Source organism: Adelges cooleyi, unplaced genomic scaffold (genome assembly GCF_023614345.1).
Source record: "Adelges cooleyi isolate 19-005CV unplaced genomic scaffold, UGA_ACOO_1.1 ACOO_flye_CR_arks_rails_tigmint_CR_PRNA_248, whole genome shotgun sequence".
NCBI lineage: Eukaryota > Metazoa > Arthropoda > Insecta > Hemiptera > Adelgidae > Adelges > Adelges cooleyi.
Window position 1 is genome coordinate 1,170,993 of NW_026095913.1, and position 72,089 is coordinate 1,243,081.

General features: G+C 31.1%; 2 protein-coding genes across 6 annotated transcripts; both read left to right on the top strand.

Moving 5' to 3' along the window:
- Nucleotides 1-445: 445 nt before the first annotated feature.
- Nucleotides 446-10,860, top strand: LOC126837285 (nose resistant to fluoxetine protein 6-like). Of its 5 annotated transcripts, XM_050571131.1 has the most exons (15): nt 1,546-1,698; nt 3,519-3,657; nt 3,721-3,843; nt 4,812-5,014; nt 6,279-6,502; nt 6,602-6,708; nt 6,778-6,959; nt 7,381-7,538; nt 7,766-7,934; nt 8,111-8,304; nt 9,060-9,201; nt 9,287-9,476; nt 9,621-9,763; nt 10,211-10,325; nt 10,396-10,860. In XM_050571131.1, exons 2-15 carry the CDS (start codon nt 3,522-3,524, stop codon nt 10,455-10,457), a joined length of 2,148 nt encoding a protein of 715 aa, XP_050427088.1. In that variant the 5' UTR covers nt 1,546-1,698; nt 3,519-3,521; the 3' UTR covers nt 10,458-10,860. The 5 variants fall into 5 exon arrangements, with proteins under 5 accessions (XP_050427086.1, XP_050427087.1, XP_050427088.1 ...); XM_050571129.1 differs by lacking the exon at nt 1,546-1,698 and adding an exon at nt 446-569 and having other exon boundaries at nt 3,519-3,843; XM_050571130.1 differs by lacking the exon at nt 1,546-1,698 and adding an exon at nt 690-818 and having other exon boundaries at nt 3,519-3,843.
- Nucleotides 10,861-12,015: 1,155 nt separating this feature from the next.
- Nucleotides 12,016-24,057, top strand: LOC126837348 (peptidyl-alpha-hydroxyglycine alpha-amidating lyase 1-like). The gene is made up of 9 exons (XM_050571236.1): nt 12,016-12,332; nt 12,831-12,885; nt 13,266-13,515; nt 13,594-13,898; nt 15,009-15,206; nt 15,309-15,527; nt 15,603-15,695; nt 15,879-16,007; nt 23,387-24,057. The coding sequence occupies exons 1-9, from the start codon at nt 12,255-12,257 to the stop codon at nt 23,572-23,574; spliced, it is 1,515 nt and encodes a 504-aa protein (XP_050427193.1). The 5' UTR covers nt 12,016-12,254; the 3' UTR covers nt 23,575-24,057.
- Nucleotides 24,058-72,089: the final 48,032 nt, after the last annotated feature.

Below are 72,089 nucleotides of genomic sequence, written 5' to 3' on the forward strand. Positions count from 1 at the left end.
AATATAGTCTTGAAAACCTGGTTGAAGTGGAGAAAAAAATGTTTACACCTACAAGGTAGTTACATATCTTTTAAACTGTTTATTGAAATATTACCACAAGCAAACAATGATTTAAAAAAGGTTTTCTGAAAAATAATTTATTGATAATGGTTTTATACTACTGTACACGTTGTACAGTACTGCGGCTGTCATGTATAATCGTATTATCAAATAACGCGATTACAAAGAAAGTTACTATTAATTAATTTGATTTAAATTAAATATAAATTTTAATACTTAGAATTAAATTTTTAATCACCACTTTTTCTGTTCAAAAATTTCCTAAGTGTAGGCAAGACAGTAGGTAGGGATATCGGACGTACGCTTAAAAATAAAAATAAAAACGCTGGTACTAGCCAGTAGATATTTTACCACTTTTGAACTAAGACCTAATTAAGTTGAAATAAAGACAGTAACTTTTACTCGTTAGATTAACTCATTTTTTCAAGTTCGTGTGTGTATGCTCGTTCAACAGCTCAGCTTCCTTGCTGGTAACTTATGTCTAATTCTATACCGAATAAGGTAGAAGTGTAAGTTAACAATAGTTGACTCAATTTTTTTAAATAAATAATATGAAAGACGGTTTAGAATTGTTTAGTGCAAGAAATCCGGTCGGGTAATGTTAAATTAGGAAAAATGAAAATAGTTTTCTCCAATTACGAGGGAAAAAGTGTATCAAATTTCCTCAGTTTTTGACTATTTATTACAAAGCTATGAACAACAGAATACTTATTTGCAGGTCAATATAGTTGTTGGCGCAGATTTTCAAATATTTAAAGGTATGTTATAGTAACATGTTCGAGGTTAATTTATATCATCAAATTATGTGGTTTAACGTGAAATGTTGATAACTCTGTAAATTATGTTTTTGTCTATACAATACTTGTTACCGTTAAGTCCATGATCATCATGCTAAATCGGTCGTTGTCGCCCAATTCACGACAGGTTACATACAGGGTGATTCGTTAAGGTTAAAAACCAATTTTTTTTCTCGAAATAATTGCAATTTTGTAGTTATTCAATTTTTTTAAAAAAACATTTTTGTTTATATTTTTTTACAGTTTTATAAAGTTATTACCTTTATAGTATTTTCCAGGGCTCTATCACTTCCCGTCGTAAATATTTAAACTTAAGTAAATTTAAAAGTAACTACCTATGTAAATCAGTAAATCTGGTTGTCGACCAGTTTAAATGGTGATTAGAGCTCCGGAAAAAAAATTAAAAAGATACAAATTATTTGAATATTGCAATATAACATAAACTCTCTAAAGTTTCTATAAAAAGAAAGACTACAAAACTGAGATTATTTTAAGAGAGAACGAGTGAATGATCTTTAATGAATCGACCTGTATATTGTATTGTGTTAGCAAGCCAATCGATTATGTAGGGAAAAAAGGTCTTACCCAAAATAAAAATCTAAGATAACAACGTGGGAGACAGTAGGTAGGGATACCAGACGTACGTATAGTAATAAACCATACCAGATAAGCACTGGTGCATAGTCAGTAGATATATTACCATCTTTGTACTGAGACCTAATTAACTTGAATTAAAGTCTGTAAAAATTACTTGTTGATTAACGCATTTTTCAAGTTCTTTTGTGTATGCTTGTTCAACAGCTCCGTTTCCTTGCCGGTAACTAGTTCCATAGCGACAAAGGTAGAAATGTAAACATTATATCTTAACTTATTAGTTAATAGTTGACCAAATTTTTCGAATTAATAATACAATATATGGTTTTGAGGTGCTTAGTGTAATCAGTCCGGTTAGAATAGGTTAGGTTAGGGAAATGAAAACACTCTTCTGATGAAAAAAAACTAATGATATTTTGTATCTGTATGTGACAGTAGGTGAGTAGGGCTATTTATCTCTTTATATCTAGAAAGTATCTCATACCAAATATAAAATAAATGAAGTAATTTATTAACTGTAAAATATATATATATTTTTGTTTCATATTTTATTTGATCATCTTATTTCTTTTAATTTCTATTCAATAAAAAAGCGAAAACCGTGATATGTTAATTATAAATTACCTTAAAGTTTGAATCGTCTTGAGTAATTTTTGAATCCATACGGTGTAGAAATTATTATTATGTACTGAGTAATTGGTTCACTATGACCTAGTCAATATCTTAGAAAATATTAGGTATTATTCAATAATTTGTTTACACTTTTATTTATTTTAATACATTTTCCAAAAGTATAACCAATCAACCCTTATGTGTTTTAAACCTTATGAACTTAAGCTTTTCAAATGGTAATTTACATAATTGATTAACTTTGGATAACCAGTTTTAGATAATTACTCTTAAAGTTATTTAAGTTTAAAATTTAGTAAGGGAGGAAGGGGGGGTGCGGTAGTAACCGACTATTATAGTTAGTTAATTTTAATCTTTTTAGAAAATAATATATTCAAATTGGGTGAACTATTAACTATAAAAGTGTAAAAAAGAACAATTAAAAAGAATCTTTATATCTTCTGGGATATTGATTGGATCATAGTTAACTAATCACTCGGATATAGCATATTATACTGTTTAAATAATAATTTTAATAACATTATAATGTTTACAATATCATATTTTAAACTCTAAGCGTTTAGTGAACTCCAGGTTAAGTGCTTTCCGTGAAGTATAGTGTTAGTAGGTAATTACCATTCAATTTTTTTTTTTTTAACAATAAGCAGATGTTCTGTAATTTGTTAGTTAATATTTATAAAAATGAAACCTAGTTGAAATAGTTTTATGTAGCAGACATATTTGTGCAGTATACATATTCATCTGTGTTGAGACTTGTGCTTGGTTTCTCCATAATCTTCTCGTCATGTTTATTAGCGATAAACCCAACTATATTTGATCGGTTATGTTATTTTAGCTTCGATGCGAAACTGTACAGGTAAACAATAAAGGTTGATTTTTTTTTTAATTCAAAAGAATATCTATATTTTTATATATTATAATTATTATGACTTTTACAACGTGGCTTTACTCAGTTTCAATTAATTAACCATTAATTTATCTGAGTGGTATGGACATTGGAACTAAGTGCCCGGATGGATGCTATATTTATACACAGACTATTAAAAAGCAGTAAATGATAACATTAAACCTCATTTACTTTTCTATCGCAAATAATCATTTACTATAATGGCATATCGGAAAATTGTCTTATTGACCGATTAGATTAATCGGTTATTGTATAGAAACAATTGTATTCCAGTTGTCTCAATATAGGTCTGACTCTTAGTTTATGGAGTTAGGTATTATTTGGGTTCAAATGTAGCTTGAACATTTTGCACTCGGTTTCAAATTATACAAAATTGATGGTAAACAAAAATACATATTAAAAATTATAAATTAGTTTAAAACACAACACAAACTGAAACATGTCAGATGAGAACATGCGTAGTCGTAATTAGATAGTGTATTAATTATATATGTAAATCTAATCTAATGTTAATTTTTTTTTCATGGTAGAAAATGAAGGTCTATTTGATTTTTATATGTGCCGTGAGCTGCCAAAAAATACAATATAGCTTTCAATCGTCAATTTCAAATTCGGAAAGTTCAAAAACATACTTACCGCCGTCCAAACTAATTGATGGAAACCGACGATGTGAATTGGAACCAAAATATTGTAATATCAAAAACAATAATTATAACAATACACTGTGGATAGGTAATATGTTTGCTACGTTGATGGGCGAATTCACACCGTTTTCTAAGGAGAATCCAAATTGTACTGAAGATGGGAAGTTGTATAAGGAAAATTTAATCAAACAGGAATTGTGGGCAGTTCAAAGTGTGTAACAAGTGAAATATAATATTGCATCCATTAAAAAAAACTTTACTTATGCTTTATAATATAAAATTCTGTATTATTTATATGGGGCCTAACAATCTTTAAATTATTGTTTTATTTCTTTAAAATGTATAAAACAAACAATTTTATTTAACAATCACTATGCAATTATTTGAATTATTTTAATAATCCCCAACGTTTTGAAAGTATTTTACTTATACACATATAATTATTAAAATTGTTTAGGCTTGAGCATTTTTTTTAATACCTAATTATGCAAAACATGATTAAATTGGATGTTTCGTTGTTATAAAAAAAACTGCTAAAATGGAAATTGACAAAATTGTATAATACGATGTAGTTTTATCAAGAAATTGCCTTTATAGATCCTAGTTTAGAGGCACTTAACAATTAAGGACTTAGTAACAAGTTAAATTTTGTTCTCAGTTGACAAGAAAATTATTTACATTTTAACTAACCATCCCAACTTAGGTAAAAAAAAGTCAAAAATAAGCTTAATATTTTTAATTGATACAGATAAAACCAACGGAATTTTTAATATTTTAGAACTAATGTAAATAGTTATCCACAATATCAAATTATAATTAATTTAAATTAAAATATGATAAATACAAAATTTTTTCATTTTTTTATAATTAATGCATATAATGTCAAATTACAATTAATTTCTATTGTATTATACTTTAATAAACATATAATAATAAGGATTTTGAGAATTATTATTTTATTACCTAACTATATAGAAACATTTACCAAAATGGATGATTATTTTTTTTTAAATATGAGACGGCATGTAATTGTTAAATAAAAAAATACTTATGAATTGCTAATATTTGGCGATAAATGGACAATAATGAACAATATCACTATCACAATAATCATAACGTTGTGATTATACAAAACAAAGTATCATAATAATTATTTTTATTTTGAAATGTTGTTTTTAGTGTACGATTCTTCAGGAAAATATCCCGGTGGCCTTTTATCCGGTATTACATACGAAATGGGACATTTTGACCAGTGTCTGCGAGCACAATCAAAAAACTTGAATTTATACAGCGCCTATGTGTTGGCTAATATTCGGTTTAGACTTCCTGGAGATCCAGCCAAACCATTAAGTAACGAAGGATCTGCTTGGGAACAATTGAAAGTAATTCCTACTTCCTGCATTAATTATAAAATAGTAGAAATAAACAAATTCCATCTTAAATATTAATACAGTTTTAAAGTTCCATGTACCACCGACAAATCCAACTTGTATCAAACATGTAGTAATCATAACAATATGGTATTAGCCTTGTAATATGATTAATTGAAATAAATTGTGCCACTAAGAGTTCACTATTTTTTTTTATCAGATAGGCGTTGTATTATTATGTATAGCGTTGATACGGACAACATTAAAAAAACAATTTATAATTATTAAATAATAATAATAATCCCTTTAGTTTAATACGTACATGGATAATAGGTAGTTTTCTTACATAACAAAGTATCATTAATAATAAACGCTTCCCAAGTCGGGTTAGGCATGAAGACTTTCTTGGGTTTTTAATTTTTAATGAATTATTTAAAATATAAAAATAAACAATAAATTCTTAATTTTAAGCAAATAATTTAAAAAATATGACTATAGTGAGAAATAAATGTGTTTTTGTGATGTACAAATTTAATTATACCGCATGGGTATGAAATCTTATGTACTTATCTACAAGGTGTTTCGCAAAGATAGGACAAATAAAATAGGTAACTTTTTTTAGTGAATAGGTATTTTTAAGATTTTTTTTTAAAATTAATTTTACTCATTTGCGCTATAAACTCGCGGGTTTTATTGCTCTTAACTGTTTTACTTTTTTTAATTTTTTATTATTTTTGTTACATTTTTTTTTAATTTAAGATTTAAAGCCATTTTATTAAGAATAATTTGCTGAGAATTTTGACCGATTGACAGCCAATTTTGGATTTTTAAAGTTAATTAAGTTAATTAAGGACGGGAGGTGGATTGCGGTAGGGTAATGCGTGCACATAAAAATAACTCTACAGTCTACACTCCACCTTTCCTCCTGTTCTAAACTTTAATAAATTTAAAGTAATTATCCAAAAATGGTTTTCACCAGTCAAAAATGTTCAGCAAATTATTCTACAGTTAATTACATATATACGTTCCCATTTAAGTTTCAAAAGTTGACAGAGTTTTGGAAAATACTAAAACAGTAAATATTTAGTAATTTTATAATGTTGTAAAATAACAAAAACCATAAAATTTCAATTATTTTAGGAGAAAATGAGTGTATTATCCGTAATGCATCAGCCTGTATACTTAAAAATCGTTACTTTAAAAATGAATTCAGACTTCAATTCAGTTTTAATGTATATATATATATATATATTTATTTTTTATTTTTTATTTCCAGGTTCAAGACAATCCCATAATTCCTCAAATCAACAACATAAATTGGGCACTATGTATTCCAGACTCGTGTAATGCCCAAGACGTACAATCGTCAATTGAAGAACTATTGACACCCGCCTTCCAGAGTCACAACATATCCGTCAGTGTTTCTGTTAACTCTGCTTTGTACACATCCAAAAGAACATCACACGCTCGACGCACCGATGGATACCTCGTGACATTTTAGTAAATGGCGTTTAAAAATTTAATCCCAACTAACACACATCGGTACCTCACTGGCAGTTTTAATTTATTGTTAATAACAAAATGATTTGTTTTCCCCAGCACAATTGTAACGCTCGTTATTCTTGTAAATATTGTCGGGACTTTGTACGAAATGAACGTTATCCAAATTGATCGCTATGTCAACTCGAAAAACCACCCGGTCTTAAGTGAGTGATAATAATTATTAAGATTCGTTGTCTCGGTACATATTTATTATTCATTGTTGCTCGTTTCAGGAACAATATTGCACTCGTTTTCGATTAGGTCGAGCATGAAGAGTGTGTTTCAACAGCCCAAAGTCGAACACCTATCGGCAATTAATGCATTGAAAATCCTCAGTGCCACTTTCGTCATTTTCGCCCATAGGTTTTATTTAAATTTAGTGATTCCGACGGAAAATCCCGAGTTCATTAACAACGTACGTCTAATTATTTCATTCAGCCACACTGAACTCAATACACGGAACGCGTATTCAAATTGAAAAATGCCCCGACCCGAAAGGCAGCCATTTTGTGTACCAATTTCATGGAAAGTAAAAATGCTACGTTACTTTTCCACGATACACATTAAAAATAGCAGATTAATTGATGACAACACGGTCACATCACCGACTATTTTCGTATAGTCCGTGGTTATGTATTTGTTAAATCATAAAAAAAAAACAATAAATATCATGGATAAAACAATAACTGTTCACAAAATGGCAGCCTCCTACTGGTGGACATTTTCATAACTATATGCAATACGCGTTCAATGTATTGAGTTCAATGCGTTCAGCTCACAGTTAAGATTTTTATTGGTCTCGTCGACTCATTAATATCGTTGGTATTGTATTATAGGTCTTAACAAATTTTTGGGGAAATCTAATAAAGTCTCAAGTTTTTTTGGAAACGTTTTTCATTATTTCTGGGTTTTTTATGCATATTTCGGTAACCGAACGACTGAACAAAACCAAGCGATTGAATTTTTTCTTCATTCTACTTTACAGAATGTCGAGGTAAGTTGTTTATTTTGTTATATTTTTTTTTTCGGTGAGCCGCGATAATTATTGTTACTCTTTTTAAAACCGAGAAAATCACACTAAAAACGACATGCTTATTCTTAACGAAAAAAAGATCTAATTAGCAACAAAATTTGTCTTTAAGTAGAGTTCAGCCCATCTGCACAACAATACACCAACGAGTTAAATATTTTTCTTATTGAATTCTGAATTCTTTTTTTTAGAATTTGGCCAGTATATATAATGGCTTTATTATTGCATGTATCCATTTTCCCGTACTTGGGTAATGGTCCATTTTGGAATGCTATAATCCAGACGGAAGTAGAATATTGCCGAAGAAATTGGTGGACCAACATTTTGTTCATCAATAACTACGTCAACACTCAGGAGCTCGTAATTATTAAATTATTTTTTATTCATTACAATTAGATAGATAATAATGATATTAGTATGCCTTATATGTATATTTGTGTATTGTACATTACACAAATTAGTATGTCTTCCAATATAATGTTAAATTTTGGTGTGGACTATATATTTTCATTTCACAATGGACTTGGCTTTTTCAGTGTATGATTCCAACCTGGTCTTTAGCGTGCGATATGCATTTTTTCATAATTGGGTTATTTTTATCTTACGCTGTGTGGAAGTGCGAAAAAGTCGGCCTTTGGATTTTCGCCATTGTATTTTCAGCATCTATGTACATACCGGCAATGACGATCTACAACAAGAAGTTAAGGGGACTATCCACAATAAGTGCAAGGTAATAATAATTATATGTATGGCGTTGATTTATATTATGTAATAGGAGGGTGGTCATCCCCTGTGAAATCACCTAATGTGTGTGTGTGAATTAAGTTAAAAAATGTTTGAATATTTTATCATAGATTCTTTATAACATTCTTTCGCCATAGGTCCTTGATAACAAAAAATTTAAAAAACAATTTTCAAAAACAATTAATACATATATAAACTAAAATATATAAGGTCCACACAGGAATAATTTTTATAACTGAAACTAATAAAATCATTTTTAAATAAACGCTTTGATGCAAATCCATATCTTAATGCTTATGTTTATCTTCAGTTGAATTTTAAGATCTTAAGCTTAAAAACTTAAAATTAAGAAAAAGTTTCCAGTCCTCCTATATGGAAAAGGGGCTATGACATTTTTTTTATTAAGTTAGAAAATATTTACATTTTTTAAGTGTTTTTTTTTCAATTTTAAAGGGGAATGGGTAAGTTTATTTAATTGTTGGCCCAATAATGTACCTTTCAGGTGCGAATCCTTATCTATAGGTAAGATTGTTACATGAAGAAATTTATTCAATGGTTAAAAAGATGTCGCTCTGGCTCCGATACAAAAAAATAAAGTAAAACCATATAATTATTGTAAAAACAATACCTTCTCTGCTACGGATCAAAGCTAAAATGTAAAAAAAAATCTCTTAATAGTTAGCTATTTTCGAGACTATAAATGAAGAAAAAAAATTGTAAACATGTATAATATGTGTATAGTGTTGCGATGGATCTTCGAAATAATCCTTATTTCGTTAATATTTACACAAAGAGTCAGCAGAGAATTACAACTTATCTGATTGGGATAGCAGCGGCATACGTGTACACAAAACTTAAACACAGTAGAGTCAAATTGTCTGCTGTGAGTACAATACGATATATTTTGCATTGCACAGCGTCGTAAGTGTGTATTGAAATCGTCTTGCTTGATTGTTTTTATTTTATAGAAAAGCAGAACACTCGGTTTTGTCACTTGTGTTATACTGATAATCGTCTGTCACCTTTTGACCGGTTACTTTTATATACCGGGACTTGAATACAACCCAAGACATCACATACTGTTCTATACATTGCACAGGATTGTGTTTTCGCTGTGCATATCGTATTTAATCGTCGTCAACGCAATATCCGGTTTTGGTAAAAAATAAATGATAATAAAAAAATGTAATCCTTATTTTTTATCCGACTGACAAAATAATCTGAAAATGTTGTAATAATATACCTACATATTTGTGTTTACCTGTGTTTTAAAAATATTAGTTGTATATTATATTTCTTCAGGTTACATCACTAGATTATACGGAAGCCATTTTTATTCCGTAATTGCAAAATTCTCGTACAGTATATACTTGACCCACAACATGTTTCAAATGCTATCCCTGGGTTCTGTTAAATCACCGGTGGAGTTAAGCTGGTGGACTTGGGTATGGAACACAAATCATTTTCACTACACCCCACAGTGGTGACAGAAACCACATTAAAAGAGGCCAAATTTGTCTAAAAGTATTTTTTTGATCATGTGTTTTAGTTAAACATAAGTGTGAGCATTTATTTTCCAAAAAAAAAATTGGCCTATAGTTGTAGCTAGTCACATTTAATAATTAAATACATAAATTAAACCTAAATCGTATGGATTGATTAAACATACATTTTAAAATGTTTTTACTTCTTTCAACATTGTTCTTTAGATAAACAAGGCAATCTAAAATTCTAATTTTTTCAAAATAAATGTTCGCACTATAAGTGCCTAACAATATTTTTTTTTTTAGAAATTACACTTTTAGCCACTTAAAAGTTAAAATGTGGTTTCCGCCCCCTGTGTACCCGCCTAAACATTATCGATGTGAATTTAATTTATGAGTATATTTTAGTTCTGGTCTGTCCAAGGTGACTTCATGATATCCCTATGGGTCAGTATGCTAATAGTTATACTATTCGAAACACCGTGTCTAAGAATGTTCAATAAAATGTTTGCATTTTTAGAAGGTAAGGCTAATTATTTTAAGGATTAAATAATTTTCGTCAATTAAAAATTTACTAGTATGGACATTTTCAGCTGAATATCAAAAACCGGAGCTATCTAATACGGTTTCGAATGGAAAGCATAAAATTAATTAATCAAAAACCATTTATTGTACTGAGAAGATAGTAATGACGCCAAGATTTTTTCTTTTTTTTTTTACTGTAAATATCATATTAATACTTAAGGCGTATCATTTTATATAAATAATAAATACACTGTATGAATAAATGGTGTAAGTCAGTGTTAGACAACAACAAACAAATTCCACTGGCAATACAACAAGCTAACAAACATTTAATCAATAGTTTCAAATTAATAAACTTCGACTCACGCATAAGTTAACTCATTGCTTTTGATAATACCTAATCCTTAAGAGTGTATCATAAAATTAATGTTGAGCAAGGATTGAAATTTAACCATTAAAAATGATGTTGAAGTCAAATCAATTTTATTAGAACACTTTATTATTTACGGATTATACACATAAGTCACGCCTACGTCTTGTAAATTTTAAGTTATATTATAAATTATAATTATTGTAATCTCTCCTCGTTGGTTATTTGTGAATTCTGTTTTCCAACTGGTTCTAACTATATAAATGTGTTGAAAATTACAACCTGACTGCTTGGATGTGTAAGTAAATCAACAGTCTACAGGTACAGCTTGAGATTGCATTTTAATATGTTAGTACAATTTTAAGCACATTACTACCGTTGTGATATTTTTATTGATTTTTAATATTTCTACCATTTAGAGTTTTGCATCGAAGCGTTTATCTGTAAGTTATTTTACCTATCACTGATGATAAATACTAAAAAAACCTGCTACCTCTCCGCCAATGATTTTTCATTGAACTATTTCCAAAGATCAATTATACGAATATTAACTTTATTCCCATTGATTATAGCTTTGTTTACAATACAGTACTCACAAAGTTATATCAATTCATTATCAAGTGAACGGTACAAATCGTTTGTACACAAACACATGCAATTTTGAATACTTTGTTTGACATATCTTACATGATACATATTATCATTATTTGAATCATCACTTTTATCGTTACCATACCAGACAAACACAGGGTTTGAGATGAACATAAAATAGTCAGAAATAATTTGGTAAGCATTAATACGATTTTCTAGCTTCGAAAAAAGTTGATCTATGACAACATTACCATCTGTGTTTTTCCCCAATAGGACAATAATATGTTGGTCGAAAGGTACATAATATAATATACTTGATGTTGGCTCCCGTTTCGCTGATATATTTGCTTTTTATCATCGAATATTTGATGACGAAGGGGTATACCACCGTATACCTGATAAGTGCAAAAAAACTGCACACCTATTTCAATCATGGCCCATGGGTATAGGTACTACATATTTGTACACCTAATCAATTTTCAAAGGCGTTTCCAGTGGATTTACTGCGTTTCGTTTTAGGAGTAGAAAAACAAAAACGCGGTTCTCTTTCTATTGGACGGCCGCAGCATACAACTGCTTGCTGGGTAGGTATAATAATAATAATATAATAATCATAGCACGCCATCTGGATAAATATTTTACACATTTACCGCCGACCGCCAGCAGATGGCGTCGCCGACAACTGTTTATTGATCAAGCGAGATAAACCGCCGCCCACGCACTACCCTGTACAACGCCATAATCTCTGATAACAGCAGCCGAAGAGCACCGCGCAGACTTGTTGATCAGTTACAGTTTCCCATGGATCCCGCACGGTTAAAAATTTAACGTCACCGATCTATAGTAGTATTAATATTATTGTATGATCTATAGTGATTTTTTTTATTTTAATTTACCACTCCGATCCGGCGTCTGACGATCGTCCGAAAAATGTGCGAGCAAACACGCTGAACAAAATACAATATAATGTATAGAACCGTTTTGATATTTGTCTACTTTTTCAACAACTGTCAACCGGGCCTGTCGGATCCAATACTCGATCAAGTAATATTGTTATTATTCGTATACATTACTATTATTTTGTACTCACCCAACGTGTGCTCAAGTAGGTTTTTTTTATTTTAACCTAATCAACACCCGTTTGCCTCTTAACGTAGCAGCTGTTACGCAACACCAATATGTTTATTCACAATAATTATTAATAATGTTTATGTTTTCTATGACGTTTATTCGTTATTACTTATTGCCATATTTCATATTTTTTTTTTAAAAAACATTGATTGTGTTATTTAGTAATTTTTCAGTAACTTTGATCCCATTAAATTCCTATTGTATTGATATAGGTAGTTAGTATATTTTGATCATATTATGGTAAACTTTGTTACTAATGTCATTATTTTAATTTTTCTGTTATGTTTTTAAATTTATATGCATTTAATGTATAATAAAATACAGAGAATTAGGTGCAATATTTGTTAAATAGTTATTATCAAACAAGATTCTTTAATTGATATAATTTTAACAAAATAAATGGCTTTTCAGAACGATTCACTATACAGTACAAACAAACCCAACCACGATGTACCAAATGAATTTCGTAAGTATTATTTACAATTAAAATATATTGCCTAATTACCAATTTCTAGTTTATTTTTGAGTACTAAGATTTTTTTGAGGTTCTTAAATTTTTCAAGCATAATATTAAAAAAATTTTCTTTTTGCCGTTTTAAGTTCCTAGTTTGGCAATAATAGTATGATTTTTAGACAGAAGGAAAAGCAATGTCGGTACAAATATTGACGCAATACTATATCGCTTAGCTAAGTTTAATTTCAGAAAAATGTTTGCCATTGTTCTTTATATCTGTGGCTGTTATATTGTCAATGTACATCTCGAGTTGACAGCTTAGCTTAATTAACTTGTACTTAAATAGTTAATATTGAATTACAATACATTGTGTTAAATAATATGATTCACAGACTTACATGAAGCTCTGAGTTGGCCGTATCCACGTAAAATCGACGGCAGTATCGGACACATATCTGGCGTTTCTGTGAGCAAAGACGGACTGGTGCATATATTTCACCGAGCCAATCGTCAATGGGATCAAACCACATTCTTAGACAACAATGTGTATAGTGATAAAGGCCAAGGACCCATTTCCAGTCCGACGGTAGTAGTTCTAGATCCGAACAATGGTACGGTGATTAACCGATGGGGAGCAAACAGGTAACGGACTTATAGCCGCAGTAATATCTCTGTTGTACTAATATTTTTTTTTATAACAATTATTTAATTCTTTTATAGATTTTTCATGCCACACGGCATCACTGTCGACCATGAGGACAATGTGTGGCTCACCGACGTAGCTCTACATCAAGTATTCAAATTTGGGCCTATCACAAAAAATTGTTCGGAAAATTTATTAATGGTTTTGGGAGTACGCTTTGAACCTGGGAACGAGTTAAACAACTTCTGCAAGCCAACTTCCGTGGCTGTGACCACTAATGGCGAATTCTATGTAGCTGACGGCTATTGTAATTCGCGTATAATAAAATTTTCAGCCGACGGGAGAGTTCTGTTGGAATGGGGAAGATCTACCAAAGTCTCAGGTTGATAAATAACGGTAACTTAATTAGGATACAGATTTCGTGTTTAACATGTACGTCTCACTTAATAAATGTTTTTATAATTGCCTAAACTAAATAATATTGTTTACAACTGATGATAAAGAGGAGTTAAGCACGATAAATTAGCATTTTTCTCCACTATAATAGATAATGTACAACCAAAATTGAATTTAAAATTAAACAGTATTTAACGAGCAAACAAATAATAAATCAAATGTTTTAATCATTTAAATAAATATTCAGCCTCAAACTAGTTGCTTTAAATGGAGAAAAATAATTTTTAATACTCTTTATAATTGTAAATATTATGTTATTTTAATTATTGATTACATACTGTTAGTTTTACATGAATATTATAAGCATCTAACGGCACAGAATAAATTAAATCAGACTGGTAAAAGAAAATGAACAGCGAGTACTGGATGTCGGTAAAAAATACAGAATAAAATACGAGGTCAAAAAGATATATCACTAAAGAGATTTGTCACTGGTAACAAATTATGTTGGATTTGGTTTACATCTCAAAGTTTTAATTTTGTTAAGTCTGTGCTAATATAGTTAGATAATCTTTACAGCCTTTGCATTGTGTTTATTTAATATAAGTTGTAAAATTTGTATACGTTACTAAAATCAAGTTGATTTGTTTGTTTGATAATTTTTTACCAATGTACGTTGTTTGCTTTTGCCATATTTTATAAAGAACTTATTTAGTTGTTTTCTCTAAATAAAGCAATTTTCTAATTCTCTACTAGTATTTTTTAAGGTGCATGGTAAAGGCAATTTTTCAGTAAAACTTAGTATTAAGCTAAAATGTGTAAACATATATGTGTATTAGAAAGAGGTATTTGTTTTTTCATAATTTATATTTGAGTTTGTATAATGCATACCTACAACATATTTTTGTACAAAAACATATTTCTACTTACATTTCTAAAAACACTCCATGTTTTGAAAACTGTTGTCATATTATGCATTTTAGAAGTCACTTAAAATAAGAATTAGTTGTTTTAGACCTAAGTAATTATTAACTATTTTATAGTAGTCCACAATTTTTGGAACATTGTTGTAATACATTTTGCTGTATCGTTTCAGGTGAACTCATTGTACCGCCGTACCAACTGTGGATACCACATGCTCTTACGTTGGCCGAGGACAAAGGTTTGATCTGCGTAGCCGATCGCGAAAACAGCAGAGTTTTGTGTTTCAGCATAGACAATGGGACTTTCCAGTTTGAAATAGTATCGACCATGTTTCAACGTGTGTTTAGTGTCGCTTACTCGCCGATAGCAGGTTAGGTTCGATTTAGAATTGAAATCTAGTCTCACGATATGAACAAAATTTATCTTATTATTAACTTATTAACCTTAATAATTTGCTAACTTTTCCTTACAGGTGGACTGTTTTATATAATCAATGATCGCAATTCCGATGTCATATCCGAATCCTTAGTCGAAGGGTTTGTTGTAAATGCAACATCATTGAATTTAATTGGCAGATTTCATCCTGCCGATAATCAATTTTCACGACCGCACGATATGGCTGCTTCTCCGGACGGAAAATCTGTGTATGTTGTTGAACTGGTACCGTCTCATGTCTGGAAATTCGATTTGGGTATATTTCGACATTCAATTTGTTAAAAAAAAAATAATAATACTCAAAGTACTAATAGCACCTGTTATATTTTAGATTTATATTTTCAAAAACTGTTTTTGAATCGAATCACCACAACAGCTCCAAATAACGCAACGGACTCTTCGTTTAACATTTACGATTTGGAAAGTAAGTTACAGGAATTGAACCTATACTAAACCATGCGAGCCAAATAAAATGTATAAAGTTGTTTTTCCATTAAAAAAATTGTACCTATATTTTGTATTTTATTTAGTTGTTTAGTGTATTTTTTTTTTTATACATTTTGCACAAATATAAAAGTTAAACATCCAATTTAAATTATTTTTTCAGAATTGTCCGGCATCCGTGATAAATCCAGTCGGAAGGTCATAGTGATAATGCTGTTGTTTGCCGTTGTTTTGTTTTTTAGCGCTGCAATATTCGCCACCGTTCTAATATATTCAAGAACAAAGTCGATGAGTAAGTCCTAACGATAAACCGTTAAATCTTAATAGTGTTTAAAGCCTAAGTACTTTATTGCATAGAAATGTAATAGATGTAAGAAATCGAAAATGGCATTTGATGAAATGCTATTGTTGACGTGAATGACGGCAATTTTGTCGCTGTATTGAATAAATTTATAATTTTTTTTTTTTTTGAACTTATGGTGGTTATTGTTTTTTAAGTCTCACATTAAAAGTTAATCGAATGTTAAATAATTAGAACAGTTAGATCATTAGAAAATAATGTTATCAAAAGTACTGTTATAATAGTTCTATTCTTTAATTAGATTAACAGCTATGCAAATGCATTGTATGTTAATTATTATGAGTAGGTAGGTATAATATTACAACAAATAAAATAAATACATATAAATGCAATCATTATGCACAAGCTCGGTCCGGTTGTTTTTGGCGGGGACGGGGGGAGGGTTGGAAGCATAAGGTCAATATTTTGATGAGCATGTATTTAAAGCGTACCTATTAGGTTTTTTTACTTTATTTTAAAATCTTATCTTACAAAGAATTTAATTTTTTTTTTATTATAAGAATTTTTATAAAAGATATTATTACTAGGAATGTTTAAAAAAGTTTACTTTTTCTCCCTTATAAACGAGAAGAAACGAAAAATAAAAAATCTAAAAAAAACCAAACGTTTAATTTAACTGTGTTTGGTTTTGTACTATGTTTGTTTTTTTAACATAACAAAAAATGTTTGGTTCGAGATTTACAAAAAACTTAAATTAAAAACAATAAAAAATAAAATGAATAACTCTAAATTTAGTCATTTAGTCATGCAAAATATAATTTCGAATTTGGATTCTGTAGGGTATAATTGAAATTTGTACCTCACCTTAAACCTTTATACCTATTTATTCAAGCGTTTGGTACAAAAGTGGAAATATTCAAACTTCCGAACTCCAAGTCATTTTCGACTAATTATTTTTAAAAAATAAAAATTTGTCCAATAAATTCCTTAAAAACAATTTCAAAATTTAAACATTTATTGTTTAATATTTTGGTTTTTCCCCTATATCGTCCGTTTTCATTTATTGAGTCTATGGTCGATAGATAATTTTTTTTTTTTGATGGGGTGGGGTTGTTGTAACGATATAAGGTTATTAGGTTAATTCGGGTTCAAAGACCTTTTATAAATACATTTATATAATATATATATATAAGTTTTTTTACCGACATTTAGTGTAATATCTGTAATCCGATTCGCATCGAAGTGTGCTTTTTTTAAAAGATTACCTGCTGCGCGTAGGTACACGTAATTTGTATTTAAAAACAAAATATGTTTTAATACTACTTAAGTACGTTTAATCAACTAATGCATCGCCGCGTTTGTCTGAGTATTACCTGAAAATCACATCGCAAAGTCCTTTAAGGGCTTAGCTTACGTTCATATTATTATTATGTACGTGAAATAATGTGTTTGTAGTTCATCAAACATGGCGCAGGCTTTGGAAACCACATTAAAATAAGATCAGTGGCACATAAAACCACAAGTGCAGAGGTATGTACATTAGGGCAGATTTTAGCAGTAGGTACTCTTGTTAGTGAATAAGACTGATGTTAATTTACTACAATATGAACGATATGGGTTTTCTATAGAATTTTGACTTGGTGGAGTTTCAGCCGGATTATAACCAAAACAGATATAAAAAAAAAACCCTTTTCCTCCAAATGGGATGAAAACATTCCATTTATTTCGCTTTTTTTGTGTAGTTTTTGGGCTTAATGTCTGAAAATTTTACCAAAGATCAATCTAGAATGGGACTAAAATTGAATAAAATTAGGGTTGATGCTGGTTGCTTGTTTTTTGTTGTATGACGAAAACACGTAAGTGAATCAACAGTCGCCAAATATCCGAAAAGTCATAAAAAAAATGCATCCTAAAACTAAATATACAATTTTAAGCACATTATTGCCATCGCAATATGCTTTTATCGATATTTATATTTCTACCATTGAAGCTTTTGTGTGAAAGTGATTTTATCACTTACTGTTAAATAACAATTCCGGTTGACCTATGACCTCCCCTAACCCAATATGACCCGTCGCCCACTGTAGTGGTTTCTTTTTATAATATTTTTAATTTCCAATTAACGTTGTCGATATTTGGGTATTTTCCGAACGGACTGGCTCCGGGCTGCGAATAATTCCAATTGAAAACTTCATTTTCGCATTTTTGCTTGAAACATTCAAACTATTCCATTACCTAGAAACTTGTGTTCGAGGTACGCAACCGCGGCAAAAGTCTCCTAAGTAAGTATATTATTTGGTCAACTGTACGGCCGAGTAATTAATAAAGCCGCGTGTCCACAGTTTACAACTATGCCGATTAATCTACACTACTAGATAGGTAATACGTTTCACCGTCACCACGTAGCGACTTTACACTTTGGTCGGACAATACATTTGAAAAGCCCTCTCCGAAACTTGTCGAATAGTTAGTAGGAATTACGTTTGGCTAAACCGATGGAACACTGATGATGTCATTGAGGATTGAGGAATCGTCATAATATTGTGTACAGAATAATATAATATACACTGCAATACACAATATCTGAACAAAAATAAATTTATTAAAAAAAAAAGTTCTTAAAAATCTAAATGGCTGTAAAAAAAATCCGTTTTGTGGTATTTTTTTGTGTCTTGTGAATTTGATTAATTGTTTAAAATTTGTTTTTAGTATATTATTTGCTGAATTCAGAACGGATGTCAGAATTAATTTAGAATTTTTAGATTTTATTTAATACACAAAATAAATTATAAATCGTTTCGCCAGTCGATACGCTGGGATTCAGTGAAATAATTCCTTAAAAATATAATATATATTTTAGGTTTTATGGCAAAAAAAGAAGGTAGAATATTATTATCGCTAGCGTATTTCAATACTAGCAAAAAAAAAAAATAAATGGAAAAACTCTTGAAAAAAAAAATTAGTTTACCTGAAAAATCTTCAATTTATGTTTAAAGAAAGAAAATGTCAACATTTTAACTTAATCGAATAATATTTAAAGGTGACTCAAAGCTATTTTGTCTTATTTAGTTAAATATCAAGTGTGCAGTTGATATCTTTTTTTTGAGATAATAATGAATAAAAACTTGCATGTATATGAGAAAGGTATTTAAATATCACTACTTAGTCCATTTTAAAAATAAAAAAATTGTTTTTTCAAGTTAGTAAATAGTTTTTTTTTTTAAACCAATAATAAATCAAACATTTTTTTGGTCCTTGAAATAAATTTTTTAATATTTTATTAATTTATGTTGTAATTTAAAGATTACTTTAAAATGTCGAAGAAGTATATTTCCTGTGTTAGTTTTTTTTTAGTCTACAGTAAGTATATATTTATAAATAGATAAATTTAAATAGTAAATTAACCTCGGATAGGCCAAAATATATATATTTTTTTAACTTACTTTTGTACTATAATAAATAATTAAAGTACATCAGAGCAAAACTTTTAAAAAAAAAAAAATATGTTTTAGACGACTTTAACATGTTTAATATAATATGTATTGCTAAGAAATTCAACAGGGTTTTTAAATGAAAAAATAGAGTGTATTATGCGTTTACTACAATAATAATATAATAACATTTGTGTTTCGCCATCGACGCTTTGTAAACAATTAGAGGTTTGTTTGGCGAATTTCAGTTATGTTTTTCGGTTGCGCTTTACCTTTGAGTAATGCGTTTATAAATTGGCAATTGTGCGGTGGGCGGCCAATTTAGTAGAGTGCTTACTGTTTGAACTTACTTTCCAATATCGTAAATCATGAAGTGCAATTTCTGTATCATTTTGACGGTCCGCAGTAATAATAATTTGGTGCACGGTCCGATTACGAGACGTTAAACATTAAAACTTGGCCGGTGTAAACACAGTACGAAATTAATGAGATTCGTTCTTGATAGAGAACAAACTGAACGTTCAAACATAACAAATTATCGTTATTGTTATTGACAGAGACAAAGTGTACACAAAGCAATGGTACAACAATTACCATTCGTTTTCCTAAAAAATACGGTACACAATCATGTTTATATATTGACTTAATTTTTTATTATTCTTTTTTTCGAGTTCTACAAATTTAATTACTGTCGTCTTATACCCGAACTCGTTTTTGATGCGCATAGCAATAATGATAATGTAATATTTGAAATTAATTCTGCAATTATTATTCGTATCGATAAGAAACACCGATACACAAAGACGTCAAGAAAACGCCTTACTCTTTTTTTCTCTCAAAAATGTACGACTAGACTTGTTGGTCTTATATTTTTACGTTGGATATTAAACATACAATTAATCAGATTTTTCTAGTTGTTTTATCTCGTATTGTATTGTCGACGATACTCGATTTGGTTCACTGGACTACAAATATGCATTTTTCCAATTATTATTTTATTTCCAAATGTTTTATGATGACCTCTCTGTACGTTTTTCGAGCTCTCTCCATCATCCAGGCTCTTGACTCTTTATTGTATGGGATTTTTTAGTGAAGTTTTTTTTTTTTTTTTACACCTAGTCTACACCGAGTTTTACACGTTGTAAAAATATAATTACCGCAAATCAGCGTTCACGGTTATTGTATGGAAATTGAACATTACCTCCGGAGCTGGTTCCCCGTTAAATTGAATTAATGGCAATGTTTTATTGTTTTTTACTACGGCGGAAAGTCACCCTGCATAGCTTGACGCGAACGATAAAAAATTAATTGGACCATTAGTCCGTTATCAAAAAAACGTTTTCGTTTCAAGTGTTTCCTTGAACAAACATTGTGTAATAAAATAAAATATATATATTTGTTTTGCCGTCTATACCCTTGATTTCCTGTTTAACACCAACAAACAACCAACTATACCGCCACGATATCAGCTAAATACATTATTTTATATTGTATGGCCCCATTTTACACTGGTGGCGTTTTAACGAGTAACTTTAAATAACGGCCGAAATGTACAATGGTAATTTGTTTTTAAATACCTTACAGTTGTTCATCCGTTTTTATAGCTTTTTCAAACTTAAGACATTCATTAGCCGGGCGAACCGCGAACGTTTCAAGTTAAAACTTTTAAAGAATCTAAATGTTGTAGCTCATAAACGTATTCAGCCGCCATACAATTAAAAGTTAAAAACGTGTTCAAATAAAAAAAAAATTTAAAGGGAAAAACAAGAACACGGAAATAATTTGATAATAAAAAAAATATATCACATATTATATCAATAATGTCATCTTTCATTTGAGGGGCTAAAAAAACTAACTTGCAGTGACAAATTTTTTTTCAAAAAATTGGTTTTGATCATACGTTTTTTTTGTCAATGCATACATTCTGTGGCCAATGCAACTGTTCAAATGCTCTGGTTTTACAATTTTTATTTAAACAATACAATTTTGATTTTGCTCTCGTTAAAAGTCTTGTAAAAATAACTTGTGTTATTTTGGTTTTCACCACCTCACGTACCTATACTTTTTCTCATTTGCCATCTTATCCCATACAAATTGGTTCGGTTAGCCAAACCATCATCTTTTCTTTATTCACTTCACATATCTTCGGTCTAAATCTATTGGCGCTTAACTCTCTCATCCCTTATTATAACATGTTTAAACCGCTTAATTTATTATATTTCAAATTACTCGCTATTGACGCCACTCCTAAACTATCAGCTCTTGTTCGTATATACTTACCACAATACAGGCTCCTAAAACTGTCTCATAACTTAACTATTGATCTACTTTAACCCCTGTAGTGTTAATCCTGTAAGCTCATCCGCTAAAACTACTATTTTTCCCGATCAAATACTGTGCTAATAACGCGGTATGACCTTGTTGAAGTATTTCGGGTCCCATTTGGCGACGACCGCACTATTTGGAGCTATATCGAAAGCATTAGTGAAAACATAACGTTGAAACAATTTCCGAAAGGATTTGTTAGCGGGAACCCATCTCTCTACCGATGGTATCTAGGGGGAAAAAAACATAGTCTTTACACCGGTAAAAACGTTGAAAAAATATTCTCTTTCTCATTTATATATACCAAAAGAAAAAAGTCTAATCCGAGCTTTTGGTCCAGCACTCGCGGTTAGTATTATTAAAATAGGTCTGTGTTCTTATTTCGGCTTAAAACAAAAAATATTGTTTTTTTTGTTGCTTTTGGAGACATAATGTTTAATGAGTAAAAACACTATGAACATTACGACCACATGGCCGCGTCTGAGCTTTTGCAGTAAAAAACGAAAATCATTTCTGGTCTCTTTGAGGTGGAATTTTGTGTTTTTTTTATATTTTAATTAAATTAATTAAACCGTCGGATAAGGATTTGTTGTTGTTCTGCATGACGCTGTTGTACAGGGTAAAGGGGCAACTATCTCACCGTTTTGGTTATTCAAAACCCTGTATATTCGTTAACAGCTTTTTGTTTAAATTATGTGTTTCGGTGGCGGATCTAGAATTTTTTTAAGGGGGATGCTAAAATTTAGGTCTTGTAGTCTCTATCAGGCCTGGTGACATGACCTTTTTTAGTCCTCAAAATATAAAGCGCTTACATTTCAAAACGATTACCATGAGTGATGAGTGGCATATTTAATAGCACACCGCTAAAAAATTTTCCTTTATAAAAAAAAAAAATGGTTTTCAATAATGAAAAAAAATAACTTGGGTGACAAATTAAAATGAATTACTTTCTGTCATTAAAAAATAACTAAAACAATAAATTAAAACTTTCTGTTATAAAAAAAAAGAAGTCATAATTCAAATTAATTAAAAATTATTGAGTGAAATTTGACAACTAACATAATTCGAGATAACACTATTTCAATAAACTTATAAACAGTGTGACACAATATTCTTGTCTAAAGCCCGTGCAAGGTAGTAACTTGTGTTGCATACCGTTACGTCGGGAGTTCTAATGTATTATCAGTTTTTTAACAGTCACGTTTAGTTATCAGTAAATTATTGAGGGTGAAATGACAGTCGTTGAATGACTAGTAGGAAAAAAATGTATCACAATTGTTTAGAAACGCGCCCAGCCTACTGAAAAATATTATTCAGATAAAATAATTGTCTGGGACGTTCTTGGACACGCGTGCTGCAGCTTTTGTCTTTTACCAGATGGCAACATCCCAAGGGGTGTGTTTTACCATCCTAGCACGCTCCCCCTTTAGATCCGTGCTCGTTTTACATGCTTTTAATCCATGTTATCTGGCTGAATAATAAGAAATTCAATGTCGCCATTTTCGCGTTACACTTTCACTTGCAGTTAGAGATAAGAGATAACATATCCACGATTGAATGTTTTTCCGTGGAGCTGAGAAAATAACGAGGGTTTTTTTTTACTTTGTTTTACAGTTCACCGGAGGGACGCGGCACTTGGTCGGTGGCAACCCAGGACGACCGGTGTTGCTGCCGAGGGGTTCACGCTGGGCAACATGTTCAATTACAAGCAAAGAGCCGGTTTCGAAAAACTAGCCACGGTCGAAGCGAGCGAAGACGACGACGACGACGACGAAGACAACGATCTGAAAGTGAGAGCCTGAGCTTACACTCATCACACTTAGGGCCTCGGATTAAATGTTTTTTTTTTTTTTTTATCATTCCTACACGTCGACACCCCCTCGATTAAAAAAAAGGTCGTAGCTCGATTTTTTTTTATTGGAATAACGTTGAGAAAAAATCGGGGAAAATGACATGCCTACGACACTCCTAGTCGGCGGTGTCGATTTGTAGGGTACTGAAATCTATTTGTTAATATACTCTATAGTACAATACTGAATACTTATAATACTTATATTATGTTACACATTAGTATTGTCGTCAGGGCCTTTTAACATTTTATTTTATTTTACTTTGAAAGACTGTCTCGTGCGCGTTCGTTTGACCGTGGAATTGTGCACAATTCCGCGTCGACCGCATAATCAAAAACCGTATACTTAATGTATTTTATAACTTTTAAACTCTACAACTATTGTAATCGCCGTCAACGATCAATTTATACATATATATATATTATTGTCGACAAATAAAGTGCAATTACAAACGTATGTAAACGTTTTTTTTTTTACACACCACCGCCGTACTGACTTACCTCCTCGGTGTGAAGACGGGCAAGGGTGATGTTATTTTCTTGCAGTTTGTAAACTCATGTTAATTGCCTCGATCCCGGGATTCCAAAGAAGATATTATTATTATTATTTAGCCTCCGAGCTTTGAGAGACTCTATAACTGTGACCCGTGCGCGGTCGCAATGCCCCCGGGAATAGCTTTTGTGTCCCAATAACGTGAATACAAACCCAAAACCCTGTTATCTAAACCGAAAGCATGTACGCATTGTTTGCCCGCTTAGACGACTTCCCGAACATGACTCGATTTTGTTTAATTGAAGCAATAAACCGATGACTATCTCTGGACGGGATCGCTTTACATAGTAAGTCTTTGCGACCGGTCTATTCGGACAATTCAAATAGTACGGCACTCGTATAATACCGAAAAACATATACAACCCAGTATACGATATAATATTGTTTATTAGGAACCGTCCCGTGCACGGTTTAAAGGGGTCTGCACACCCAATTGAATTGCATATTACAGCAGGCTGCGGTACACAGTCAAAAGATAAACTTACAAAAGGCCCGGCATTTGCGGATACCCGAAAGTATTTCCGATCCGTTCGAACGGCGTACAACGAAACGTTATGTATGTATATTTCTATATAACGTTGGATCCGGGTTAAACAAAACCGTATCCGTGTACCACCAGTAAGGCCCCTATCGGTGCGTATATTTTAAATCGAAGAGTTCATCAAACGTGGCCTAAAGTAAGTATTTGCATCCATCCGGGCAGAGGTATGCGCGGCACTCCTTGTACCTAATACACAAAGTAAATACAAATTTGCTGGAAATAGTTGTTTTAAGAAAATCTGATATGTATGATATTCTGACCGTTTCACCGAGAAAGTGGTACATCACAAGTCATTATCATTATTTTCGAAAATTGTCCATTTAGAATGTATTTTGGTCAACAAAGTGTAAATCAATTAATATAGTCGTTTCCTCACACCCCTGTGGCTTGTCCCCCCACTAGTTGACCGAGATATTGTCAAGAGTGACATTGGAATAGTGTGGTATAGCAATGTCTGCTAAACATTCATTTACATAGCAATACCATTCAATAAAACTATTAGGATCACATTTTAAATGTGCCCCAACATTGGAACCTCACTCTCCTGCCAAGTTTTGATTTTTAGGGTGGTAGGGAGGTTTGAGAATATTTTTTTTGACAAACGTTAACTTTGTCTGGGAAGCAAATCGTTATCAGTAGGTAAAAACGTGGTTATAGAGTAAATTTAATTAGAAAAAGGTGGTAGTCATCCTTATCGATAAAATTGAATTTTTTCATTCCCAAAACAACCAAGGTGATCATAAGGTTTCCATGGAAACTCCCACACCGCTGGTTTCACTCCCTTTGAATTGCGGTATTGTGGGTTTATTGGGTAAATAAAAAACAAAACGGTTCTTTGACGGCCTTTTTTTTTTCTTTTTTTGGATTTCGACCTATAAAGTGACGAGGAAGAGGAGATGATTGAACATTTATGTCTAAACCGGAAACAAATGTGAAATTCGAGTGGCGGCACGCTCGACGTTATTGGAAATTGTTTTCACATTTGTTTTTTTTAACAACAGTTCATAATATTATTATAACGCCCAACGGACGGAGTACGGTTGAAATAAATGCTTTAATGAATGTCAAAACGCAAAATTTTCAATTAAAAACCAGCCTTTTCAGATAACTTTGCGTCGGTCAAAACTTTTCGGCGGAAAATGTGTCAAAACTGTGTAGGTAGCTGCTATCGATATTGTACGTTTTGTATTATACTTTACCCTTCACGTTAGGTTAGGTGACACGTTATCGGAAAAAAAGAAACTATCACAACCTTGAAGAGGGTCGCGTTTAGACAGACTACCCGCGTCTCTTGTGAGTACAACACAAAACTATTATAATATGCTTTTCGTTAATGCGAACAATAACTACAGTAACTGATCACACCACTCTTAGATGGAAAAAAATACCAGCAATTTTTTTTCCTCTAGTAAATGAACACTACTAATTAGTTAATATTGTTTTTATAATATAATTTGTATTTTTTAACAACACATATGTGTGACAGTGTGTGTAGACAATTTATTTCGTTTTAACGATACGACCAAATTCCTTTATAAAAACCAAAATGTATGGTTAAAAATATTGCTGTCAAACTTATCAACATTTTTTTTTTTTTATTAGATTCTGGTAACCAGAGCTGTTTTTTGAAACCCTGTCAATTTATTTCTTAATATTTTTCTTTTGCACTCTTGCCAATGATTTTCTTTAATAATATTTAACCGCTAAACGGTAGCATATGCCCTACAACGTGACATAACCATTGCCCGGAAATTCATAAGAACAAAATTAAACAATTCGTTCGTATGAAGTGAGCGATCGTCATGTAGTCTCGAGACAACGCTGCGTTCTTCTGAATTATTCAAAGGTGAGTGGAAATCATACATAAATATACTCGTAATAGAGAAAGTTAGGTTTAGGGAATAAATATTTATGTCGGTCAAATAATATCATCGTAATAGGATCAGGGTCGAGGAAGAATTATTTGTCTTATCCCCCGTAGACCTTCTGTTTACTCAATTCATTTCCTTTTTTTTTTCCTATTACATTTATATCGTTATACCTATGCCTACGTCCACCGGGCCACATCGAAATCCAAAACGAATAACGATTTCATTTGAATAAAAAATAACGTTAACCTACTAAACAATTTCCTAATCAGTTTTATGTTTACTATTATATGAAATTGTTTTTACTTTGTTGATTTATACAAAAATAAGTATGGCAATTGAAATGCAAAAACATTTTTTACCACGTTTTTATTAACTCACTTTCTTGTTTGTCGTTCCGGGTGAAATCTTGCAACTCAAATGTCGAGCACTTCCCGATTAGGAACCAGAAAGCTTAAGCTTGAAAGCAATTCTGGACAATAAACTTGCTCGTACAGTATTTTAAAAATAAAACCGATGTATAACCTTTTCCTTCGTATCAGAGAGTACAACATATGAGTAGAACATATTATGGTAAAAGCTTGGTGATGGAGAAATTATTTTTACACCAGTTAAGGCTTCAATTTTTTAAAAATTTTAAAACCTTTTTTTGTGGTCAAAAAGTTAAAAGTTAAAAAAAAATATTTTGCTTTTATAAAATTCAAGCTATATTCATATGACCCATATCATCTTTGAACCATTTAAGTTTTTTTTTTTGCTATTTATTTACGGTTTCAAACATAAGTGGTAAGCTGAAAACTGCCTACTTTAATGATCCAAAACACAAATGTGACTGAACGAAAATTTTCCAAATGTATGCATTATTTACTTATAAGTGAATAGAACATCTGGTAAAAGTTTGATGAAGGAGAAATGATGCTAACATCAGTAGTAAGGGTTCAAAATGTAATTGTAAATTGTGTATATTTCCAATAAGTGTAAATCGTAAAATTTGAACGCCTACCACTGATGTTAGAATAATTTCTCCATTATCAAACATTTACCAAATGTTCTACTGACTTATAAGTAAGTATTGTATACATTTGGAAAATTTTTGTTCAGTCACATTTGTGTTGTGGATCATTATAGTAGGTAGTTTTCAGCGAAATACACATGTTTGAAGTCGTAAATTAGTAGCAAAAAAAAATTAATTGGTTCAAAGATGATATGGGTCATAAGAACATAACTTAAATTTTATATAAACAAAATATTGGTTTTTTAACTTTTTGGCCCCAAAAAAAGTTTTTAAAAAATTAAAAAAATTTATGTATACCTAATTTATAGTTGAGAAATTAACATTTTACATAATTTTAAACAAATGTAGTAAGAATCGGCAAAAATTTACAAATTTTCGAAAAAGTCCCAAGTTTATATGAATTCTTCAAACAAACATCGATAACATTAACAAACCAAAAAAAATATCATAAACCCTTTCTCCTAAAAGGGATAGAATGTTTTTCTTTATTTTACTTTTTCAAGCAAAGTTTTAGAGATTTAGATCTGAAAATTAGACCGAAGGTAGATCTAAAATGGAACTATAAAATATACAATTTTCTCAAAAATCTATAGGCAAATTTTTTTTTATTAAGGAAATAGGGTAAATTTACTTTTTTGGCCGTAGTCAGTTTCTAGGTTGCTATGTGTGAGTGAATCAACAGTCAACAAGTCATGAAAATATTTTCATTATAATATTGTTAATTACTATATATGGGTAACTATGACAGTACATTTTTATAGACAGACGATCAACACTTATCGTATCCACGATATCGATTGCCACGATTGTTACTATTATTGTAAGTATTGGTTGGTGTATCGATATAGTGTAAGTTCGGTGCCATTAACGACACCAGAACAGTGTGTGTGGTGTGATTATCCTGTGTGGTTTTGTCAATCTTGTGTGAAATACAAATCACATATAAATCGTGGTGTTCGAACAAGAAAGCTATAATATCTCCGATACATATTACGGATGACTTTAATGGCATCCGACTTGTTTGTCTGCGTTGTTGTTTCGTTACACTTTTGAATCTGAACCCGAATGGGCGGATGGTTAATGGACTATAAAACTTTCGAATGGAGCAGTGTCGGGAAATAGAAAAAAAATGTATAAAACAACAAGGGAGAAAAAATGTGCCGCATAAAAGTCGTACACGAGTAATAGACGTTTGTTTTCCCTTTCAGATGAAATTATTCGCTTTTGCAAAAAAAAAAAAAAAACAAACAATAATAAAAACAACGACAAGAGGTTTTTACGGTCACTCGTAAAATTGTACAACACGGTTTGAGAAAACAATATATAAGTATAGGAAATAATTTTATTAGCATTTCGCACGATATCGGTTTTTGACTTTGTTCGTTTCACGCTGTAAATTAAACCCCCCAACCATAATACAATTATTACATTACTGTATACAGGCGATGTTGTCTCTCAGTCTTTCTGTGCGCTTTCGTCGAGACGTTTATGATTAATTGACCAATAATTTGTGTTGGAAACGCCGTTGCGGTACTATAGAAATGAGAAGCATGACTTATGTTCATTTCGAAAACGTCCCACCCAACGTTGTAACTGTTCAAGTATTGCCAACGGTTTTACTAAAGCGGTCGACATTTTTCAGCTGTCCGGCTTTATATGTAAATAAAATACTAGCCTAATTCACAAAAGAAATAAATAATTTTGTTTTTTTTAATTGTCTATCGATTTGGAACAAGAGGGTTGTTAAATAGTGTAGACTCGGATGAAATAATTGATAAGGTGGCTAAATAAAAAAATAAATTACATATTTAGAACAAGGTGATTTGAATTATTGATATTGTTATAGGGCATTCGTGTAGCAGGTGGCCAACCGATAATTAACAAGGTTCAATAGGTGACCACCTGATTTTCATTGATTTAATATGTGACCTACCTGGTTTTTGTTAAGTTTTAGATATAAAGAATATGGTATTTATAAAAGTATCGATGAGAGTCGTTTTATAGTATGTATTTACTGTCTTGCTATTGGTGTGTGACCGATAAGTAAACCGGTATAGATACGTTGGCTGCTGAATTTTATAATATTATTCACTCAGAAGAAAGTGTAGAGTTTCTACAAAATAAGGGTCTTTTGTCAAACAATGACTCAACAGTCATTCCAGACTCCACGGATGACACATTTTATAAATGTTTTAATCATCTAAAGTAAATATTTTTTTTTTATATACAATAACAAATTGTATTAACTGTAAAAATTTAGTAGGTGTACCTAGGTCACCGTTAAAAATATTATTAGGCACCAGCTGTTGTCCAGTTGTTCTTCCAGTTCTAAGTTGAATCGCTGTATCAAACAGCGAGCTCGATTTTTCCTATTCTAGCGGCTCCTTTTAAAATATTTCCTTGTAACAAAAAAAAACTACCCACCTATCCGCCCCCGAAGACCGGAGATCGGGTGACTTGAAAAATACAAATAATCTTCAAAACGTTTTCTTGCGTCCCAGTGTGCCGGTACTACTGTATAATAATTTCCGTTACGATTATTATTATTATAATTTTTTTTCCCTCTTTATCGCGCCGTTTCGGTTCGGTTCACTTAACTCCAAATAACGATCAGTCACCGAACCGCTTTGGGTACCTATTTGCGTATAATACAATATTCTGGCCGGGAAATAAAATTATACGACTGCATCCGTAGAACGAGACGGTTTTTTTTTCGACTCTTTACCCTTAGCCGTGCATGGCTAATAACAATTTAATACCGAGACCAAAAAAAAAAAATCACCCCACACCGAAAGTCTACAAACTTATTATTATTAGTGTATAAATAGTTTTCGGCCGGCCGTTCCCATGTAATATTATGTTTTATTTGGATGTCGTGTATGTATTATGGTTTTATTGTTTTCGAAACCTATCTATGAATTTAAACGACGGAAAATCTCGGCAAGGCCAGATAAACCCAGAAACCCTTCGAGCAAGCACAAATCGGTTCACAAAATCGACAAAAACCATAACCCATTTACAATCACATTGCGCTGTTAATATGATAATATAATGCCGTGTACGATAAAAATAAATATTATGTATACTATTACAGTTTATAGCTCGTTTCAGTAGACATCTATGCGACCATAGGTCCTAATCGTGTAATAACCGTTGTTCGATATCTGGTGATAACAGTATCAGGGATTATAATATTGTTATGCGGACTAGAGATCAAAATGACTCGTCTGATTTCTTTCTCTGTACTCGTGCCAAATAGTTTTGAAAAATTGTCTATATATTATTACTCCGACATCAAAGCAAGAAGACGTCCCACCAAAAGATATAACAACTTGAACGATTAATATCACCTATTGGTTAAATCAAAGTTAGAAGTTGTCTATACCAACTAATCCAATCGAACGATTACTGTTCAAAGATATCAAAGAATAGCCATGCATAATAGATATTTTATTAGATCATGTTTTAAAGCCGTTGGTCTGTCTTATGACATAAATCCTTATCCAGGTTAGTTTTCCCTTAAACACTCTGCAAAATAAAATGCACGGTTTCTAACTAATCCTTGATTACAATTTACAAATGATTTAATGAATAATAATTAATTAATTGAATAATAAGCATTATATCAACGTAAAACCAGAGAACAATTCATTTTTTTACATTGGCAAGCTGTTGAAGTTTTTAATTAGAACTTGATATGTATATTTTGCATATAATTTACACAAATTTTCCAAAATTATTTGTTTTCAATTTTCCCAAAAATGTTTAATTCCTAACGTAATCTTTCGTCATGGACGGTATAAGTCGTTGAGTACTGTTCATTCGTTTCGTTATTTTCCTTAGTCATTCAGCTTTTCGCCAAAAATCGTTCTACTTTACCGAACCATAATAAACGGTCTTTTACAAGGGTTTGTTCCATTTCGTTTCTGTATTTCTTTTAATAAACTGCTGTCTCGGCACTCCAATCGTCTCTTGCCCGGTTCTCCCGAATTTCACTTTCAATCATCGCATTTATCCCAACGCTGTTTTCTTTTTTACCTCACAATATGTCTCATCCGTCGACGTTCGCCCACGGCCGTCTTGATTGGTCTCGGTTTTGTTTGCTCAGTTCACATTGGCCATTGATTTTTTTATACGGGGTGTCGTCCCACGACGATTAGCCCATATCGATTTTTACTAATAATAACATTTATTTTGAAAGAATTAAAACAACCTGTCTTAGTGGATGCGCGTAGACAATTTTTGTATCGTTCTTATAACCGTGAAAGATCTGTGTACTAGAAAAGTGTACACATTTTGGATGTATTTAAAATCTATGTTTACAATTAATTTGAATTCCTCAAAATAAAAGTTTGGTTTTGTACCTATTAAACAGGTGTTTTTTTACTACAGTAATTTCTGATCAAAAGGCATCTACATCCACATTTTCCAGACCTTAAACAGAAAACAAACAATTAAACTAAATTTTAGGGATGTAAACAAAATTAAAAAATATTTAACCTTTAATGTTCGAATAGTTACTCCGATCATAATCCAGTTTATGACTTTATATGACGTACTGAGAAATGTTATTGAGTTATAGTGTACACTGTATACACTATATAAATACAGTTCCTTTCGGTATACTGTACACGTACAAGCTAAAGCGACAATGTTATTAAATATTTTTGATTCCAGAAAGAAAAATATTACTTTATTTCATCAACATTTCCGAAAGAAAAGAATAACACTTAGAATTGTTATCTTTGCGTGCAAAACGTTGATTGTTAGGAAATCCAACAACGTGCTGTCACATTTTCGTGCTGTCAATATCTTTTTTTGACTAATATATCAATGAAACACTATATTAATACACTTAGTAATATTTTTTAGATTATCGCGCGCTGGTTTTGACAACCGTTATGGTAAAAAAACTTATCAACAATTTTATATATTGACCGTTTAGTACGTCTTATTATTCAGCTTAAACGTTGACAAATTGTATAAGAAATAATGGGATGGAAAAAATTGTATTTTGTATTTATTAGGAGTATATTTTTAATGACCCAGTTGTCATCTCTGAGCAAAATGTTAAGATTTACAATTTTTTAGAGATTAGGTACACTATTATCACAGATTAAATAAAACCAGATAGCGCACTTTATAGTAAAAAAATACACTTAAAAGAACGATTTTTGTTTGAATTAAACTTAATGCAGTAGGGTGAGTTTATTGTGCCAAAAATACTGTACACGCTATTTACAATAATAACGTCAACTGATAAGAATCACTGATAACAATAGTTGTTGATTAACGATGGTACAAGGTGATAACAGGCTCCGGACACTGATAAAAATTAACACGGGGAAGATTCTTGTCACACAAAAACATGGCAGCCGTGTTCTAAACATGCTATTTCTTTGACCACATTGTATAACAAAAGGATAATTTTTCAAAAACGTTTTGGTCATACGGACCAGAGATTATTATTAAGGTTTGTTTACATTTTTGGATTTTTTTTTAGTATGCTATCCGTTTTTATTATACCTACATCTGTGCTATTATTGTTACCTTCAATAGTAGTAATAGTTTTTTTTATTTGTCAATATCGTTTGGCAATAATTTAACATTTTCATTCCATATTGGTATCATAAAACAATATAGACTGTTTAAGTGGATTTTGTCAATACAATCTATCATAGGCCGAAAACAATAATCATTTTAACGGTAAGTACTATTTTCCGTTCCGGTTTTGGACAGCTTAAAAGTAGATTTCCATGAACCGATTAATCTGATGTAATGTACCGCATAGACTCGGATTATTTACAATAATTATTGTCAATAAATATTGAATATATACAGGCTCAGCAAGCGTTCTTGTCGAATAGGTTCTTACCGGTATGATTTAATTCTATTCCGTTACACAATAAGGTTTACCCGGCCCGACGCATTAAGTATTCATTAAGATGATTTAAGTACACGGGTCCAAACGAAACGCACGCATACAATGTACACATAATATTTTATGATTAAATTGTTTACTGGAAAATATAAAAGTTTGATTTGTGTGGGTGTTTGTTTGGTTAATACTTCATAATCAAACAAATTATTACTTATTATTCCGATTGCGGTAAACCGAAATATTTTTCACTTTTCTCTCGAAATTTTTTTCTCTAGTCCTAAATCGAGCACTATTGTTATGGCTATCGTGTATTTAATTCCAGAAACATTTACCATTGACAATGAACACAGTATATTTAGAATAACGTTACACAATATCCATCAGCACCGAGCCCACGTTTATTTGGATAATAAGGTTGCGATAGAACTCATTTATATGGCAATGTTTTTATTAGTATTATACTATTTATAAACTAGCCGACTTAACAGTTTGAAACAAAAATAGAAGCTCTCTTAGGATGATAAATAGATAGACATTATCATATTATTTTCATGTGTGTGTCGTTAAAATATTAACTTTCAATGAAATTAATGATTTGGTTTGTTAAAACATTAACCGATAGTTATAAGAAATAGTAACGTCGACTAAACATTGATCATTCAGTTAGTGAAAAGTGTTTTTATTTCTTAAAAGTCTTGGGAAATACCGTCTCCAATGATAAAATGTACAAATTTATTATTTTTACAAATGATTTCATCGATTAAAGAAAATATTATAGTAAATTGTATAAATTGTGCATTTATCAAACAAATTGTTAAAAACGACAATAATTATTTTTTAATAACGATAAACAATCTTATAGGATGTATCAATAAAAATGAGAATTTCATAAAATAAAAAGCGATTTTTATTAAACAGGTTATTGTAAATTTTTGGTCGAGTGTGACTGTAAAGACAACAATAACACAACTAATTTGTCGGTTTTCACATAAAACGTTCGAACTCTCTGAGCATATTAACTTTTTACAGAAAAACAAAATAATAAAAAAACCAATACTTTTTATGCTTTTATCAAAGCTAAAGCTTATATGTGTGGGTAACTACCGGAACATGATGGTCCGGTCTTTCTATGTAAACACACTATAAAACACACACAGCATCTAAGTTCGCCCTGACCAGCGGACTTGAGACACACTCTAAGTTAATCAAATATATCAGGCCGGATTTGTTGAAATAAAAATAAATGTATCACTATTTTTAAGTTTTATGGTTTTTAGAAACCCAAGCCCCCCCACTGATCTCCACCAGTGGGCCAGGGAGAGGAGAGAAGGAGAAGATGAGCGAGAAAAACTTATAAATGAGTATGTTTTACCGTGTAAATGAGAAATTAAGGGGATTGCCTGCGGTCTGTTTTTTTTAGGTTTTAGACCAAAATGCCAGACAAATGTCGACTACTTAAGATGGTCCGGTTCTGTAAAGATATACGAGTTCTTTGGGAACTTAACTAGGTTATGTAGGAAACAGATTTTTGATTTTTTTTAATGTATATAAATTTAGTTTTAATATTGAAAAAATGCAAATTTAATTTGTTTAAGTACAAATGAAAATTTTAAATGAAACCAAAATGGCTTTTACTCATAGAAAAAATTATTTAAATTAAAAATAATACCTTAAAGCTTATACAGATTAACCGGTAAACCAATTGACATGGTGGAAATGTATTCTAACCCTCTGTTTTCTCAAATACTGCCTATACAAAACTCATTAAAAACAGACCGCATGCAATCGTTTTAAATTAAATTTTATCGAACTCCTATCTAATATACGACAGCCTTCTAAAATGCACAGAAACGTGGCTTATACCTTCTGCCCCCTTCTTTATACGGGTCCATTTCATTGTTGGTCGCCCGGACCAATGCCTGGATTTTTGTCGGGCTCGGCTTACGACTCGTGTATTTTGTACAAAATGATGATCAAGAAAAAAAAAATAAAAATATTTGAGCTTGAGCGTGCCCCCGTGCCTTTTAACGGCGCCGGCGACGGCACACAGCAGCAATTTATCCGACTGTCAGTGGCGGCGGTTCGCCCTCGTCTTTCGATGACCGCAGAATTAAATTCCCACATGCCGAACCATTATCACGCAACTGACTGCGGTGGCGGGTCGCACGGAGATAATAGGATGGTCCTATGTTCCTGCCGGTGGGTGGCGGATAAGGGTTGGGAAGGCAAAACGGGAAGACGAAGTGTGCCCGGGATAAATGAGTGTGGCGGCATTCGCGAGGCGTTCAAGGCGGTCGTCTGTTTTATTGCTGTTTGACCCGCGCGTGACTGGGATTCCTGAACGGTTTTGCGACCAAGACGATAATATGCATGCATGCATAACAGACTTTTTTCTAGTGTACAGACTTTTTTACACACAACTTATACATACAGCCAGACGATTGCCGTACACGCCGCTGTTGACAGCGTGAGACTATCTGCGAACTTGGACTCCTGGAAGCAAAAAGAAAAGATCCGGAGAAACGATAGGGGAGTGATGGGACAGTGATAAGGAGAAATCGATAATTCCTGCAGGATAAGAGAATCGACTGATGTTTATGATCCAAAGACTTTTCTTCGATGGAAAGCTTGGAGTTTCTTTAATTGTTATTAAATTGAATCGTTTGTTATTGTGTGACAGTTATTACACACGGGCCACGTGTAATAGAAATTATGTTGCAAATATTTCCCTTGGTAACAGTCACCCTTGTAGTTACCCTTTTGGTTGGCATTACATGTATGACATAAGTAAAGACTCGCTACTTTACTGAAGACCTTTCAATTAATTATTTTACTACTACTCTATTTGTCAGTATATCCAACATGACGGCCCCGGTAGTCGGTTTCACATCCGGTCGTTTATTTACATATTGCCTTCGATCGAGTGAGACCAGTTGAAAATGATCTTAAATCAAGTGGGCTTAGACCAGGACTGTTGTTTGCATTGAGAGTTTATTTTGCTTACGTTGCCGGGTTAATTCAGTTAACTTGTTTATATTTGTACTGCAGGTATAACATTGTAATGGTTTGACAGAAGAACGTTGAACAGCAGCTGTTGTATTTTGTATTTTTGTAGACCATGCGAGGGCGTGTGATTTATTGTTGTCTCTTTTGTTTTTTTGGAAATGTCTAAACAACAACAGCTAAAAAAAATAATACGCCGGCCGAATAGAAAAGGAAACAAATTAACTTTGACAAGCAAGTATTTGTTCATAAGAAAAGTCGCTGGTCGACATGCGTAACTATAGCAATAGGCCAAGGCAAACTTTAAACCGATTTTCAATGGTTAAATTTAACAGTTTATTCTGATAATTCATTCCTCCCCTCTTTTGCAAAAGCCAAAACGACTCCGCCGTGGCCGTGCTTTTGAAATGGTATTATGCTATATTCACCCTCGCCAATAAAACAATATTGTTAGCCACAACTGATTAAACTATGATTGTGCCATTGTTTAAAATATATTACTATTGTTATACATTATTATGCTATTGTAAAATGCTTTCGACAGACCATTTAATATTAGGTTGTTAATTAATAACTAATAAAATTTTAACCGACATATTTATGGAATTTTCGCAATAAAACCATAAAATGAATATGATATTACCTAAATAACAGACGTGACGCAATGCAGTATTTTGATATTGCAATAATTTTCTATCGTGCGAAACTAAATAGAATGAAGTGTAGATTAATGATAATAATTATTAAATTTTAATTCACTTGGCATATGCAGTTGTTCCGCAACAATGTTAGTTCAAATGCAGGAATACACCGAAATTGCCTATACAATACGCCGTTACAAATTCCTACGAATCAATCTGCATGTAATGGGAATATGATTGCTATTTCCTGTGTTATTTTTACACTGTTATTGTCTAAATAAAATAATTTATAATATACAAAGCAATATTGCAAGGTGGTTACGTACACCGATAAAGTGGATGAGCTGCTTCTTGGTAACTCATTGCACAAAACTAGGAAATATTCTTCCAGAGTTGCCCATAGGTTTTTCTTTTTAAATATAATTTAAGCCAAGTATTGCACAATTGTGTGTGTTTTTGGTTTACATTTCGTATTGGTTTTGAGACCACCAAGTTTTGGAAATCAACGTTTTTGTTATATTTTGTAGGAGTTTTTTCCTTAACTCGCTATTTTCGTTTTAATTATTTGTTTTTAATATAATCTAAGACCGATGAAAGTCGTTGACCTAAATGGACAATACACAATGCGTATCGCATTTAAACCACCGTCGATTCTAAAAAAAGCCCATCAGAATTTAACTGGCATAATTTTTAAAGCAAATATAAACTTTTTAAATACACAACTATATTGTAAAAACTGCACTGGTTTTTATAACGTTTTTATGAACTCACAATCTTGTTTAAATTTATTTATTAATTTAGTAGTTGAATGAAATGCATATACATATACAAGTGTACGTACGCAGATACGCTCAATATTACTTCTTGTATAAGCGTTGAGAAGTTTCTCTCTAAAATCATAATGCGTTAATAATTTCACCCCATGAATTTTATTAGTTTGCTGTAATTTATTCGTTATCGTTCATTCAGTAGTGATTAAACATAAAAATCGAATAGAAACTTTGCACAGCACTTTAACCCCTGGAATTAATCACTCACTCATTATGATTCCTATAGACCTCTCCAACCTCTCTATGATTTGTTCCCATTATATGACACTCCATATAGCTGACTTTTCATTATTTATAAGTATAACTTATGTTTCTCACATCGAGTCAACCAATATTTTACATATTCTTCTTTTTTAGTTATCACTGAGAATATACAGTTGATATCATTATTCAATGTGAACAGTATAAAAAACCGTATAAAATTTGCAAAAATGTACTACCTATTGGACGTCGACTTCTATTATATCTGTATTAGTTAACAACTGTCTTAGGCTGTTATTCACTGAAACAATAGTAGAAGACCATCCTCGTCACCCAAGGTTATTCCTAAACGATCTATTTTAAGCTATTTAAACAAATTAAATAATTGTATTACTTACATATTTTATAAAAGCCAGTACAGTAGGAAGTTAGAACAGTGGAGTAAAGTCTGTAATTATTAAATTTAAAATGACTTGATCATAATCCATCGCTTGTATATGACGATTCCTACTCAAAATATAAAACTTAAGATATATATTATAGCTAAAATGAATGGGGTAAAACTTTGTTTTAACCATTATCTGGTGGCAGGCAACTAATTAATGTTATTAACTTTTAACGCGACTAAACTCACTTAATGCGTGCGTTACTTAAAGCGGTGTCGCTTTATAACGGAGATAATAATGAGACAGAATTGACATCAATGATTAACCATAATTGTTTTGCTTTAAACTTAAAATAAAACATTTAAAAATTGATTAACGTTGATCTAATGTCGGCTTCATTACTTTGATGTGTTCACAAGGCGCACATGAATATTATGTACCTATCAAGAAAATGTTTCCAAGAACAGTAATGATAAAATTAGCTCATAACGCGAATGCGTTTACTGTTTTATTAATGGATACACCAGTTATAATATATGTTATTGTTTTCTCTGTATACAGTACACACAGTAGTAAAGAGCTACCAATTATTGTACTAAATTTCACGATATTTGCACAGGATTATTATTTCTTAATTTAGTACATAAATAACGCGTTGCGCTTAATTTAATATTACTGCTGGCGTTTTAGCTAAATTCGTAGCATTTCTCTCGAGTCTTGTTTACATTATGACGGCGACTTTGGATGTACTTTGGTCTACTCCGTTCGCGGTGCTTGCAAGCCATTATCGTTTTATATATTGCAATGACCCTATAAAATGTCTGAAGTCATTCCGGAATGATAATAATATGTCAAACTCGTTGCCTTGACGTTACCATGGAAAACAATTTGTTTTGTTAAAATGTATTACACTTCGAATTCTCGGTTGGCGGCAGTTTTGGAAAGTATCTAAATAAAAACCACTTATCTTTTTCTAGAATCTAGATGAATCTAATGCGGAATTCATGATGGTTATCTCGAATGAAAATTAGTATTCCTACCAATAATTTCTATAGACTAGCTGATAAATTCCGTTTCGATGAGTTTGTTTCAAATGTATCACATGTACTTACATTACACCTAAACACATTACCCTTCTTCTTCCGCAATACAAAATTTATATCACACAATTATTAGGTACTACACTATCATCATATTTTGACAACACAAGAAAAAGCGGTTATTGACCATCCCAAATTACTTAAAACTGTTTAGTGAATTTAACGCTTATTGAATACTTTTGAACATAAGGTTCGGTTTGGAAAAGTACTCAACTGTTTACGTTTAGCTGCACTTCATTGAAATATTGTTTAAATAGCAACAGTCTCCCCCAGTCTCCTACTCTATGTACACAATTATTGTAGCATATGTTTAATGGCAAAAAACCAATTATGCACATGACGTTTATTTTACATCTAATCAAGACAAAATGTATTTGAAATGCACTACCAATCCAATTTCGTGTATAAACAAGCGACCATGTTTGTTTAACGGGCAATCGGCTGTGCTTTGATGTTAAACATACTACTATTATAAATTCCACTATGGTTTTATAAGTACATACTGTGTATGCAATTTTTTATCTAAAACAACACTTCAAACAGATTGATTTTGTATTAATAAAATTTGTATAGTAGTTGATGCATACCATATATTGGCATACGAGGGAACGTTAACGTTAAAAATATGTAATATATCAGTCGGCACACGGGTAAATGAAAAATACAAACCAAAAAAAACGGACGTACAACAGTCGAATAATATATAAAAAGGGTTTATCTCTTCTTGTCATAACCACTGATCCTGAAGGCTTTATTTATTATTTTTCGCGCGAACACCGGAAAGCTTCTACTTGCCGAAATAACAACAACAATAATAATAATGATAATAAAAAAAATTCTTCGTGTCCCAGATCCGTTTGACTAAAGTCTGATTTAATTTCACGTTTTAAAATCCCGTTAGATTACTGCGGGAGACGTGGAAATTAAAAAAAAAAAATTTAATTTTTTTACGATGAAACGGCGAGACACAATAGTTATTATGTTTCAAAAACAACGTTGCACTTCAGACCTAAGTCACGCCAGTCGTCCAAACAGAAGCGACACACGGTTACCACACAAGTACACGAAGATCTCAGAATTTCGACAAACCATTTATTTTCGTGAAACTCTGCCAAACAAACAAACGACGATACATACAAACATTCATTGTTATAGAGAGCCGATCAATCTTATATGTATGACACTCGTTTTTCCGGAAATTATGAATCGTTTGAAAATTAATTAGTTCCTATACCTATACTGGTAGGTACTTATTTTGTAAAAGAAACCGTTATGCCAATGACGTTGATCTGAACGCACTCCTAATCAATCAATCAATGGATATTATTAAACGAGGTTAAGCCGAACCGTGATGTCCCCGACACGCCGGTAGAACACAACAAAGGACTTACCTGATGTAAGTCAAAAGTTAAAAAAAAACGTTTTGAAAATGTAGGTCAGTTCGGGCATGGTTTAATTTTAAAATGACAATAACCATTTTGACGATATTTTCAAACCACTCTTATATTTTGAGAAGTATAAAACGGTTAATGTGAAACCTTTTTTTTTTTGCTATATGTGTTTGGGAGGGACAATTATTCGTCTCGAGGGTGTGTTTTTGTCATGCCTCAAAAACTGTCCATTTAGGCTGTGTTCAGGTCAACCAAGTGTGTCAATCATAAATATGTTTGATAACAAAGGTAAAAAAATCTATTTATAGCCATTTCCACGCACTCCTGGCTTGTCCCTAGTTGCTTAGACATTGGAACAGTATGGTATTATTGTCTCTGTTAAAGGATGATTTTTGAAGAACTATCATTCGACTAATAATATAATAATCTATGAAGATTAAATTTTAGATGTATCCCACCATTAGAACCTCACTCTCCTGTCAACTTTTGAATTTACCGCCAGGGTAGGGAGGTTTGGCAATATTTTTTTGTTGACAACTTTGCTTTATATTCCCTCCAATATCACCTACAACTTTAACTTTTGTCTGAGAGCAATGCATTATCAGTAAAACCGTGGTTATAAGATCAATTTTTGGATATGTGATTATTATTTCAATTTTGACCTAAATGTACATTATAATAAGACGGTAGTTATCCGTATCAATAAAATTCGATTTTTTTATTCCCAAAACAACCAAGGTGATCACAGTTTCCATAGAAATTGTTTCACCCCTGGGCTTCACTCTTCTGGTATTGTGGCTTATAAGGCTTATTTCTACCTTCGAAGGAAGAGCATAATTAAAAAAAATGAGCAATTCAATAAAACTAGACCTACTGTAAAGTATCTATATTGTTTTTATAATGGCTACTGAAAATATACTTAACAAAATATACTGTTATGTTAGGGAGGTATAGTCGTTTTTGGTTATCGATATAGATAACGTTTTACAATAATATCGTACAGAACGTTATAAATCTATTATACAAACAGTAACGTTTGTAGCGCATAATATATTTATATATACATTTATCGATAAGCCATTAAATACAAGTTATATAGTATTGAAACTTAAGATTCGGTACACGTTTGTAATTGTGCCCTTGTGTATATATTATATTAATGGATGAAAAAACTTTTAGTGCCGTTGAATCGCCTACTGTTGGATGCGGTTGGAGTTTAGTAAACATGGTGATGATTATTATTGTTATTGAAAAACTTATTTGGCGAATGTATCTGAAGAAAAACGCACAGCACGTGTAGAAAATCTCTTTGTTTCCAGTCGAAATAAATATTTAATACAAACGATTGCAAAGCTGGTATATATATATATATATATATATTGAGGTTTCCTTAATAAAAAAAACGTTCTAGATCCACTTTGTCTAAATTTCAGACCTTAAGCTCTAAAACTACAGCTAAAAAAGCGAATGAATGAAAACATTCCAACCATTCTGGGCAAAAGGGGGTTTGATAATATATTTTTGACTTGTCAACGTATCAACGACATTATTACTGTGTCTAAAGAATATTCCAGATGAAGCATTCAAAAACTCACACCACTTTACCGTCTTTTTTAGTATAAAAAAAAACTACTCGCTTAAGGAAATTTTGTTGTATTATAAACCTATTGTGTACGTTTTAGACCATAAGAACAAAATATTGTCATTGATTAAACCAATAAATATGGAAATACTAAACGGAAAATATAAATTAATACAGGTATGTTGTTATGCTTATAAATTCGACTTCATCATGGGCCCAGATACTGAAATGTAAAATATAAACACACCGTTGTAAAAACAATACCTTCTCAGATCCGCATCGAAGCTAAAAATGTCTGGAACTCAAACAAACGGCGGATATGCTATTATGTTATTGTATATATTATTTTAAATAATTATGCAAATATTTACTCTTGGCGCGGATTGACCGTTAGCCTAACTTCGAAAAGGAATTTCGAGTTTTACATTAATGACATATTGTTATAATATTACTATGCGGAAAATACATTATTACCGCCCGAAAGGGTCCGTCGCCATTCCTTTTAATAACTATTGTATGTATTAACATCCTCGACTTAACGGTATAATTATTCAATTTATGTTACCCGACCAAGCCGTCCTTTTGGATAGAAATATTTTATGAATTTGTAATAGTTGAAGGGGGCCCAATGTATCCGGTTATGCCGTCCGGATTCGCTTCTTATTTTTAATGAAATAACTCGTTGCTGTCTATACACATGAGAGGTATATATTGGCGGGCCAGTAAATTATTATTTTTCGAGGCATAATAAGCGAATAGTTACATCAATATATATACAGAAAAAATAAAGTGGTGATATAATATGAGGCGGGAGGCCATCCAATGATAGAACCAAACGTGATTTTTTTCTAATTATTTTTAGATTAATTTGTTAATAAATGAGATTAATAAATCTCGACACCAATATCTTCGGAATCGCCGAGTGGAATTTTCGGGAAGTGAATTGGATGCAAGTTGTGATATTAAAGGGTTTGAGTGTGTCTGTAATTTGGAATGAAAGTTATTGTAGTGTTTTGTGGCGCATTGATTTATTGATCATATTTTAAAATCGTTTTGATGTGTGTGATTGGATATATATACCATTGGACGGAAGAGATAACATGTAGAGTGATAGATTCGAAGGCTTGTAAGGTACGAGGCGCAAATAGGACTTAACAGGGATTTGTATGGAAAGCAAGTTTTGATTTAAGGATTGGGCGTAGTAAATGGAGTCTGCTGTTAAGGACTTTACTTTTTAATTTTATGTGAGGGCCCCAAAGTATAAATCGTTTATCGAATATGACACCGAGATATTTGACTTTGGTCGGGATAGGTATTCCTTGGAATTGAGAGGGGGGTGAATCGGATTTGTTGAGCGTGAAAGGAATGTATACTGATTTTTCAGGGTTAATTTTAACTCTGAATTTGAATGACCAGTCATTAATCAGATTTCAATGTGTTTGAAGAAAATTACAAAATACTTCAGGGTCATTTCCTGGGGAAAGAATTGGAGCTGCATCTGTATAAGTGGCCATAATAGTATTTGGTGTTTTTGGAATGTCAGCCTTGGGACACTCTTGTATCCAATTTTCTAAATAAGAACGAATTATCAAGTAATATTGAGCAGGTAAAAATCACTTGAGTTTAAAACGTAAGCCTTCATGATAAGTCTTCACGTTTGTGATAGCAAACAAACGGAAAACTGATTCCACTCGACTGTTTTTGTTTGTACTTTAATTTAAAAATCTTCGTACACCGTCGAAGGTAGTTTTAAGGATCGGCCGGCGGTTGCTGATTACACACTGGTTGTTTCGTTATGTGGGGGCACATAATGATGTATTTATATGTATATTATTTCGGTAGTGGAAAAAGGATAATTTATACTAGCAGGCATCACGACCGAAGCCAAAAACCTCGGTATTATCGCCCAGTTTATTATACGAATATATTATTAATAGCAAAATTACAATATCCCAGTACGGACAATAAACATAATTATGGCCATTGCGGTAACACCTCACTTTCGCAATTTTGATTTTGATAATAACATAGTGTTTGAAAAATAATAACTGAGCACAGTGCGCGTAAGGCGACCACCGTTGGTCTGCCCCATTGGTAAAACATGTCTATATGCAATCAATAGCGTAGGTCTGCAAAGCCTAAATTAATATTATCTACATATTATTATCGTTAAAATAATCGCCATACATAATAATATTGTGCATGTGACATCGCGTGTCCACATCAGCTAAACAACAACAAAAAAATAAAACATCTCGTAAATTAGAAATAATTATATTGTACACCTGAAAATACATTAATCAACGCGACCGCTGTGGTCTCACCATTAATACGGAATATTAAAACAGTATTCAAAACAATAATAATAGGTATAAAATGTTATTTTTACACGACAAAATATTAAACCAACGGGTGAGGGTTGTATGTTCAAAGGTCTTAATATTATATTCAAATGATATGCGTCTTAAAAAATATGTTGAGACGGGAAAAAACGACCATAGTAGGTAATCAAAATAGTATAAAAAAAGTATCCTTGTAAAACCGTGCAAATAACATAAGTTTTGTTATTCATTTATTAAAAATTATTTTTAGGACAGGTTGAACTGAAATATAGTACACAGTAGTACACGACAAATCAAAGTCATTATTTTTGTGTATCTCAATAGTTGTTTATTTAAAGTGTATTCAGGCCAACATAATGTATCAATCAGAACTATCAAGATTTGAAAATCCATTTCCTCGAACCCTTTGCTTGTCCCAAGGTCTATTATACTCTTTTACAAGACCGCACTCTTTTCATAGTGATAGATCGTTTGACAAAAGGTTTTGGAGAAAGTGCTAAAAAAGTAAAAGTAAGACGAAAAATTACTGCAGAATTCGAATTAAAGGATTTAATCGGCCTCAGAAAGTTTAAGTGCATCGTATAAGATGAAATCGAATGTTTTGATAAGAAATTGTAAACAAATGAATTACAAATTTGCAAAAAAAAATATTATTTTATTACTTATCTTCGACTAATTAAAGAAGGTGTTAATATTTTTTGATAATCGTTTGAAAATATTGTGTTTTCAGAAATATGAAATGTTTCAACGCTGTTATTTAAAATAAAGGTGTTTTCATGTACATTGTATTGTGTTTATTTCATTCCTAAATCTTTTTGCGAGAAATAAATTATACACCTTTTAAAATATTGGTAAATATTTATGTAACTCTTCCACAGAGTTTTTCGAACAACAGTGCAATATTATAAAACGTATTAGTGCAAAATATAAAGCGACCAAATATAACGCATTAACTTCACATTAGTATTTTTATATATTATATTGAATTGTGTACATTTTGTATTGTGATAAAATGTTTTGTCGCAGGATTTCAATCCATATTCTGTTAATCTTAATAATAAATAGCAAAATGTCGTTCGCTTCGCACGAAGAAATATTAAACCACGTCGACATACTAAATACACTATTAAGCAGCTCGGGATGGAAACAGATCGGTAACTTTAGAGCCCATTACAAAAAATGTTTAGTTTCCGGAGAGAATATTATATCCAATGATATTGATTTAAATATCGAATACGGCGTATACATGAATAACAAATACATCAGGACCATTAAATTGCTAGCATGTGTGTATGCTAGTGTAATGCTCAACCTTATAAACTTATTAAAGAATATAATACTTATAAGTAGTGAAGAAAGACTACGCAGTAGACAATTTTTTTACAAGAAGTACCAAAAACGACGTCGTAAAAATCAGAAGCAGCAACTCAACGTGGTACAAGTCCTGAGCGGTCAAGCAGAAAAAACTGAAAAGAATAGTTCCACTTTAGAACAAAAACTAAGTGAGCAACTGTGTAATGAAGCTCTTGATTTCAAATTGTCGGGGGATATATTACATTTTGCGTTTAAGAAATTGATAAGTTTTCGGCGGGCATTTGAATACATGTTTAGCGCAATGAGTTATCTAGTTGATCTAATTCCATTGACGAAATCTATCGACCCAGAAACACAATTCATAGTAAAAGCAAAGATTGTATTCTGTGCTGATATGTTTAAAGATATATCGAAAAATATCAAATTGTTATTACCTGACTATAATGATGAAAACGATATAAACTTTAACAAAAACGCTGGTAGATTTTCGACAATAGCCCTTAAGCTGTTCCGATGGTCTATAAATAAGCACCTGACACCATTTATAAAAAAAAATTGTATACCATCGAACATTGTGTGTCCTACAAACGATGAACTGATTAGTATTTATAAAGAAAAATTTAGAGAAACAGCAGATAAAGAATCTACCAAAAAAAATACGATAAAAATACCCGATATCATTTATGACTTAGGAACCCAAATCGATAATCTCGCGAACGACGTCACCAAAAGTTTCTACTTAGATTTGGGATTCGTGTATGACGAGGCAACCCATAAGACTTCTGTATGTAGTCGTCCATAAGTTTGCATATTGTAAAACAATTTTTTAAAACATATTTTAATTACTATATTTGTATATTTTTATAGCTAACTGACTATGTATGCCACTATAATATGAGTATATAGTTTCCCATTAAGTTTCCAAAGTAAATAATACGTTGTATTTTATTGAAAAACGTTAACATTTATAAATCAAATTTTTAAGAGTTATCTTTCGTAATGTATTTTTGTACTGCGCTAGTTTATAACTGATTTAATTGGCAACCTTTCCTTAGTTAGTGAATTTTTACTTTACATAATTTATATAATAGCGATAACGTTGAATTTTGTTTGTAATGTGAAATATTAAAAAAAAATGTATCAATAAACTATAATTTATAACTATAGTATTATACAATGCCTTACTTTAGTTTATTATACTGCTTTAAATATACTCACTAAAGTCGACAAAAAACAAAACAATTTTAAAAACAAATTCAATGCAAAACATAATAACAGTTGGGTGATAACTTGTTTAGTGCTTAAATATGTTTTAATAGTAGATTAGACGATAGTCCCAACGACGCTGGTTTGAATCCGGCTACGGGTGGTCGCTGGTGGTTATTAGAGATAAGGGAGGTTTTTTTGGGGGGTTTTCTTGGTTCCGGCGGGGAGAAGTTGAATTTTTCTACTTTTGAACCCACCGAAGTACCATCTGCATACGGTTCCGGATCTAAAAGTGGTGCTACACAGAATAAGTCTATTGGTAGTTTTTTACATCAACGGTGTATTCCACTCTTCTATGACTGCCTAATGATTAATTGTTTAATTATGTCAATTTTTGACTACTTCGAAGGGGTTTAATGCGAATAGATGCAGTATAATTGTATATGTATTTAATTTTCTACGCCATGATTTTACCACATTAGCAAAGAACTGTTGTGTTTGGTAGTTCGAAAATTAGGCGATCAGCTTTATACTGATGGAATTAGTGGAGGTTTGCGGAGTAGTGTGTTTCGGAAGTCCTCTCATATCAGATTGCTTAATAAAACCAATAACACAAGTACATATAGCTGCCCCCATTTTTTCATTTTTTATTTTAATTGGACTAATTATAAAATTATTTTTCCAATAATCAACAAACCGATGTTATTTATACTGATTTTGAGAAAGCTTTGATAGAGTAAACCACGCTTTGTTAATCAATAAACTGCAGGAAATTGGCTTTTGCCTATCACCATGGTTTATCACTTTCCTACGTCATTTGTTAAATATACAATTTTTATATCAACACCTATAAACGTAGTTTCTGGAGTTCCTCGAGGCGATTACCTCTCCCCTCTCCTATTTAATTTATTTATAAATTATTCTGTGTCCTCCTTTACACGCTCCATCATTATATTATTTACTGACGATGCAAACATTTTCCAATCTATCACTTCCTTTGATGGTATTTAACTCCTTCAATGTTATTTAGCTGCATTTAACGAATGGTGCATTTTCAATGGCCTTTCATTGAATATCGAAAAATGCCAAATTGTAATTTACTATAAAAAGCACAATCTCTCTCATTTTAATTATCGTATATCTGACATTAACTAATATCGTTCTCCTTTGATTACAAATTTTGGGATTTTTTATTCTAAGCTATTATTCAATGCTCGTGTAGCAGTGATAAAAAATAAAGCCCTTATGGTATGATAAGAAGAAACTGCTCCGATTTTCATGACCCTCTTGCTTTCAAATGTATATATACCTCACTAGACCGTTCCTTATTAGAATACGTACCATTAATTTGGGTGAATGATGAAATCGACTGGTTTGATAAGCAATTATAAACCAATAAACTTCAAATTTGTAAAAAAATATTATTTTATTACTTACTTCATAGTATTTTGACTAATAATTTAAAAAAGGTGTTAATGTATATTGGTACTCAGTTGGAAATATTTTTTTCAGAAATATGAAATGTTTCAACGCTGTTATTTTTTTTGAATACTATATTTTATATAAAATAAAGGTGTTTTCATGTTCATTGTACTGTGTTTATTTCATTCCTAAATCGATTGCGAGAAATAAATTATACACTTTTTAAAATATTGGTAAATATCTATTGTAACTCTTCCACAGAGTTTTTGGAACAACAGTGCAGTATTATAAAACGTATTAGTGCAAAATGTAAAGCGACCTCGAAGAGATAATACATTAACTTCACTTTTATAAAGGGATATTATGTTTTTAGAAATACGAAAAATGTGTTACCTAGTTTATTGTGCTGTGTTTACTTCATTCTTAAATCGTTTGCAAGACATAAACTATAAACCATAAAAACAAGTAAATAACTACGTACACGTCTGCCATTTTTTTTCGAACGACAGTACAATTTTATAAAACTTATTAATGCAAAACATAAAGCGTCCAGACATTAACTTAACATTAGTATTTGTATATATTATATTGAATTGTGTACATTTTGTATTGTGATAAAATGTTTTGTCGCAGGATTTCAATCCATATTCTGTTAATCTTAATAATAAATAGCAAAATGTCGTTCGCTTCGCACGAAGAAATATCAAACCACGTCGACATACTAAATACACTATTAAGCAGCTCGGGATGGAAACAGATCGGTAACTTTAGAGCCCATTACAAAAAATGTTTAGTTTCCGGAGAGAATATTATAACCAATAATATTGATTTAAATGTCGAATACGACGTACACATGAATAACAAATACATCAGGACCATTAAATTGCTAGCATGTGTGTATGCTAATATAATGCTTAAACTTTTTAACTTATTAAAGAATATAATACTTATAAGTAGCGAAGAAAGACTACGCAGTAGAGGCAATCTAAACAAGAAGTATCATAGGCGACGTCGTAAAAATCAGAAGCAGCAATTTAACGTGGTACAAGTCTTGAGCGGTCAAGCAGAAAAAACTGAAAAGAATAGTTCCACTTTAGAACAAAAACTAAGTGAGCAACTGTGTAATGAAGCTCTTGATTTAAAATTGTCGGGGGATATATTACATTTTGCGTTTAAGAAATTGATAAGTTTTCGGCGGGCATTTGAATACATGTTTAGCGCAATGAGTTATCTAGTTGATCTAATTCCATTGACGAAATCTATCGACCCAGAAACACAATTCATAGTAAAAGCAAAGATTGTATTTTGTGCTGATATGTTTAAAGAGATATCGAAAGATATCAAATTGTTATTACCTGACTATACTGATGAAAACGATATCAACTTTAACAAAAACGCTGGTAGATTTTCAACAATAGCCCTTAAGCTGTTCCGATGGTCTATAAATAAGCACCTGACACCATTTATAAAAAAAAATTGTATACCATCTAACATTGTGTGTCCTACAAACGATGAACTAATTAGTATTTATAAAAAAAAATTTAGAAAAACGACATTACTAACGAAACGTATTCAAAAAAACTCGCTAAAAATACCCGATATCATATATGACTTAGGAACTCAAATAGATAATCTCGCGAACAACGTCACCAAAAGTTTCTACTTAGATTTGGGATTCGTGTACGACGAGGCAACCCATAAGACTTCTGTATGTAGTCGTCCATAAGTTTGCATATTGTAAAACAATTTTTTAAAACATATTTTAATTACTATATTTGTATATTTTTATAACTAACTGACTATGTATGCCACTATAATATGAGTATATAGTTTCCCATTAAGTTTCTAAAGTAAATAATACGTTGTAATTTTTTGAAAAACGTTAACATTTATAAATCAAATTTTTAAGATTTATCTTTCGTAATGTATTTTCGTACTATGCTAGTTTATAACAGATTTAATTGGCAACCTCTCCTTAGTTAATTTTTAGTTTATAGAATTTATATAATAGCGATATCATTGAATTTTCTTTGTAATGTGAAATACTAAAAAGAAATGTATCAATAAATTATAATTTATAACCATAATATTATACAATGACTTTCTTCAGTTTATTATACAGTTTACAATATACTCACTAAAATCGACCTAAAACTAAAGAAGTTGACTTTTTCTACTTTTGAACCCACCAAAGTACCATCTGCATTTGGTTCTGGATTTAAAAGTCGTGCTATATAGAATAAGTCTATTGTTTTTTTTTTACAACAACGGTGTATGACTGCCTAATGCTTAATTGTTTAATTATGTTTAGTTTTCACTACTTCGAAGGGTTTCAATAAGAATAATAACAGTTTCTTTTCAAATATGAAATATTCAACAATTGTTAATGGGTAAAGAGATAGATGTAGTATAATTGTATATGTATTTAGTTTTCTATGCCATGATTTTGCCACATTTTAACACATTATGCCATATTACAATAAAAAAAAATAAATAAATAAATGATACCCATGTACTATCAGTTACATTATAGTTTTTTTTTTTAAACAAATAAAAATTAGTAGTACAAATAGACTAACATTGTTTTTGCAGCGATTCCATTGCTTATGGTTGACATTTTTTCAAATAAAATTTGAGTTTGACAAAATATGTGCCTTTTCCTAACCACCAGAGTTCGACGGAAGTATTTTTTTTTTATAAAGACTTAAGAAATGTCGCTTATGAATTGATCTATTTCGAATGTTAATTGGAATACTTTTATTTTTATTTTTTCTTATATTATATGTATGGTGAGTTGTTTAAATCTAACTTTTATCGGTTTATTTTATGTTCTTCGGGAAGACTTTTATTTGTTTATGGAAATTCTGGCTTCATAATTTACATTGGTAACGGTTTTATCATTATGGAAAATTACTTTATAACACTTTCGGATTAATAAAACGATGGCGTCTAATGTGTAACAAATCTTAAAAAAAAAACTTTTTCCCCTCGATAATATAATACCGTTAACGGGTTGACTGTTGGAAGGAAATTTTAATCATAAAGGCATCGTTTAAAAAAAAATAAAATACTACCAGACATTAGTTTACGGATTACAACTTCATCATTATTTGTGCAAACATTTTTTTTTTTTGAAATCTATTTTTTAAGTTATTTGACTTGAAAAGTAAGTTTTTAAGGATTAATTAAAAAATTTTAGTATTTAACATTAATTGGATATTGTAGCTTATACAAAGACATTTTTTAATTGTTGTTTTACAAATGTTTAAAAATCATCATAAACCGTAGTCCTACATATCGTGAACCCGTTTTTACTTGGTTTTTCAAAAACAACACAAAATAGCGTCACAAAAGTAGCGCGCCTACTTTATAACATATAAGACGCCATCGAAATAATAACGTGTCGTCGTTGTCATGCAAACGTTTTGGCCAGAACATATAATTAAGACTTTATACTATCGTCATAAATCGCAAGGGATTATAGATCAGAAATAATCACTATTCAGGAGCCAGCAGGCTAAAGCATGTTCCATGTTTTATAATTTTAGCTTTAGGTTTTAAGTAGACTGTAACTTTTTTGTTATGCGCTCAATAAATAACAAAAAAAAATAAGTAATAATTTCTACTGTTTAAAAACCCTGACTTTTTATGTTGCTATCAATTAATTAATGTTTCATAAACCATTATTTTGTATTACGACCGAAGCATGAGACCGCTTGTGTTACACGTTGCTATAAAAATAATAAAAAAAACTACCAGATACTATAGGTACAACCATTTTTTTTTTTTATAATAGCCGTTCGTTTAGTTTTTTACCGGATAAAATGTGTTTTTACAATTTACTCGAATGATTAATAAGCAATTTAAGAGTTGTGCAAAAAACAATATGCTTTTGGTTTGTATGCACTCATTTATTAATGTACTGCAATTAAGAACAAAAACAATAAAACCGAGTGTAGTCTGCCTTTAAATTAACACTATATAATTGTACTTGCACCGTTGTGTAGTTTCTTAAAAACGTTAATAATTTTAATTATAAACGTTTCGGTTAGGTTGTCCGTGACACAGTCGTACTATGTGCCCAGCAAACACAAATTACTTTTATTACTATTATTGTTACTATTATTATTATTATTATTATTATATTGTATACGGGACAAGACGTGTAGAACAATATTTAGTCAAGCCGACGTTTGTTCAGTGTGCTGGCAAAGTCTTATTGGAACGCTCAAACAAGCATTTATATAAAATGTATTAAATACACATACAGCTGTTATTGTTTTGAGGTTGTGTATTTCAGGGTCTTCTAGACAGACCAAAGTGAACGCACCGACGGAAGGAACACGCCAATTGTGGTGTCTTTTATAATTATTATTTTTATATTGCTACTATGGTAATGAGTTAATCGTGTAGTCTATATTTATTTTACAGTTAAACGCTAATGTTTTAAATAGACATTTTATTAAGGCAGTAAGTGATAACATATTTTGTTTTAACCAACTTTGGATAACAGTATAAAAAAAACCATTGGCCCACTACTACCTTTTATAGAAGCGGCTTCTAAGAAGCCAATGATGTTTTAAATTATTTATAATACATATAAACGTCCCTTTCATTAATATAAATTAGTTGGGTGTTATTTTTTTATTTCTCTTTTATTATGTTTAACCGCTTCATTGTTGATGAATAATGTTACAAACGGTTTTTTTTTAGTAAAGATTCGTGTAGTTGTAGTAGCGTATGACCTTATAAAAAATTATCCGAATATTTTGAACACTTCATTATACTATTATATTATTTTCGTTAGACTATATAGCCCTTTTAACGGCTTACCGGTTGGAAACTATTATTAATCACCTTAAAATTAAAAAAAAAAAAGAACTATAGTAACTTTATTTTCGTTCTTTATAAAAGAAACAATGAGGTAAACCCGAGAAATTTAATTAAAATATATTAACCTACTCACCTTATAGCATAATAAGACTCGTTTTTTTTAAAGGCCACAAAAAATGACCCATTAGGTAGCCATAAACTCCAAATGATGTTTAATAAATTAAAAATAAATCTATAACATTGCCACGGTATAATGCTAATAAAATATTTCTACCAAAAACACTAATTTCTCTCTATATTTAATATGAAAAACATACCGTATTAAAAGTGATGTTTAATTAAATTACTATTAGACACATAAATTTGTAAACAATAATTCTTGCAGAAACAAGTGATTTTTTTTGTTTAAAATTAAAATAACGTAGAGTGGGTTGACTTTGATAGGTGCGTGTTCTACCTTCATCTCTAAAAGAACATACAAAAAAGTATGCTCTATGGTATTGACAAGGATAATGGTCTGATGTCAAGTTTAACTGTAACTAAACTTTTTTATTAATAAATCAAAATGATTGAGTTTGATAAAACTAGAGAGTGGACAAAAATCTACAATGGCGTTTTGGTCGAAAAGTCAGTGTTCATTAATCAAAATAATCATTATTATTGTTACTATCTATATTATTCAAGTCCAAACTGCCATAACCACGGCGAGACTTTAACCAACCACCGAGGATAGGAAATTCAAAAACCGCGTTTGGAATTACTTTCCTAAGTAAGTTTGTTTTCAAAAAAATACAGTCAGAGTACATCATTATCCGAGTTTATAATGATATTTCAAGTAAGTGTTGCACGTATTGATGAACACCAAAGGGGCGCTACAAGATTATCATTATTGATACGGTTGGCCTTGGTTGGGCTGCGGACATCCCAGCTTATTTTTATTCCCATCACACTCCGACACACGTCTCATCGGCAATAGCGTGCACGAGATTTAAACTTATTGATATAGATTGAAAACACAAACACTTTGGCTTGATTTTTCCTAAACTTTTAATGGCGTTTTTAACTTTGGCGCGGAGCTGAGACGGCGTTCTTTTTATTATTATTGGATCCACAATATCTTCATGTGTAGAAAATTGTTTTTTTTTATTAAAGAAACACCTCGAAAAAGGGGGGGGGGCAAGACTCTTCGACCGTATAAACAGCTTACCAGGTTACGATGTTTGAATGAATCAACAGTCAACAGGTTTCTGAAAAATATTTTTTTTTTTATTATATTGTGTGTATTGTTGATTTCGATATTGCCTTTTGCTGACACGATGGAACGAGTTGCCAAGAAAGACAGAAGATCATCTCTATTCTTGTTTACCCTATTACTGAATATTATACAATTTTTTTTCACGATTCTAGGAAACCTAGAGGCTTTATGTAAATTCACATTATGAACGGGTGTTAGTCGAGTTAACCTAGACCACCGAACGGTGCAGTTCAGAGTGTGAATAACAAAACGTAGACGTTTTTCATGGGAATTCTGTTCGCATAAACGCGGTACGTTTTCAATATTCATAAAAACGATAATTTAATTAGCTAATATTCATTATTACCTACCTATCGTAGACGGGTTTATATACCGCAACGCGTTTATTAATGAGTTATATTGTACGGGTTTTTTTTTCTTTTTACTTTAATCCCATTGGTTTACACGTCTCGCCACGGTAACGGCTAAAACAAATCCGTTAAAGATTACAATATACTGTTAGTAAGATTCGTGTTTTTTTATCGATGAGTTCTATTTATTTTATTGTGTAAGTTAAAATCTAATCAGAACTTAGACCGAAAAAAAACTGCTGCATTGCCGCAATAATGTCAAACCCGAATTTTCTGTTTTGGCCTACGGTTTTGCATAAATTCAAAGACAAGATCAGCTCATCCTCGACTATACAAAACACATTAACTCCCCTCGCTGGTCCATCCAGTAGTTTTCTTCTTCCTCTTAACCCAATTTTATCTATTTAATCCAAATTTAACCTAACTGATCCCATATCAACTGTCTATTATCAGGAGCCATTATTAGCTGTTATCAGATGACAATTTTACCACGGGTATATTATATAATGAACTAGATTGCTAAGGGTGCATGCCGTCAATAGAGATAATTGAAGTTATCATTTATCACTATCTGATCCTCCCCATCTAACTACACCATAAAACTTGTCTCATCTATACCCCCAGCCCAAAAACATATCCATGTTAATATGAGACTTTCGCTCGGCTGAGAGCTTTTTTTATTGTAGTAGATTCCGCATGATATATTTCCCGGCCAAGTATTTAATATCAAACTGAACCTTCAACGTTTTAAATTAAAATACGTAGTACGGTAAAAAAAACAACAAAAAGTCAACAAAAACACACTACGAGTTCCCACGACTTCGGTCTTCAGAATTAAAGTAAAAAAGTAATATACTTTAGTAGACTACACGTCAACTGTATACTTTATATATATTATTATACCTCACAACTGTATACATACAATTTGGTCAGTTGGAAGTCTTAAACCAATATGATCATTTGTATTTAAAAGATATTGCCAGATAAAAGTGACCGTGTTTTAAAAATATACAAAATAATATTGCACAAGACTCATACTTTTGTATTAAACAATTTATTAACTTATTATTTTTAATTTTAAAATTATACATAATATATTATATCATATTTTGCTGTATTATGAGTTACTTATGATATAAACGTTATATACATTACATTGTAATATGTTAATGTAACTATTATTCCTAATGACAGATTAATAAATAAGAGAGATTTTTTAATATTAGTAACTACATTTTACTGTTATTTCTAGCGAATTATTTTATTACATACAAATATTATTTGACCAAATCCAATTATATTTTTATTTAATTATCTAATTGATATTTTATACAAATTTTTAAAACCAATAACAAATAATTCGATTAGTATCCAATAAACATTGAACAGTTTACAATAAAAGTTAATAGTATCAAAAATGATGTAAATTATTGCAATTAATTTAATATAATAAAATTATAAATAATAATTATTAAAAGGTGGGTAGTACATTGATGATATTACTGTAATATAATAATATTCCGCTATGCAATTTATTTTTTCCCCCACTGTTTTCATCATTAGGTGGCACAATTTTTTTTATCTTATACTCAAATACCACTATTCCATATTTATTATGAATACCAAAACATTATCCACATGCCCGTAAGTGCCAAGTCGTCGACCTCCATTGACATAGATATATTTAAATATAGTTTTTTGAAATGTTAAATAGATAATAATCTAATGAGCTTATATTTTCCTTCCACGTGGACAACACGACCAATGCCAAAGAGAATTTAACAGTTCCACCGGCTATACATTTTATTGTGTAAAATGTGTTGCCATTGATTATAAATATACATTGTGTGAGTAATGACGGTTACTGAATACTAGGCTTAAGAATGGGCTTTCCACATTTGCATAATTAATAGTAGCGATTCGAATTTCTGGAAGTTGGTAAAACATATTATACAAGTACCTAAGTCGCTCTTATGTCTAAAGTATATAATTATTTACTAGTTACGGTGAATAAAAATATCCAACAACGAGGAAATTAAATAAGGTTAAGTAATAATAATATTAACAAACCCTATTTAGTACTTTATTCCAAACAATAATAATCAAGTGGTTTTACCCAAAGAACAGAATCTAAATGGAATCTTTATAAAAAAAATAATTATACCTAGCTCTGTCAACCTCATCTAATAATATTATTTTAATTGCCACATCTGCTTCAATTCAGCAATTTTCATAATTTTTCATCTGTTTATTATAATCGAGCCGAGCATATTTCTTCCAAGTTGCACTATTGTCCATGTTTTTTCTATATTAAAATTATTCTTTTTCCGTTTTACAACGGAATAGACAATTAAAGCCAACATCTTTATTATATGTAATGTTACTAAATTTCAGGAGCTATGAGTAATATGATCGCAGTACCGGGTAATAATTTTCAATGAATACAATGAAAATATTTCCACAAAGTTGTTTAATATTGATGGAATAATAAGAAATTCTATAAAACCAGATATATTATATAACTATAATAATAATAATAATAATGTAGTTTTCGTTATGATATAAAATACGTTGTGGATTGTCAAGGATAAGGGTAACAATAACAAAGTCATTTTTTTAAAGAGACACACGTGCAACCTTTTGGGACAATATATAAAAAGCATTAAATGAAATAAAATCAAACTTTGAGCTAAGGGACGGGGCTCGTTCTATATAGTCAGTATTCTTAGTATAACGTGTTTATGTCACTATCATATATACTATGTATTATTGTATTTACTATAAGTGTTTATCAATTATCGTAGTGTGTTAATCTATTCGTTTATTTGTGTTGTATTTTATTCAAATACCAAACTTCTACTCGTATATACCCCTATACCTGCTATATTCATAATGTATAGTATTACAACAGATATTCTTTAAGTACGCAATTTTTTTGTCTTTATTTCAGATTTTCAACCGGACTTCAAGGACTGGAATGGTAACCACATATTTCTATTTCCATATTATACACAAATGCATTATTTATACACACGGAGGACCATCATAATACGTATACATTCATGTTGGTTTGAATCACAAGATATAAATAATTAAAATGTATTGTATGTAAATTTACAGTATGCAAGGAAAACCAAGCAGCTTTTCGAGAAGCAATACAATTTGAATTAAGTACCTAAATATAAAATTTACCATTATTAAATGAACATTTTCAAAAAACTTTAATTCCTTTATTCTAAAGAAAAACATTGTACAATTTCGGTAAGCTAGACAACATAAGTCCGATAGGTGCGAACTTCTGTGATAACAATTAATGTTTCTTTGAATTTGTTAAAAATTCCCACATCTTGTTGTTTATCAAAATGTTTGCACTTTTCTGGCATTAGCATATTAATATTTAAAATGAACCTAATATAAAAATAAATAAAATATTAGTTATAATATTATCAAATCATAGCGTTTTATTATAAATAGTGTAAAATGTTGATTTTAAAATTTTAAAATAGAAATATGTTGACCGAAGTTTTTTGTTTATTTTAATTATTACATTTATATGACTTTTACATAATAACAATATTTTTGTGCGTTAAAGGTTCGGTATGAAATTGTATAAATATTAAATAAATATAGTATTTGAAATGATCTTTTCAGATTTTTCTTTTTTTAAGTTGAATATAATATGTATGATACATTCTCTTATTTTATCATTATAATTTTTTGTATGATATTTATAATTGGGGAAGAATAAAGAACATACTTTAGTCATTAGCTAAACATAAACCCATAAACAGTAGTGTAAACAAAAACATCATGGATAATATATTATTATACATTTTTTCTTGGTAAAAATGTTTATTTTGTATTTAGCAAAACAATATCACACAGTATTACACAGGTGAATAGATTAGTTAGTATATTATATACGAGCCCCGGTTCTTTGAGATCCGTGGTCATGCTATATGAAGAAATAGAATCAGTGGTTCTAAAATATACCGTAGGTTTAGTCTTGAAATTACAATGACAATGAAAAGTTAAAACACATTACTGAGAAAACAATACCTTCTAAGCTCCACATTGAATCCAAGTATTAAAATTTCAAATTATCATTGTACTATTGTTAAACATATTTCCTTTTACGCTTGCAGTGTATGTTCCAAGGTCATATTTTCCATTTTTCTCTGTCGCATACAATAAATTATTAACGGCTTGCGCTAAGCCAACTGTAAAATAACATGCAAAGTCAAATATAATGCAAAAACAAAAATGAATCCAATATATTGACACAACCGTCGTCTTCAGCTCAAATGTTTTTATATTATAACGCTCAAAAAGTCTATACGTGTTCGCCATATTGTCGTTGGCATGTTTTCGCATTGGAGATGTTTTCCCGTCGAGTATTGCTGGTCTTGACGATCACAACAATTATTTTTGAAAAGGTGTGTTTTACTTTTGCGTGTGGTGGTCAAAAATATGCACATCACATTTCGTACCAACATTATAGGAAGTTAAAGGAAATCGATACAGGATACTCTATGGCAGATAAACCAAAAGTATTAGAACAGGAAGCTACTGAAAACCCGGGTAAAGTAAAGCACGCTATACACGAACTATACCGTCAACTATTGTGCTGTTACACGTTCAACATGCTGCACTATATGTATTTGCTGGGGAAACTTTTTTCGAAAAACGGTAAGAACGCGTTGAATCAACTAATCAAAAGCAAAGACCACACTATTGTTTTTCTAAAATCAAATTGTATGAAAACGTTGGTCGTTTTGTACCATTTTGGTATGTTGGACGATATGGGTCCCATATGGCTCGTTTTAATGTTTGTGTCACACTTAAAATCGATTGAAAAGTATGAAATTTCGGGTAAACGGGAAAATATTTTAAAGGAACACCATCATTTTTATCAACGCCTTATAGAAATGCATAAAGAGCGAAGCTGCAAGACTCAAAACAGGTACAACGAACTACACGAAGGGTCTTACTATTCCTACCGTTTGGTAGCATTCCGTTCGGACCCAAAGAATCTTAATTCGATAGAGGGCTACATAGTAGGTCTGGGAGAATCACTGGATAAAATATTCTTCAATGTCGACTCTCTGTTGAAACTCGACTACACTTGTAAATATTTCTTTACTCGTTTTCACATGGATTTGGATCGTGTTTGGAATAAACCAAACTTGGTGAGGCATCTCATCGTCGACTTCGCAGAGATGACTGAATGGGAAAAAACGTACACTCTAATTAATAATGTTCATAAAAAAAAACAATTCAACTCGGCTCGGGAGCTAATCGTAAACGTGGCAAAATCACAAGGTTTGTTTACGAATTTAGTAAAATTTATAATTGTACACGGCATTTGGAAACACCTAACATTAATTAATTTGTCTTTGCGTCAAATTGATGACGAAGAACAACCACATACACTATGGGACCATTGGGCCAACGACGACGATAAGTCTATAAAGCAGATAGGCGATTTAAACAAGTCGATGGCTTCATATATTAAATCAGTTATAAATTTTTTTCACTTAAAAGACGATTCAAGGTTGGTTTTACTTACGTCACTAATGGAATTGCCACCTAATTCATATACCGACGTGCAGCGCAACAAGACAAGTAAAGAATTGCTTTTGGAATACATGGGTACAATTTATTCACAAGTATTCGAAAGTGAAACAAAGCTAGTGAGGTCCTCTAGCCTCGTCACCTCACAATACATTGCAGATCGAATGAAGATATTAGATGAAATAAGCAGACATTTTAAGATTAATATTAGTGATTTTATCAAAAACGAAATGAAGTACAACAGTTCTTTTGAAAGTGTGTTAAGCAATTATTTGTTTCATTGCTTTATGAAGCACGTATTTTTTTGTAGATATGTGGAGGCTATGGATTTTGCCGTTATTCGGTCATTTGTAAAATTTTCAGATGAATTTTTAAGTATTTCAGTTATAATTAGTAACGATTGATTATGAATAGTGTTAAATTGATTTTAAAATGTAAAAATAAAACAATTTAATGTATGTTGTTGTTCATTGAAATTATTGCTTTTAGATGATTAACATAGGAATTGTAAATAATGATGAGTTGAATTGAAAATAGATTATTTTACTTATTTATTTCTTTAAATTTTTTCCAAAAAAATGTCATAAATTTAATTGCATAAATAATTTGAATTATTGGGTATAATCGGTGAAGAATTTTATGTTCACTTAATCATCTCCGGATTAAAATAAAAAAGGGTTTTGTTAATTAGGGAGGATTAAAAAGCGTACTCTTGTAATTTCTTAAACATAACAATAACATCATGGATGGCATTGTACTATGACATTTACACAGATAGATATTTGAGCATTGTATCTTTTAGGATACAAGAGATTTTATACTTAAATAACTAAATAAGTGGTTGAATTTATTTGAATATTAACAAAATATTTAGACATACGTGATCTGATTTCAACAGCTGAAATAAATATATTGAGGTTTTGAACTCTAAATAAAATGTGTTGAAACCAGTAAAAAAAAAATGATATGATAGCTTATAACATGGTTTTTGAATCGATATAACAAATATAATACCACGCAAAAATCTGTATTATGTTACAAATAAACATAATGAACTTAATTTATAGATAAAGAGAATGTTTTATATTTTGTTAATAACCAACACCAGTCGTCTATCCAGTTTTTTCTTTATTATTATTTTACAAAAATTGTGACAGTGATTTTTTTTTTAATTTCCTTTTTTTACGCGCTTACTTAAAATACTTTAGCATGCGTGTACATGTATAAAGTTATAAAATAAAACGACACGTCGACACATTACATTTGATATCAAGGCGTTATTAGACAATTATTTTAAATAAAAATATCTACTTGTCAGATTTACACAATATCATGTTGATCATTCTACACAATAAATAGCGGTATTTCGCGGTTAATAATATTTTAATTATTCCCGATCTTAACCAATCCCTGCACTCCGTATGCAAAGCCCAAATTGTAGAACCACCTGCCTAAAATGTCATTAACGTAGCAATCCAATACGTCAACTACATATTCTATCATAGTCATTTCCTTTGGTATCAACTGGTTTATCTTTTTGTGATCAAAATCATCGTTCAATTTCTTTGCAGTCGATTCTGCGTGTTTCGGAATAATGCAATGCTTCGTGTATACGTACTTATTATATACTTCCAAGATAGTACAGCAACCCAAACTAGTATTACAATCAACTTTTGCGAATGCATTATCACAGCGACTAAAAAACGAAACACGGTGGCACGATTCTTCGATGGAAAACTTTAACTGAAGGACGACACAGTGTTAAACAATTTGATTACAACTTTATATAATTATATTTATATTTAAGCACGTGCTAAGATTATTTGCCTATAAATTTCCAGCGTGTTTATATAAGCGCAATTAAACGCCTTTTTAATTAACACGTTGACAGCCGAGTCGGCGTCAATCTTGTACTCATAATATGTTTCACACAATTTCATAAAAATCGCTCATCTGTAAGGCGCACGAAATAATTAAAGGTTGCCTACATTTAAAAAACCAAAGACATCTACCATCCAACTGAGAAGTTATTGCGTTACTATGTGCTTGATTTTCTCTGTACCTACAATTTACAAACAACATTAGCAGTGCTCTAATTCGAAGGATAAAATTAGGGAGATGGTTTTACTTAAAAAAAAAGGCGTACCCTTTATACCGGAGACCTTCATAGAAGTCCGGTGTGAAGCAAATTGTTCAGGACACTCCCTAGGCCATTTTGTCCGGCCCATATCGGGTTTCACTTTTACTTTAAATTACATTTTCTTATTTAAAAAAATATAAAACAATACTTTGGCATCATATTGTATACTGTATCGTACTATCTATACAAGGCATTTTGGGTAAGTAACTAAAAATTGATAGATTTACATTAATATGCACTACTTTACTGATCATTATAATGACCTCTACGATGCTTTTCAGTATTTGGTTTATTTTTGGAAATGTTTTGACCCAAGTTGTTAGGTCTTCTAATCTTTCCTTTAACCACATAGTGGTGTTCAGGTCTCCTTCCTGCTGAAATTCATTAAAAACTATTTTTTGAGCACTATTTGAATTCTCGTCGTTCAATTGTTATAATTGTTATAATTATTCAATTGTCGTTCTTGTGGTCGTGATAGGAATAGGAAATAGTTATAAATTGAACAATAAAATTAAAAACAAATAATGCTATACAATATGTTATCAATAATTAATTATTTATATTATTTAATTTTAATTTTAAAATAAATAAATAACCATAATGATCTTTCCAAAAAACATAAAAAATTAAAACAGTCCATAAATCTTTTATATTTTCACTGGAATATTTATTTCAATTTTGTGTAACTTTAAAAATACATCACCAAGTTAAAGGTTATATTGTGCTTGATTTGAACTGTACTGGGTTAAACCTTTTTAATCAAATAGCGAAATTGCTTATTATTTTTGCACAAAATTGACTATAATATGTTAAATGTTTGGTGTATTGATTTATTAATCACAGTTACACTTTCATTTCATACATTTAATTTAATTGTTTTTTTTTTTTTTAATTGACACTCGCTAAAAATTCACTTGTTGGTAATTTCCCCAATACTAAATAACTGAAAATATATTATTGTATATTAAAAAAAAAAAGATGTAGTTTATCTGATAAAAGATTAATTTTTTTTTTTAGTTTTAGAAAATCAAATCACGAGGAAATAAATAAAACGGATAACCGCAACAGTAGTAAACCGTGAGCGCTTCTGAAAACTCAATAATACGTCGTACCACATGTAATGCTTTTAACTTTAGTACCAATCGAAATAAAAGGTCAAATACTACGAAATAAATGGTGTAATTGAGTACGGAGTGTATTTTGGATGAAAGGAAACGTTGAAAAACAAAAGTCATTTGTCTTTATCGATTCGTGTAGATTAGGAATGTTCGACTCATCCGGGCTAAAATTTTAGAGTCAAACAAAATATATTTTAATGATGAAATACCATTTCTGGATATAGTTAAACGCATAGACTTGGTTAATGGTCAAATAGCATAAAAACATAATTATCTGTTACGAATAGCTTCGAAATTCTTCAACTAATTTAAGAAAACCTTAATGCGAATATAAGAATTAAATAGAAACCATTTTCGTTAGCTTTCGCCAAGACCTTTGGAATTTAAAAGACGATTAGCAAAAGTCCGACTGTGGTGGCAAGATGTAATTAATTTAACTGAAAAGTTTTGATAGTTTAAACAATGTCACCATCTATGTGTAGAACAATATTATTATCGTTATTAACTTGGTCATTACTGTCCAACCATTACAATGAATCTATATGAATACTGGATTACCTATATAAACGGTAATAATAACTAGAAACTAATATTCCGTTCGAAACATTGTTCAATATTCAGATATTATAATCGAAGAGTTATTTATGGAAGCATCGATTCATAGAAAAAAAAAGTTTTTCGATTTAATCAAAATTAAAAGTCCTTTAAGTATAAGCCATTTTAAATCCCCTGAAGATATTTATAATAGACTTCACTGTAATAGGATTATATTATAAAAGCCATAAGGCTTTATAAATAAAATTATTTTTTATAACCGGTTATTTAACCCAATTATTATTATAGTTTATGAAATAATTGGATTTTATATTAGGTCTAGCACACAAGGTTTGCACATTTTCATTTGATACTTTACATGTTAAGCTTAAAAAAAACATAGCTACCTACTAATTTTTGTAACTTTTACAAGCACTTTTCAAACATTTAGTAAAATTCTCAATTGAGTTAAACGGCTATTAAATGTTCAAATATATAATATATAGTTTTCTTTTTTCTACGGCTCACCCTTTTAATCAATAGCAGCCTATTTACATAATAAATCCCTCAAAATATCAAATTCCTAATTGAACCCTTATTTTTTAGTTTGATAACGTATAGTGTATACAGTTATTTTACTATTGTCCAACGCATATTCCATACAAGTTTCGAACCAATTCGATTAGTTTTAAAACAATTCATAACGTTATATAATTTAAAATTGAAAAACGTGCACATTTTTGGGGTGTTTATCTCGATTACAAAGGGATCTTTTAGACCCGACCTAAATATCTGATCTATGTAGATTTGCTACATGAAGAATGTACTATGGGTCCGGACACTGAAACAAAAACATGTCGTTGTAAAAACAATACCTTTCTCAGCTCCGCGCCGAAGCCGAAAGAATATATAAATAAATAAATATTTTTTAATATCCGTACCCTCTATTAAGTTGTTCGCCGAAGCCAAACAAACTGTAGTTAAAAAGTCATTTTTTACATTAAACACAACAAAAACAGCTGACATAACAGTTATAATAAACGACCGTTGCGGCCGCCAATAGCGGCGATAGCCTCGAGTGTATTATTATTGCGTTGGTCTGAGCCTTTTTTTTTTTATTCTCTAATTCTCTTCCCTCTGGGTCGTCCGACCAAGATAAGTTAAATTAACATTTTGATTGCGAACGGCCTCGTTTTCCCCGCTACTCCTCCCCCAAAGGCCGGGGGTATAACTTCAAAAATTGGCAGGTGGATTGTTACGACCTCTACACGTCCTAGGAAGCACGCGAGACTAATCGAATTTACATAAAACTCGTTTTCCCCCACAATACCTTGTATGTATAGATGTGATATAATACAGACCAGCACACAATAGTATACAACCCGGAAGGTAATGCATAATATTAATGTAGGTACAACATCACACACTCGAGCTTGGTTGTTTGCAAATTTTGAACAACAGTTCGTTGTTGGTTTGGTTATTCTCGTGGAGCTGAGAAGGTATTGTTTTCATTGTGACGTGAACTTTTGTTTTTTGTCCAGACCCACGATGTCGTCCAAGTCGCTGAATCTATTTCTTTATTTGTAAGAACCCTATAGATCATATAAAGTACTCGAAAAGTACTTTATCGGACTGTATATTGAACAAGTTCACCCTCCCCTTTGAAAATAGGGCTATAACTTCTATGTCAAAGGCAACAAATTATTATAAATTATAAATTATTAACTGTCGTATCCACTCTTAAACAAAAAAAAATACAATTTCAAGCACATTATTTCCCTTATAATTTTGATATGAATATGTCTTACATCTAAGAGTCATTCTAAACTACAATATATCTCAACAATTACATATAATTAAACCATAAAAAACACGGCTTTTAGATGTATACTAAAACAAAACTTAACAAAATTCTTTAAATAGAAAAACCATCCTCAGTAATAAAGGGAATAATGTGTAGGATGGGAGGTTCGGAATTGGAATTAAGCATAGAATGGATAGTAAAAGGAATGTTTAAGGATCTAAGGAAATTAGCTAACATATCGCGTGTAGGGATTAAGGGGGAAGGAAGAATTGTTAAATTTAAAGAAGATTTGGCAAGACCATCAGCCACCTCATTACCATGGATCCCGACATGACCAGGGACCCAGAGAAATTGAACGGTGAAGTTGGATTGGTACAAGTGAAAAATAATGGTTTTAATACGAACAGGAATTTAATTGGAATATTTAATATTTCTACCATCAACAGATTTACATCGAAGCGTTTTTTTTTAAAGTGTTTTAATCACTTTCATTCTTACATATTCCTTCGAATCCCGTGACCTCCTCGACTCCACTGTACTGCCTTTGTTTTTAAATATAATACCGATTGTTATGACGAGAACTCTCCCAAAGGTGTCCGCTGTTATTTGCATAACCCTTTGAGACGAAATTATAATCCCTTGTGTGTGTATCGTGTAACGGTAGTTCACGAGGAAAAATCAAAAAATGGAAAATTATCCGAATGAAAGTGATTTTTGCCACGGGGATATGATTATAATATGACTTTGTTGTTTTCTTTTGTGTTTCCGTCTCGCCATTTTCCTTATGCTGCTGCTGATGCCGGTAAAGAACCTCGGGGCCGACTTTGATGTCTCGTTTTATCACAAACGATTCGGTCGTGACCACCGCCACGGCGTGCCTATCGACTTGTTTTACTAACTTCAAGTTTATGATCCGAATACCTACACACTATGTTATATTGTGTACGAGAAAAACAATCAAATCTTCCAACGTACCTCGTGACAACTGAGCGTATCCCGCAAAACTACTACACTCTATAGGATCTATTCGGTTAAAAGGTTTTGGAAAATATTAAAATAACATCTGTATCGCATTGACGCGTATCGCGTTTTGTGTAGATTTTCAATCGACTAACAATCGACGGTTGAATCTAAAATCTATCGAGTGTGTTAAAACTGTTCAATCGGTTTCTATTTTGGATAACCAATGATTGAATGTTAAATCATAACTTATTTGAACGTCAATTCTGGATGAAATATTCAGTCACTTGTTTAGGATATTTTTACTTAGATTCGTCAAGTAAAATATATAATATTAGTTGGATTGTCAATGATTGGTTAATGTTCACTAGAGTGCTTCCTACGTTGGCCGTGATTTCTGTCGAGATCAAACGACTTGAAATGCATAATATTTTGCTATAAACTTGCTCACACCCAATAAAAAACGAGACCCTACTGTTTCCTCGTTAGTGCACACTCCTGCTAAACAGCATGACCCGCCTGTGACTGTACATCAGATTACTTATTTGTGTCGGTGAAACGCATTTCCGGTCAAGAAGATATGGTTTTACAGCGCCGGGAAATCGTTAAGCATCTTCTCTAGCGCCGGTTCGGAAATATATTTATTTATCGCTCTTGTCGGCCATGCACGCGTTCGGTTGTAAATTAAGTCAGATGTTGGTCAGCTGCCGAATTCACAGCTCGTTTATTGATGGAGTTAACCTATTTTTTTTTCACCCCATAGCATTTCAGTGTTTACAATTATTAATAGTCCACACTTAACAGTCTTTTGTTGGAACGCAAACGCAGGTATTTACGGCCGAGACCGAATTCAGCACGCGATCATTGTCTGACCACTTCGAACATTCCTAAACATTGTTTAGACCATTTGAAAGCAAACACAATACGTCCACGGTAAGTCGGCCGTATTGTATCGTTGTCGTTAAAAATACATGATTGGTTCCTAATTGAATTTTAAAAAGGAATTCTTGACCCCATTTTGGGCAATTTTATTAGCCTTTCAACCATGAACATGGCCATTAAAGGTGACTTGTATTGGATTTTCTTAACATTGCACTTAAGCTCAAGTACAATAAACTTTTTTGCGATAACTTTTCATGAGAGTAAATTTGGAGTTTCCAATATTTTTACACTTAAGTAGTTATTAACAACAAAAATCAACAATATCTCGACCATTACTGTACGACTGTGATTGGCATTGTGACAATTTTCACTTATTTATAATTAATTAATAATTGAAACAAGTAATAAACACAATATTAAATCATACATGGCAAACTATATAACATATAAAATGTACACAAAAAATTATATTTTCGAATACTTCATTCCCGATATTTATTGCGTTATCACATCTGATATGCTGTGTAAGACCAAACTTTTAAATAACTATTTCAATTAAATTAGTAAAACTTTTAAAAGTGTGTCGACGTATGTCGAAGCAGTCGACCTTGGTACGAGACGTCCGCTGTTCCGTATGTACACACACAAACTATGTTTGCTTATATATAGAGCGTTAAAGATAAAAGCTTATCGGAAAACATAATATGCATATAATTTTGTACTTATTTTCGTGTGGTAATCTAACATAACTTTACTATCAAAAAACTAATTGCTAAATATTTTCTTCGACATTTTCTTGAAAATTGATGTAAAGAGAAAGTGAAATTTTAATTAAATTAATATTAAAATTAAAATTAAATTTATTACTTTGGTATTATTTCAATCCTGATTCTAAGACTAGAAATTATATGATAAGGTCAAAAATTGTATTCAACTTAATGTTAGTAATATTCCAGTAATCGTTTTACTATATTATAAATAATTGCTGTACATTGAACTTGCACATCTCTAAAACTCAAAAGTGCACACTGAATTCAATTACTTTCGGACCGTTTCGGATTTAATTAATTAAATAAATTCTGTTGTGTGTATAGATAATCAAAATTAAATTCAACAAAACAAACCACTCCATGTTGTGACCATAGCCATACAAACGATTTGTGAAAAGCCATTGACTTTGTACGACTTTTTTTGTTACAACCAGCAAGGCTTTTAGACGTGTGTTGTTTGTATGGACATCAAGGGAAATCTGGATATAATACCAAAAAAGAATAATGGACCATACTGTAAAAGCCCCAACGGAGCGTAAAGGTCAATGTGTTTCCTACTACAACGCATATATCGTTAAATGGCGATAGCCTACCATAAAGTGATTAAGTTTCTACCATTATTTATAATAAAATCTAAAATGTTCTTCCAAGGTTCACCGTTTCACCCACACAATCCTGCAGTACAAAGTACAAATAATGAAGGTTGTTAAGTTGTTTCATCAATCACTTGGAATCACCACTAACGTTTATTTAAAAAAAAATGTTAACTAAATGTTATTTTCAACAAGTATTATCAATGTATGATATTGTTTTCATGTATACTATTATACTTAATATAGTCTATACACTACATAATAATATACTTAAATTCACGTTTAATAATATATCTTTAAATTAAATCGAGTATAACGTTTACTTGTAGTACAATTGATGCTTTTTGTTTCGCAGTATGCTATTATCGGCTATTATATTTTTGGTTAATTATAGAAAAAATAGTTCAACTAAAAAAATTGTTCTCTGCTATAAAATGTAATGCTAATTAATTGAAATTATAATGGTTGGTGTTTAAAAATGAAATGGAAGAAAAATATTTATTTTGTTTCCCTTGAAAAAATTGGTTTTATAAAAATAAAAAGCTCTCTTTTGAGTTTTAACGAATTCTATTTGAAATATATTGCGTGTAAAATAATTGAAACATTTTAAAATCGATATGATATAAACAATATAATATGCATAAACATTTTAGTCGCGTTGGGATTTTTCAGGAATTGAAAAATCATATTATATTAGTTTATAGTTACTTGGACATTTTTCTGACCCAAGTTATTGTCTAATTACTATCGTAATTGTAAGGTAATTGGACTCCTCGTTAAATAGTTTAACTTTTGTGAAGTTGATGCTATGTGTGTCCATTATTTCTCGTGTACCTATATACGTATAGTCCTTTCTCCTTGCCAATTACTTTTGTAGGGTTCTTTTCTAGGACTTTTCCAATTCCTTTATAAATTTTTCAATTGCTCTTTCTTATTCTGCTCCTATACATAAAAGTTCTGACGAATGCACACTATTTTATTATATATATATATATGTAAACCTGACAAGTTTGATTTCAAGTATTTTATCTTTAATCCTCACTGGCATAATGATTCTGCTTTCAAGTTTGTGTTGAAAATTATTAACAATTCTATGTCAGACTTTTTGCTTATCTAGTTTGCATAATTATTATTGTTGCAAAACCATCGTTTTCCATACCAAATTATTACTAAAATACTCGGGAATATACAAAATGGTATAATAGAATATTATAAAGGAATATCGTCAAAGGTAAAAATGCTGTATACTAGACCGTAAACTCGAGGGATGCCACGCAATACTTAGATCAAACGACGCTAGTAAGCCGTGTTGCCAGAATCTATTTTTGGCAGGGATTTTTCACATAAAAATTGAAATTATTTTTTATTGAAAATATGCATTTTTTATATTTTTCCATTTCAATACGATTGCTATTGTAATAATTTGACACGGGGCTAACTCGTAAATCAGCTGTCCTTTATTATTGACATTTGTTCAAAATGACGGTATAACGGCAAAGGATGTATTTTGGAATTCATGTCGATAGGAATTTGAATGAAGAGTTATTCGAAAATATAAATGCTACAAAGATAAGAAGTCTAAAAGTACTCAAAGTGTCAAAACTATAAATATATATGAAAAAGCATTTTTTTTTTTATATTATACATTTTCCAATTCATAACTATTGAGTGTGGCTTTATTATTAACAATTTTATACTTCATATTTTTTGCTAAAGGAAAAAAATGAATGCGATTAAACGACTTTAAAGAAAAGTATCGAATGCATAGTCTTGCCGATCCCTGTGTACCCGAGTTTAATGCAAGAGACTTTTTTCTATGATGGCGCTTTAAAAAAAAAACGAAGAAACTTTAACAATATTAAAATACACGTGTATGATGTATTTCATTTAGCCAATCATTTTTTTTTAATAGTTCCTTTTCAAATATCGTGATTGAATGGAGAACGTCTTGACTTGCTCATGGAAATTGGAAAGTCGAACATGAGACACGATCTTACCCGTTGCAGCTAGTCAAACAATAATAATTAAAATCCGAAAATGCGGGTTAACATTTTAAAATGGAAAAAGTTTCATCTTGTTTTCGCTTGATCGCACTTTTGTGTAAATACCTTTACCTATATCCAGTAGCGCTTGTTCGGGTGAGTTGTTTGATCTTTAATTATTTGTTTGACCTCTACCGAGACGATAAGTAAAAATAAAAAAATGTATCGCTAGTCGTTAAGTTATTCCAATACAACAACCCTTAAGTTACCAGTCAGTGCCGTTTCAGAAAAAAATGGGTTTCATCAACCAATCCAAATTGGTTATATTTTGTTTATATTGGTAGTTATTTATTTTAGAGCCTAAAATTGAATCTCTAACTTAAATGGCGAATGGCTA

Coding starts and splice junctions, on each gene's coding strand:
- LOC126837285 (XM_050571129.1), top strand. CDS start 3,522: ATGAAGGTCTATTTGATTTTTATATGTGCCGTGAGCTGCCAAAAAATA. Junction 6,503..6,601: donor GGATACCTCGTGACATTTTA/GTAAATGGCGTT, acceptor TGTTTTCCCCAG/CACAATTGTAACGCTCGTTA. Junction 6,960..7,380: donor ATCCCGAGTTCATTAACAAC/GTACGTCTAATT, acceptor ATTGTATTATAG/GTCTTAACAAATTTTTGGGG.
- LOC126837348 (XM_050571236.1), top strand. CDS start 12,255: ATGTATAGAACCGTTTTGATATTTGTCTACTTTTTCAACAACTGTCAA. Junction 13,516..13,593: donor AACCGATGGGGAGCAAACAG/GTAACGGACTTA, acceptor ATTCTTTTATAG/ATTTTTCATGCCACACGGCA. Junction 15,528..15,602: donor TGTCTGGAAATTCGATTTGG/GTATATTTCGAC, acceptor GTTATATTTTAG/ATTTATATTTTCAAAAACTG.